We start from the raw sequence: 72,089 nt of genomic DNA, 5'->3' as shown, positions 1-72,089 counted from the left end.
GATAGCAGAGCAAGACCATCAAACAAGCGTAGATAATGAGCCATTAAAAGCATTTTATCAGGGCGCCTGGGTGGCTCAGTGGGTTAAGCCGCTGCCTTCGGCTCAGGTCGTAATCTCAGAGTCCTGGGATCGAGTCCCGCATCGGGCTCTCTGCTCAGCAGAGAGCCTGCTTCCCTCTCTCTCTCTCTCTGCCTGCCTCTCCATCTACTTGTGATTTCTCTCTGTCAAATAAATAAATAAAAATCTTTAAAAAAAAAAAAAAGCATTTTATCAGCCTTCAACCATGATACCAGCACAGAACCATCTTCCCTATTTTTGCATGAAGGAGAAATGTTCCAGTTCAATCTTGTTCAAGTGACATTATTTTGATGTCCAAAAGAAAAGAGCTCAACTCTATCCTAATACACTAGATAAAGTGTAAAACATAGTCAAATATTGGTTTTCCCCACTCAGCATGGTGTATAGACAGAATGTCTATAAGATAAAATTTCTGTAAGATATAGCTAGGCAAATTTGACTGAGACCTCCTCGGATAGCTTCCATGGCTATAGCAGAGTTTTGGAGGGTCAGGGAACATGGGAGTAGAGATTCCCACCACTCAGCATAGTGCAGGAATGGTAAATGGTTGGCCATGTGTACCTAACTGACAACAAGCAAACGGATTTGAAAATGTCTGGCAGCTGAAAATAAGGGAGACTCTCAGTAGACGCATGGACTGATGACCAAAGTCCAGAGAGAAATGAAAACTTATCAGCAAATGCCAATGTTGGTAGACTATTGAACCAAACAACCTTGTGCCCACTTCCACCCTAAGCTAATGTGCCCTGCCATTATATCAATCCCCTGGAATTTAGACACAAACCAAGTTGAGAAAGGAAGGGAATAAAGGGTTCTTGCATTTATTGAAATTAATTTTTCCTCTGAAAAAAACAGAATCTTGTTACAGACTTTAAGTCCTAAAGCACTCAAGTTCCAGAAGCTGAAAATATTCCCAATTCTTACATTTCTTACTTGGTTTGTGACTTGTACTTGATGTCCAGAGCAGTTGGTGAGTGGTGGAGGGTAGTAGAGTTTAAAATGTTTTCATAATAGCTAACTGTTGAATTACTCATTGGATTCGTCTACTTACCAGTCTGTCTCCAGTTCTTATACAATGACTGGCATATAGTGAGCACTCAAATATTTTAAAATATTTCTGTAATTATTCTAGTTCATTCCATAGAATTATATAAATATTTAATATTATTATATATAATAATATTATATTAAATAATTAATATTATATTAAATATTTAATATTATTATTATATAAATATATAAATATTATTTATTTATAAAAATTATTTATGCCTCATAAATAATTACAGGTAAAATTTAAAATTATCCCTCTTCTATTCAATATATGTAGAAACTCCTTAAAGTTCCTATAAACATCCCCTAACTTATATTCACCAAATCATTACCTTGAATACATGTGTTCCATATTAGAATTTATTTTGTAATACACTACTAAATTTGGTGATAATATTGGGTGACATTTTTCCTTTTAAAGCTATTTGAGTGATAGTTTGCAATTGACAAAAAAATTTCATGTAGCAACATTCATTACATATAATATTAGTTCTTTTTTTTTTTTTTAAAGATTTTATTTATTCATTTGACACAGAGAGATCACAAGTAGGCAGAGAGGCAGGCAGAGAGAGAGAGAGAGGAGGAAGCAGGCTCCCCGCGGAGCAGAGAACCCGATGAGGGACTCGATCCCAGGACCTTGAGATCATGACCTGAGCCGAAGGCAGCGGCTTAACCCACTGAGCCACCCAGGCACCCATAATATTAGTTCTTATTCAACACATATTTTTGAGCATTCATTATGCCCAAGATGCTGGAATATCACTGCAGAGGTAGCAGAGAACAAGCCCAATGAGGTTCTTAGAGTTTTAATAAGGAAGGAAAGTCTATTTAAGATATGTGATCTGGGCGCCTGGGTGGCTCAGTGGGTTAAGTGGGAGCCCGCTTCTCCCTCTCTCTCTGCCTGCTTCTCTGCCTACTTGTGCTCTCTGTCAAATAAATGAATAAAATCTTTAAAAAAAAAAAAAAAAAGATATGTGATCTGACAGTTGAATTGCATTAACTGGACCAATGGGGTGAAAGATGGGGGGAGGGGAAAGGAAATGTTCCCAGGTAGGGAAGAGCATATTTGGGGTAGTAGATGGAAAGAAGTGTGTCTGAAAAATTTCAAATTATAAATGGCTCTGTCATAGGAGAAAAAGAATTAAACAGGTATGCAACCCTAATGCAGATTTCAGGAGTCAGCAATCCCTAGAACCTATGGCTAAAATTCATTTTCCTAAAAACTCGTACAGAGAATTAGAGCCCCACAGTCATAAGTCAGGTGCTTTCAAACTTGTGGTGATTTAGCTCGAGTCAACTGTTTTCCTTTCTGCCTCTCAGTAGAAGGTATCAAGAGGTCTGGAGGAGAGAGTGACCAGCAGATTTGACCACATTTATGATTGTATATTTTAACAATTATTTAGAACCTTGACATATACTTTAGATTAATTTTATTGATTTTCACAAAGATTTATAGTTTATAGATTTTTTTTAAGGGAATTTTTTTTTTCCTACTTCCATTGCCAGTCCTCAGTATTAGACTGGAAATCTCTTCAGAAAAGAGATCATCGGTTGAGATAAACAGGGAAGAAAATTGATTTGCCCTCAACTTCTTAGACTGTTTTACTCCAGGAACAGAAATAGAGAGCGCCTCTTGAATAAGGATGGTGATTGGGTGAAATATTGTTAAATTAGAAAAGCTAATTCAGTTCATTAATGGGTCATTTTTATCTTCTCCAAATTGACAGCATTTGAGATAATTCAAACTTGCCAAGACGTAGGAAACTTACAACTGCCGGAAGAAATAAGAGTATACTTTGGGGAAAGCATCACTGTTTCTCACATCCTAGATACCGTGGCAAGATTGTGAATAAATTCTACTGAGTACTCTAAAAGAAATATCAATTAAATAGCCTATGATAAAAGACGACTCTGAACTTTAAAAACAGTCATATTGCCAATAATTCCCTTAAAATTGCAAACAAGAAGGGGTATCTGTATAGGTTGAATAAACTCCAGTTCAGAGCTGATTTAAGGGCTACAGTTACTACACCTCAAGAAGACACACCAAAAATATTGGTATAGAATTCCAGATTTTGTAAGATATGGGGTGTTCTGACTATATCTAAATTAACTAGTTCACTCAATTGCAAACTCCCAAGACAGGGAAATGGTTGAAAAGAGCGGAAAGACTGGGAGAATATTGTAAATACCCCAACTGTACACAATTTGAAAATTGGCCTTAAAACACCATAAAATTAGAGAATCCACTACATAAAGTCCATAAGCCAATCTTTGGTCAAAGATCCAAAATTATACTGGGGCACCTGGGTGGCTCAGTGGGTTAAGCCTCTGCCTTTGGCTCAGGTCATGATCCCAAGGTTCTGGGATCAATCCCCCCACTGGGCTCTCTGCTCGGCATGGAGCCTGCTTCTCCCTTGCTCTCTCTACCTACCTCTCTGCCTACTTGTGATCTCTGTCAAATAAATAAATAAAATCTTTAAGAAAAAAAAGATCCAAATTATAAACAAAAAATATAGGTAAATGACAAAATTTAAATAAAAATAAGAGGAGTAAAAAGGGGACTTTACAAAGAGACTTATGGTAATTTTTAACAATTTTTCATTGTTGGGGCACCTGGGTGGCTCAGTGGGTTAAAGGCCTCTGCCTTTGGCTCGGGTCATGATCCCAGGGTCCTGAGATTGAGCCCCGCATCGGGATCTCTGCTCAGCGGGGAGCCTGCTCCCCCCTCTCTCTCTGCCTGCCTCTCTGCCTACCTGTGATCTCTGTCAAGTAAATGAATAAAATCTTTGGGAAAAAAAATTTTTAATTTTTAAATTAATAATTAAATTAATTCATTCATTAATTAAATTAATAATTTTAACAATTTTTCTGGGGTCGATTCAACAATAGAAGTCAAAGGAGCCTTTTTTCTCTCTTCTGCAATGGATTCAAAATGAGGGCCTGAAATGGGGCCATTGTCAGAAAAATAATTGAAGTGGGAAATTACCAATTTAGAAGATCTTCAACATGTGGCTAACTATTTTCAAAAAGTTCTAGAATATAAACAAGCTAGAAATCAAAACAAACATCTGGCTCTGCAGATTAAACAACTGTCCCCCCCAATACAAACAAGAACAAAGGGTCCTCTATTCTCCAAGAACCAAGAAACTATAAATAAGGACATTTGCAGATATTGCAAATAAAAGAGTCCTTGGAAGAGCCAGTATCACTTCCTGGTTACAAAACAAAAAGACAGCTATTCCAATCGATTTAATGATGCTGCTTCAAGGAAATACTAGAACCCAGTACTTCCTGTCCTTTCTTTAAACTCCATGAATTGTTTATAATACAAATAAACAACAGGACACTTGTCGTATTGATACAATGCCACTCTGTATACCTTCAGTTCCCCCTGCCATAGCAAATAAAATCTCTCTGAGCACTAAAACCACTCACATAGTAGAATCCTAAGTCCTTTTCACTGTCCCAACTTAAAATTGTTACTTTGGGACTATTATTAGAAGAACGCTCTTTTCTCTTCTGTGACACAGCTTCTGCAAATTTAATAGGTTTTAATCTACTTAGCAAATGGAACTGCTAGATAAAACATACTACAGGAGGATTATGTTTAGAAGTCGCAGAAAATTCTCCTACAGGGGTACCTGGGTGGCTCAGTGGGTTAAGCCTCTGCCTTCGGCTCAGGTCATGATCTCAGGGTCCTGGGATCGAGCCCCACATCAGGCTCTGCTCAGCGGGGAGCCTGCTTCCCTCTCCCTCTCCCTCTCCCTCTCTCTCTCTCTCTCTGTCTGCCTCTCTGCCTACTTGTGATTTCTCTCTGTGTCAAATAAATAAAATCTCCAAAAAAAAAAAAAGAAAAAGAAAATTCTCCTACACATGGTGAAATTACTGCTGTTATGGGTAGTCATATGCCTACATTGTATATGAGTCAAAAAACATGTGTAGTATTAGCTATGTTTCCAGAAACTCCATGGGCAAAAGACTCTTCGCACTTCGGCAAAAATAGCTAGAGCAGAACCTATAGGATTCTAGATTTACTTTTCTAAAACTTTGCCTAAATTTCCTCAATGCCCTCTTAGAGCTAAGATCAATGAAGTTCTGACATCAATTGTGTTCCCACCTGGGACATTCCAACTTACCTATCAAGTGATAGGAAAACACATTTATCAGTACAGTTGTTTGTGAGTTATGCAAAGCCTTGCCACTAACTCTTAAAACTTTACTGTCTTTATCATTCTAAACACCCTTGGAGAGTAGTAAAAACAAGTGAGCCATTAAAATTGAAATTACCTAAGAAATCAAATACATCTGGGTGTCCATGGTCTCAGTTCCTACCCTCAGCCCCTAGAGTCCTATGCTTTTCCCTCTTCAGGATCTCATAGATTTTTCTCCTCATGAAGTGGTACTAGCAGCCATATGTGATAAAGGGTTACTCCACCCAGACCTGATTCCAATCTTATACATGTCCATGTAGCAAAATACTATAAAGAAAAAAACAACTCAATAAACTCTGTCCCATCATTTACCAATACAGGCTCTATCTGTCATTTCCAGTCACTCACGTGTATTTTGTGAACTAAAAGCAAATGACTTGGTATACTGGGAAAACATCAGAGTATAAGTGCTATATACTCATTATCTCATTCAAATCTTGTAGCAACTCTAGATATTATTATTACCTTCATTTTGCAAAGAGAATACTCTTCCTTAAATCATTTTCTCAAGCTCAGAGGTCTAGTGTGTGGGAAATCTGGGATTTGAACCCAGGCAGTCCAAGAAATATAACCACTTGGGAAAATGACATGTGCAGGGAATTTGAGAAATTAGTTGATAATGAATTTTATCAATACTGGGTAGCTCTTCAAAAATGAAACTCAATTATATTCGGTATTATATTCCATAAAATTATGACCGTGTTTGTTCACCAAAACTGCTTGTTCAGGGGAGTCTCAGGTACTTCTTTCTCCTTTCTGGCATGGATTTTGTCACATCGATACATTGGAAATTGTTACTCAGAATGTTTATCTGTGGGCAACAAACAGGCAAAACTCTTAGAGATAATGATAGGAGAACATGCAATCCAGCTGTCATACAAAGACTCAACCAAAAACAATGTTGGTCTTGGGGAGTGGCATGATTAGTAAGAGAAGAACAAACAGGTTTTCAGACTTCTGGCCATTCCATCATTTTGTGGTAGCAATTACCCTGAAAACCGGCCCACTTCTTGACTTCTCACGGTGATTGGGTAAAATTTCCTCCTCCAGAACTTTCTTCCAGCTCTTCAAATATATGAGGCTGACAGAAACGAAGCTGGCAAATTAATGCGTGGAGCATCATCTCGCATATGTAGCTCTGCCCAGATTATGCATATGCATATCGTTTTCTCATTAGCATTTACTGAAAGGAAAAGAGCATAAAATAATAGAGGCACATTGGCAATCTGTAGAGAAATGGAAATAATGAGGGCCTCGTCGCTTTTAAATTCCTCTAAAAATATTTTTAGAAGGCAATTTCTGTTGATCTTTATTTTCACTGGTGTATGTTAAATAGCTCTCCTGGATTTGTTTTTGTTTTGCAATAGACATGACATGCATTTTTCCTGAAGACTGGGAAATTAGATGCAAGGCCCCACGTGCTTTTCTCATCCTGAAACTTACATTACAAGCACTTGATTTATTGGTCTTTTAAAAGTCCAGAACACCCACAGATCTGCCAACTGACTTTTATTTATTATCAATTTCCTCTCGTGTAGACTGAAGTGACTCCATCAGTTATTCTTCACTATTACCATATTCACTATCATCTCCCTATATTCTTTTTCATTATGCGAAGTATTAATGTTCCTTTCAAATCCCTTTCTGCCCACTGCTCCTCTTCGTTTTATTTCCCAATCTTTGCCTTTCATTTCCCACGCTAAATTTCTACTTACCTGGTGATTGCTTTCAAACCCTTTTGTATTAACCTTAGATTTTGAACTTTGTCATAAATGCTTTATAGACCCATTTTCATTACTTTAAAAAAAAAAAAAAAAGCATACTTGGACTCCCAAATCCATGAGATTATAGAATTCAGCCATTTGATTTTAAAGTGGATATGCATAGTAAAGATACATTTTAAATGTACATTATTCCACAGCAAATACCTAAATTTTCTGGGATCAATTTTCTCGTTACTCAATAAACCCTGGAAACTGAGTAAATTTTAATTGAATTCATCAAGGGAATATTCCTGAATGACAAATGGGGTATGCATCCTTCACAGGAAAGACCTTCTACCCATTTATGAATTTATGCAACCTATGAATAACCAAAATCGTGTTCATTTAAAAGGCTTATTATGAATTATTTAGATACCACCACCAGCCATTTTATAGAGCTGAGGTGCCACACTGATCCCATAAAAGAATGAATGAATAAAAGGGTTGATAGAGCTATGGCAAAAATGTAAAAAATACAGACACTAAAGGTAAAAGCATGTTTCATAAGTCATTTTAAAAAAACCACATGAACAACATTTTTCTGGATACCCCCAAATTATGGTCCCAGTGTTCCTCCTATCCAGCTGATAAGTTGAATTTCTGCTCATTATAAAATAATCATTCTGTGTAGCGCTTTGTTTTTCTTCAATTCTAAAACTAAAATTGCCTTGGATAGACCCTATTTAAAAGCGGTTGGATTTATTTTCAGTGTCACAAATCAAAGAGTTCAAAATATAATCATAGTCATTTTATTCAGGAATTCATTTTGCTGCAAATCACAGGAAAACCTACTGTAATGGCTTAAAAATATACTTGGTATGATAGTGGGTTTGTGGTTCAGAAGTGACATCACAGTTCAATGATATCAACAGGTACACAGGCTCTTCTGTCTTTCCCACTTTAACCTGTAGGCTGTCATCTTCACATTGTTTTACCTCATGATCACAAGATGGCTGCTGCATCAGTAGGCTTCGCATTTGTATTCCAGGCATGGGGAAGTGCAAAAAGACAAGTTATTCATACATCTCAGAGAGATTTTGCCTTTATTCCTCGAAAGAAATCTTCCCAGGAAGATTTGCCTCATTAGCAAAAATGATATAACATGGCCTACTCAAAACCCCATCAGCGTCAGGAGATAGAATAATTTGGTGTTCTGGTCTGTATACTGACAGCAAACAAAGATGAATAGCACTGGGGGTGACTTTATAGTAATTGAGCTGCATTTTTCAGTTTGTTGCTACCTCAAGTTGGAAAAGGAAACCTGAGAGCTTGCTCAAGATACCGTTATGACAAAGAGAGCTTTAAAAGATAATAATTGAACATAAGATATACAGGATAAGTTTTAAAAGATAATAATTGAACATAAGATATACAGGATAAGATATACAGGATATACAGGATTGAACATAAGATATACAGGATAAGATATACAGGATAAGCTTGATGAATTTGAACTTATTTTGAAAACCAAGGAATACTGTGCTAAGGGGATTAAACTTGATCCTATGGACCATTATTTAATACTGGGCTATACACTAAAATCACTTAGAGGGCTTTTCAAAAATATTAATAGCCAGTTAAATCAGAATTTATAAGGGTAAGGCTTAAACATCCATATTTAAATTTTTCTCTGAATGATTTTAAAGTGCAGCCAGAGTTCAGAGAAGTGCCTCTGAACATTGTTGAAAGGATTCAAGATTTTAGAGGAAACCGCAAGTGGAACCATGAGGATTCATTCATAACATAAATAGAGAATAATGTCTGGTCATGTAAAGGTTCTTTGTGGGAGACTCATGGAAATAGGTTCTTAATGAATGGAATTTAACCATGAATAAAAATCTGGAACTTGAACATCTTTTTAGAAATTATTTGCCAAAGTATAAAAGTACATCATTACTCATAGTTTTAATACCATTAATCATGAAGACCCCAAAAGCCCAAAATATATCACTGTCACTTTTGAGTTACATGTTTTAAAGAATTTCTATTTAAAGCCTGCCTTCGGCTCGGGTCATGATCTCAGGGTCCTGGGATCGAGTCCCGCATTGGGCTCTCTGCTCGGCGGGGAGTCTGCTTCCTCCTCTCTCTCTCTCTGCCTGCCTCTCTGCGTACTTGTGATCTCTCTCTGTCAAATAAATAAATAGAATCTTAAAAAAATATTTAAAGCCTGATTTGTTTCAGAATACTTGGGGTGTTTTGATTTGTGCCATATTCAACCTTGGTTGCATATTTTGGTATCCATGTCATACAATTAATTTGTATGGGCTTTGTATTGCCGCTAAATCCCTGAGTCTTCTTCATACAAACTGTAGATAATACCTGAGCTTCCTGTATGCCATTTTTTATTATTTAAAAAATATATACATAATATAAAATAGGCTTATACTTATCCTTATTAAATCTCTGCTTATTGGGGCATCTGGGTGGCTCAGTGGGTTAAAGCCTCTGCCTTTGGCTCAGGTCATTGTCCTGGAATCCTGGGATCGAGCCCCGCATGGGGCTTTCTGCTCAGCAGGGAGCCTGCTTCCTCCTCTCTCTCTGCCTGCCTCTCTGCCTACTTGTGATCTCTGTCTGTCAAATAATAAATAAATAAAATCTTTAAAAACAATCTCTGCTTATTTATTCAAGTCTATCACCTCCTCCCCCCTTTAAAATACCTTTGCATCTTATCATTTTGATCCAATTTTATTTCCTGTCTTTCCTAATTTTCAATTATCTGTCAAGATGACTATCAAACATTTTCAAGATGTTTCAACTACAAGAAACACGAGTCAAGTCAAACTTGTTTAAACAACAAATTTATTTGTTATTATGGTGGCTTATAACAAGTGCAGAGGTAGAGATTGCTTTGGAGTTGAATGTAGCATCGTGTAATGTCATCAAGGACTCAGGGGCTTTCTACTCTTCCTCAGCAACAGTGTCAGCTTCATCCTAAGATAGCTCATCCTTATGGTCATCAGCACTTGCCAGAGCAATTGAGGCCACATGCTCCCACAGTCACATATAAGACAGGTATACCTTCTGTTCCAGTGACAATGTTCCAGAAGTCACCAGAAAGTGTTCTTTTGTACCCCACTGGACCAGCTCCCATCAAAACCTCAGTCAGAGAAGTATCATGAACTGAGTGACATAAGCCTAGATTCCAAACCAGTCATTGGCAAATAATATGGGAGGACTAGGATCGATTTAACTACCTAGAAATGTGGTCATTGTACAAACCCCCTAGTCTTCCATAGTGGAAATGGTTTACAAAGACTATTAGGAAGACAATACCAGCTTGCTCTATACTGGCCTCTTTAATTATTATCTAAGTCATTGATGAGACTCAAGATTTTTGCATATGAATTTCCTTCTCCCTGGAATACTTTTTCCGGAGTATGTTCTCCCATGCTCATCCTTGCTTATTTTCTGGTCCAACTTTAGTTATCTTCTAGCTCTCATTCAAGATGTCATTTTTCTCTGTAATATCTTCCCTAAGCTTCTGTTGCATACATACTCTGTCTCTCTTTGGTGACCACAGCACCATATAGAACCTTAATCCTATCATATAGTGTGTTCCTATAGTAGAACAGAGCAGAGCATGGAATATATCACTCACTGTTTTTAGTGCTTTCTTTTTCCTTGGATTTCCCTACTAAACTGTCTTGATATCTATGACATCACCAATGCCCAGCTCAAGTATCTGCCACAGAGTAGGTTGTCAATAAATACTTACTGAATTAAAATGTTAAATTTAAAAACTACTTTCAAGGGCACCTGGGTGGCTCAGCGGGTTAAGCCTCTGCCTTCAGCCAGGTCTCAGGATCCTGGGTTCGAGCCCCGCATCGGGCTCTCTGCTCAACAGGGAGCCTTCTTCCCCGCTCTTTCTTTGCCTGCCTCTCTGCCTACTTGTGATCTCTCTCTCTGTCAAATAAATTAAAAAATCTTTAAAAGAAAAACTGCTTTCAGATTCTGTGATTGCAACACTAGAATTCTAACAAATTGACATTAATTAATGAATCTTTATTTTTTATTTGAATTCAATTAATTAACATAGAGTGTACTATTCATTTCAGAGGTAGAGTTTAGTGATTCATCAGTTGCATGTAATACCCAGTACTTATTACACCAAGTGTCTTCCTTAATGCCCATCACCCAGTTACCCCATTGCCCCAAACATCTCCTCTCCAGCAACCCTCAGTTTGTTTATTATAGTCAAGATTCTCTTATGATTTGTTTCCCTATCTGATTTAGTTTTATTTTATCCCCCCCCAGTTCCCTGATGTTCATCTGTTTTGTTTCTTAAATTCCATAGGAGTGAAATCATATGGTAATTGTCTTTCTCTGATTGACTTATTCTGCTTAGCATAATACCCTCTAGTTCCATCCATGTCATTGCAAAAGATAAGATTTCTTTTTTTTTTTTGATGGCTAAGTAATATTCCATTGTGTATATATACCACATCTTCATTATCCATTCCTCTTTTGATGGACTTCTGGGCTCTTTCCACAGTTTGGTTATTGTGGACATTGCTGCTATAAACATTGGGGTGCCAAGTGTCCCTTCGGATCACTACATTTGTATCTTTGGAGTAACCACCTATTGGTGCAGTTGCTGGGTCCTAGGGAAGTGCTACTTTCAACTTTTTGAGGAACCTTATATTGTTTTCCAGAGTGGCTGAACGAGCTTGCCTTCTCCCCAACAGTATAGGAGCGTTCCCCTTTCCCTGCTCCTCATCAACATGTCATTTCCTGATTGTTATTTTTAACCATCCTGACTGTTGTGAGGTGGTATCTCATTGTGGCCTCAGGAAAATGAATCAACTTTAAGTATAATTTTCCAAAGTAGTGACAACCCACCTAACTGGACTATCACCTAATCCACATGTCTTCAAAAGGAGATCTGGAAGCCTAAGACTGATCTTTCCCTGAAATAGGCTATCATTTGCCCATATCACAAACTTAGCAAATATCAGACAATGAAATTCATTTCTGGGACTGGTTTTTAATAAACCCAAATGGGTTTTCCAAAATTACTGATGCCTTTCTTTCATTTTATACCTAAATGTCCACAACATATCTGCTCATTAATAAAGTCAGTAGAGAAATCAAATGTGGTACCATGAATCTAAGTTGAGTATTTGTACCTTTGATGGAATTCAGGACTTCAGCACAGATAAATAGTATATGGAGCAGGTTGTCCTGCTGCTGACTGTTCAGATCAAGGGTCTTCCTTTCATTAGCGTTACTATCCAAGTATTGATTATTACCTCTTCTTTCTCCTCAGATTGTCATCATTCCTGGCCTGTTGTTACATGGGGGAAATCTAAAAACGTATTAGTAATGCGTGTTTTTCTCTTTTTTTATAAAAGTCTTCCTGGATTTTTCTCAGAGAGACTAATTTCTTATGGTATCAATTGAAGTTACATATTTCTATGAGACAATGAAGAGTGAAAGAAAAGAAACCAAGAAAAGCAATGTTTTACACGGAGCCAATAAAAAGCAGACAGATTAGCTCTAAATCAACTTGCAGTGTGTCAGAGAAGTAAATTTAACTGCTCAGACTCAGAGGGAGAATTCATCTTCGTCTCTGTGGTTTAAGGAAGATTTTGACAAGAAATTTAATAACATGAAAGAATAAGTGTGATACTATACACAGTGGTTTATTCCATGAAGGAAGAGGATGAAAAAGTCAGTAGATATAAGTCATTGTTCTCAAGTCATTGTTTTTAATTCATTGCATCTATTCATAAAAACAATCCTCACTCAGCCTCCACAGCTTTGGCAGCTGGAAGTAAAAATGCAAGGAGAGAAAGAGTTCCCCAGAGCTTTGACTGAATGTTTGCGGCCATAAACACTAAAGCAATATATTAAAAAATACTACACCATAAACCCAAAACACTTCTACCTACTGAAATTAAAAATAGATTAATTCTAGATTTTATCAAAAAATTTTGGATAAGCTCATCAGACTACATGTTTATCTTTGTCCGGGCATTCCCACTTTAGAGGTCTTACAAACATGTGCCTGTCATTTTTGCCAGTTGTGTAATCTGCACTGAAAGGTGTTTGTGTTCCGGTGGGGTTCTACTCTTTTTAACCACTTCTTAACAATGGAGAAGATATGACAAACATCAAACCTCTTGGCCCACCAAAAATGCCATGTGTTCGTTACAATCATGCTTTATAACCACATACTTTATGGAAGAACTGGATTAGTCCTTGAGTTTTCATGGAATAAAATGTTTCCTACTGTGAATATGTGGTTCTCAAAGGTAAGAGGGATTTTCATGATCTCTGAATTCCTTGGTGCCCATTGTAGCATCTGACATTCAGTGGTATTCATTGAACACTGCTTAAATAATATCAGTGAGTGGAAAGTCTAGGGTCTTAGAATCAATAAGATGTGGCTTCAAATTCTTTTTCAAATTCTTCCTATTAGCTTGGTGATTTGGAGGAATTTCCTTTTTCCTTTGAAACTTCAATGAAGACAAAATGAAGTAATGGTATCCGTTTTGCAGAATTCTTCTATGGACTTGAGGTTGTGTAGAGGGGAAAAAATCCAAACAATTAGTTTTGTATATAATAAATGTATGAATTGAATTGCAGCCCCTCAAAATTCATATGTGGAAGTCCCAACCCCAGCACCTCAGACAGTGAGCTTAGTCAGAGATAGAATTTTTACAGAGGTAATCAATTTAACATGGGGTCAATGGGGAAAGGAGAACTAATCCAATTTGACTGGTATTCTCACAAAAAAAGGGACATTTGGACACAGAGATTTACATAAGGAGAAAGAGTGTTAAGAGAAAGGGAGAACATAGGCATCTACAAACCAGGAGAGAGACCTGGAACAGATCTTCCCTCAGGGACTTCAGAAGGATAAAATCCTGACAGAACCTTGACCTAGGACTTCTAGACTCCAGAATTATGATACAATAATTTTCTGTTGTTTAATTCACCTTATTGATGGTACTTGGTCACAAAAGCCCTAGCACACTAATATAACAAATCATAAATTTCCCACATACTCACTTATAGGCTCATTCTTTTATAGAGCCACTTTCCCTCCTTCTGCTCCCTTCTGCTTTCTTTTTGCTACATCTTTGGGTGTCCTCTAGGAAATGGGCCAGAGTAACCAAAACCTGACTCTAGCACACCCACAAGTGTGACTAGTAGAATTCACCACAGTCATTACAATTTGTGGCCAGGCTCTGCCTATCTCTAGCCATTGAAGTGGCTACAGTTTGGACAAGAGGGACAAGAAAGGGAATGCAACTCGTTGGTCCTTAGGACTAGAAATAAGCATAATTTTACCATAATTTTACCATGATACACTTATATGATATCACTTACAGTGATATAGTGCCTCTTTCTTTCAAAACTATCTTCATGTGTAAGAACTAAAGTTAAAATTTGAAAGATAAAAGTTGATAAGATAAAGCCTGGATGGTTCAGTCAGTTAAGCAGCTGACTTGGTTTCAGCTTGGGTCATGATCTCAGGGTCCTGGGAGGGAATCCTGGGTCAGGCTCCCGGCTAAGCCAGGAATCTGCTTGAGGATTCTTTTCCTCCCTCTCTCTCTTTGCTCCTCGCGCGGTTTCATCACTCTTTCTCTCTCTCAGATAAATAAATAAACCTTTAAAATATTGAAAGATAGCTTGCATTCTCCTGGATTTGGCCAGCTTGATTGTGAGAGTCAGTCGTAAACCATTCTTCATCATTTTCGTGAGTTCTAAATGTCTTTCGTGTGTACTTCTTGATGTAAGGATAAAAATTGCAACCATCTCCAGTGCCTTCCTTGAGTGGAAGTAAGAAAGGCACAATCACTTAGAGATTCTGACCCCGCACTAAAATTCCATTTTGTCCATACCAAAAGCACTGAGGATTTAGTAGCCCTGAATTCAGAATCTTTAAGCTGTACAGACTTGACACAAATGTGCACGTACTGAGCACCCTGGCAAAGAAGCAATTCCCTCCTAGAAATTAACTAAAAGATGTCTGTTTCCATTATTATTTGTACTTGCTTCCTTTGGCTGATGCATTTTCATTCCCCCTCGGGTTTTACTTCTTTCAATATCTCTTGGCTGTGATCAGTTTGATTTCTGACACATTGGCAGCCTCAGTTTAAGAGATGAATGCAACTAATTTGGTAGATAAAATTCTAATCTTCCCTGTCTTGATTGTCAATTTTTGAAAGGTAATCTAAGATGATGTCTTTATCCTATAATTTATGTTGTCTAGATTTGACTAAGACCAGGTTTGAGGAGTTGATTACATTCTCTCATCTGATCGGCTGAAGGCTAAGACCAATGACACCAGCTCTAATTGTGGGAAAAGAACACATTTCCAAAATCTTTTGTGACAAAACGTCGGCTCTAAATTTGCCATTTAAAGTGTTTATGAAGTTGCTAATGAATGAACTTGGCTTTCTTCCTTGAGGTCTGACTCACTCTGATTTCCTTGGTCCAGCAGAAAACTCTCTTGGCATATTTATGAAGAACAGGGAAAGATTTTCTTGCAGGGAGAATTCCCTCAGCTCCAAAGAAAACTCCATTCCGCAAAGTAAACTTGATATCAGCCTGAACAGGTGCCAGCCATTGGCATCTGGCCCTGAAAAATATATTTATTAAATTATATTTTGGACCAGAAGCCATTGAAAAATGTTTCTACAAATTTGAAATCATCTAAATCACCTGTACCTATCTAACCTTATCTATAAAAAATATATGTGTATATAAAAATAAATTTAGGGGCACCTGGGTGGCTCAGTGGGTTAAAGCCTCTGCCTTCGGCTCAGGTCATGATCCCGGGGTCCTGGGATCGAGCCCCACATCTGGCTCTCTGCTTGGCAGGGAGCCTGCTTCCCTTCCTCTCTCTGTGCCTGCTTCTCTGCCTACTTGTGATCTCTGTCAAATAAAATAAATAAAATCTTTTTAATAAATAAATAAATAAATAAATTTAAACACACACATATACATACATCTCCTTGGAGCTCCTTAACCCTTAAATCCTGTAATCATTTCATCTTGAAAGGCTGCATTTACACAAATGAGTTTAAACATTTTCACTTGAATTCTAGGTTGTTTTTTTTTTACTTAAGCCAATAATAAGCTTACTCATCTTTGTGCATCGCCAAATAAGAAAGCACCCCCAGTGTCTTTGGACAATGTCTCCCCATACTAGCCCAAGGCGGTGTCTCCATGACTTTCTCAGCTTTAACCTTTAATGTGACATGAGCATCCCAAGCCCTGCATGTATGATAAATGGAATCTCCAACCCATCTGAAAGCGAGTTTATGTGGGCAGGAAGATTTAGTATCCCCCGTGCACCCTCAAGATAAAAAATCATCTGGGCTTGTGGGAACAATTTGTCTAAGAAGAGTAATTTTAGAAATTCTTGCACTGTCTTTAGAGGGGCTGAATTCATAGCGGTTTTCCCCTCGATTTTATTTCAAACACCTGTTCTTCATGAACAGAAATAATTCGGAGCCCCAGTAATGGGGGCCCACGGATGCACAAAACACAGTGAGCTGACTTTTTGTTTCCTTTGTACGGTTTCTCTTCACATATCGAGTGTGAGCCTGTGTGTGTATTAAGAACATTTGCTAAAACGGGTTCTCGCATCTTCCAAACGGCAGTCTCTATTACGAGGCTCTCGCAGTGTGATAATTCTAACTGATAAATTACTAAAACAAAAATAGAAAATTGATAGTTGCGATAACTTTCTTTAGTGCACAGCTGGCGCAGGCATCTTGTTCTTACATCTGTGTGTCAGCAGTCTGCCCCCATCCCACCACCGCAGGCACTGCCTTTCTTCTCTGAAGTAAATCCCTTTGCCAAAAATCTGTTTGTTTGTTCTGCTCAACAAATGGTGCGTGTTCTTATTAATGAGCCCTCTCCCGTTTCTCACAGGAACACTTTCAGTCGGCTTCTCCTTTCACTTAGCCTGGTGGCTGGAGCCTAACTTCCAAACCAGAGGTTGCCTCCAGGTGAGCGATAGTGTAGAGAACCTTTGTCTCTGGCCTCCTTGGGATTTCACACGATAGCCAGTGCTGTAGACTTAGTCTGGGTGAGCTGGCCAGTCCTAAGGCAAGGAGAGCAGAGTGCTGGAGAGCAGGAAATCTGCAGTCAAGCAGATCGGACTTGTGTGTTTGTTATGTGTGGGACCTGAGGAGTGTGAGTCCATCTCCCAATGTGCTGGTTCACAGCAGAGCAGTGGCGACACCTTTCAGAACCAGAATATGCAGGCAGGACGTTAAGGCAGCCAGAGTTGAGGCTACTCTCACGAAGACCTGGCATTGACCCAGTAGCTTACTTAACTGCTAAAGGAATTTATATCTTCTTTATATCAGAGTCTGAAGGAAACATGCCAGATGGCTGGGTGGCCCTATTCAGTACAAGTACTCAGATGATTTCATTCATGTTGCTCTGCTAGTCCCTAGAATTTTGTTTTTACCTGTAGGGCACAGGCTGAGTTTCTGTGGGTTATGGTTTGTTGAAAGGGAGACAGAATGTCAAGGAAGCTTGCCCGTGGTCTTATAGCTATAGGCTTGACAGCTCATATTACTTCCTCTCGCATTCCATTAGACTGGATGTCATCACATGACCTTACTTCTCACTTAACTGCAAGGGAGGCTGGGAAATGTCATCTTGCAGGGGCCAGGAATATAAAAGATAGATGAAGGTGGAAAGTTTTAGAAGTCTAATAGAACCTATCTCAAACTCCTTGGATGATTAAGTGAAATCACACACATTTCTCCCTGGCATGTGGTTAATGTTCAATCCATGTAAACCCACATTACTAACAACAGTAGCAGTATCTGTTAAACATAAATGTTAGGGTGAAAACAGTCGACTAGCAGACTGAGTGCCATCATTGATAAGATCCGCCTCTGACAGCATACTAGGATCTTCTGCCCCCCCCCCCCCGAAAAAGGATGTGGAATTAGTCAACATTCTGATGTCAGCTGGTCTGGACTCCATGTGAGGTACTGTTTGTATGGGCTTCCAGGATGGCTCGTAGTTCACTCCATTTCCTTGTGAGATTAAGACATTCCCCCCACCACCCAGTTCTTAAAATTTCTTTTCTTCAGGATATGGACTCTGCTTTCTCTAACCCAAACATCTAAATGACCTCCCCTCCCTCTCAATCACCAAGTATGGATTAGGATGAAATCTAGCAGACTCTATTCTGTGTTCTCTTGCCCTATGTAGTTATGTAGTTCATTTTATTGTATTGCCTGCTTTCTTGTCTGCCTTTTACCCTAAACTATAAATTTTCCAAGAGCTGGGATAAGATCTGCCTTATTTACCATTACATCCCAAATTTTCATCAAAGTACCTGGCAGGTAATAAGTGCTCAATAAGTCTCTGAACAAATGAAACACTAAAAACAAAATAATTTTAAAATATCCCTAGAAACTTAATATGTCAGTTACTTTCCTTAGTTATAAGCAAATGAAGCTAATAGTGAACAGATTAAAGCAGAAAAAAAATATTCTAAAAGGTTAACACACAAGAAGTTAGAAAATTATTGAGAGTATGAAGGAATGAGGCTTGAGATCAAGCAACCAGGGCAACACCCATAGCCACACTGGAGACAGGTCAGAGGGGAGAGCTGGTACCACCACTGACGAGAACAGTGCGTTTTTATCACTGAGACTTCTGCTCTCAGGACTTGATCCTGAAAAAAACATCAAACCATGCCTGATTGCCTCTCTTTGAGGCTACATCACATGCCAGCGCCTTCTCTGCAAAGGGTGTGCCAGATATCTGTGGTGTGAGTCATTAGCTGCCATACCCCAGTATTCACAGAAGGAAAGCTTCCCAACAAACACAGCAAGGGTCCATTGGCCAATGCCAGTTGGCCAAAAAGAAAAACCAATTATTCATTATATTCAAAATACTGCTGTTGCTATTTTAATGCTCTGATTCCTGGCAAAGAAAGTGGACCTAGGAGGCAAAGGATGAAAGTATACCATAACATACCATATGTTCCTAAGATAATTACTAAGATTTTATCCTGCTTTCTCTTACTCTGCCACCTCTCCATGTACGCATATTTCTGAAGGATTCCTTTACCAGTTTATTCACTGTGGCACCAGCTGTATTTTAACTCTCTCTGGCACAGAAAAGAATTGCACAAAGATTTCTCAAAATCTACTGCTTTATAAAGACGAGTTTATTCACAGATACAGGATAAAGAAGTTGCTAAGTGTTAGGGCTGAGTTGTAGTTCCTCTATGAGAGAACACGAGACATAGTCACTGTTTGATATTTAGACCTTTGCTTATTGTCTTTCCTGTCCCCAACAGAATGCAATCTTTATAAGGGCAGGAACAAAGGTATTTGCTTATTAACCTTTTACTTTTTTTGGTTGTTTCACTGCTATAAGCTCAGAACCTAGAATAATTTGTGATAAATGGTAAGCACTCTGTAAATGTTTGTGGCATGAATGAATAAATAGGTATATGCTATATGAGAGTGGTGGTTAGCACAAAAGGGAACGTGCTGATTTGTTTCTTCTTTGTGTATATGCTATATGAGAGTGGTGGTTAGCACAAAAGGGAACGTGCTGATTTGTTTCTTCTTTGTGAAGCTTTGGTCGTTGCATGTTATCTTTCTATTGAGTAGGATAAAGAAACTATAGGAATCCATGAAGAACTTCAATCCTTCTACTCTTTACCTTTGACTGAGTGCTTAACCTCCAGAGATTCTAATCCTGAAATTTCTTCAATAGGGAAACCCTAATCCTCTTGCTTCTCTTTCTCTTAACCTCAGACTCCTTATTGGTCCTTTAACCGCACTGGGTTATTGTTATTCATCATTGCCTTTGTTACTTCTTGACTCTTCAGTCTGTATCCTGCAATGGTCATTTCAAGATGCTCTTACTACCTGTACTGGGTTGAATCATGTCCCTCTAAAATTCCTGTGCACATGAAGTCTCAGACTGTGACCTTACAGATTGTGAAATAGGATCTTTGCAGATGTAATCTAGTTAAAATGAGACCTTGTTGGATGAGGGTTGAACATAAATCCAGTAACTGGTGTCCTTATAAGAAGAGAGAAATACAGAGATACCAAAAGACGTACAGGGGAAAAAGCCACGTGAACACAGAGGCAGAGATTTTAGTTTTGCTGCCACAAAACAAGGAGTGCTAAATATTGTGGGCGGCCACCAGAAGAGCAGGGTAAGGAGGGATCCTCACCTAAAGTCTTCAGAGACAGAATGGCTCTGCAAACACCTTGATTTCACACTTCAGGCCCCAGCACTGAGAGAGAATAAATTTACATTGTTTTACCACATATGTTCATGGTACTTTGTTAAGGCAGCCTTAGGAAAAAAAAATGTATCTCTGGAGTCCCTCACTACCTTGTTCCCCTTATGAGGCATGATAACTCACCTCTAATTCTGAGACCTTTCCAATATTTGCTGCTGGTTCTCTTTGGCTGAAAAGATTGCTGGAAAAAGTCACACAAGGCATTAATGGTCTTTGGCCTTCACCCCATTTTTTCCCCACTTAACACGATCCAATAAAATACCCACCTTCCCCGGCCCCACTCCTTACTTCTAGATTCTCTCTCTCTTCACTAGCCCCTTTTGTAAACTTACCCTAAAAACCCTCCTGTGTCTCCATGACCTCTCTATGACCATCTTCTTGCTTTCTCCCTCCTGCCATGCTTCTTAAAAGAATATACCTATGCACTTTCTTTACATTTGCCCATCTCTCATTCCTCCCCAACACATCTGTGAATACATTCTTGACATCTCTGTGGTATTTGGCCCTACTGAGTACTCATGATTTTCTTCCTAAAATCTTTCACATACATCAAATTCTAGAAATCTGTCATTCTAGTTTTTTCCCTCCTTGACAACCACTCCTTTTCAAATTTCTCTTCCTCCCTTCTGTATCCCTTACTATTGGCATTTGCTCAAATCTGGTCTTTTACCTTCCTTTTACTATTCCTTTGATGAGCCTGTTTATTTTTCTGAATTCTTCTACCCCCTCTACTTTGCTTATCACATGCTTTGGAAGATCTTAAATACATATTTTAATGAATAAATCAATGAAGCCCAAATCCGTATCTTTCAAATCAATTCATTTCTAAACATATATGAAACTGAGTTTATTTATTATATACCTAGAATAACTATTGCAGATCTGTGTTTTTCACATGCTGAATGAATGTTTATTTTTACACAAATATCCCGTTTGTGTACAAAGTTCAATAAATTCAACACTGAATGCATTCCCCCACCTGTACCCATAAGCCACATATTCCTTTCATTTTTTCCCCAGGTATATGTGTCACATCCATTCTCATTTTCATTTCCTCTCTTCCTCTTACACTCTATTAATTTCCTAGTGTTTCAAATTTCATGCCCATAAAACATTTAAATCTCTTTTTCCCACTCTCAATTCTCATATTCTAGATTGGCATTCATTTCTCTAATGTTTTCCACAATTATTTCCATTCATTCTAAACCTCATGATTATAACCCAAATTCTCATTTGTTTTTCCTTCCCATCTAGACACTCGAGCAGTATAACATGGTTATTAAGAATATCAGTTCTGATTTAAGCTGGACTCAGGTCGAAGCCCCACCTTGGCCACTTACTAGCTGTGTGATCTTGGGCTGTAATGCAATCTCCCTGAACCTCAGCGTCTCCGTTGTAAAATAGGCAAAATAATAGCATCTGCTTCATAGGTGCAAAGCACTATGTCTGGCATGTGGAGACTGTTCAGTAAATGTAAGGATTCATGAGTCTGCAGATGCTGCAGATGCTGCTACCAAGGGGGTAGAAGCAACAGCAGTGAGAGGTCCTGTGTCCATCCTCCCTGGGTCATCCAGTAACCTTTCAGAATCTCCTGGCATAGCATCTAATGACCAACGATCCTGAGGCAGCGTTTTGCATCCTGGGAGGAAGAACGCAAAAGCCAGGAATGGCACAGCCAGTAAGATGCTAAAACCAACATCAGAGAATTTTTGTAGGAATTCAAAGAGAAAGTCCATATACAAAGGCCAGTGCAGGACCAAGTGCAGATTAAGCACTCAATAAGCAAAGTAATCTTGGGGAATATGTTAGAGGGTTATGCATAATGGTACAAAAATGAGGAGGTACTCCTGTGATAATCACACTAAAGAGACTGAGGCAGATGTTAGAGCCATTCTCCATTGTTTCAGCACAGAAAGGGATTGCATTTTCCTGCCTTCTTCAAGTTAAGCACGTCCAGGGGTTTTCTTTGGCCAACAAAATGTGAGCCAAGATGGCCTCTTACTTCTACCCTGAAACACTTAATTGCCAATATTCACTTCTCTGAAATGTCCCAGCTAAGCAGAAGTTCTGTTCTGTTCTCCTTCTAAGTTGTTCTAAGCAGACGTTAGAAGTTCTGTTCTGCTCTTCTTCTAAGTTCTTCTTCTAAGAAGAAGTTCTGTTCACCTGCAATGGATAGTGGGTGTGAATAAGAAGTAAACCTTTTTTTTCCTAAACCCCTGAGATTTGGGAGTTGGTATTACTGCAGCAAAAACCACCCTATTCTGATGGTTAGGACTTGATAACCAGAGTCAAGGAGAAATTCTGTGTGCCCAGGAATTATCTAAACTTCCTTCCTAACCCTTGAGTTATTTTTTTGATGAGTACTACAAAACTTTTTAATGAACAAATTAGTAAAATCCTTGCTAAAGGACCAAACACTGAAGGAATTTCATGTCTGTTCTCTAGCTTTTAGAACTATTCCACCTCCTCCTCTGCATCCTGGAATAGAGCTGCTTATCAGCTCATACCTCCTGCTCTACACTTTGTTGATCTTTTTCACTGCATCTCCTCAAGTTATACTAAATGAATATTCCCCTAATAAGTCATGTTTCCTTCTTTCACACATGCACGCTCACTGTTCCCTCTACCCAGAAAGCCTTTTTTCCCCCCTTTTAAATCATTATTCCTTTATCTGCATGTTTAAATTTTACCCATCATTCAGAGTATAAATAAGAGAAATAAACAAATCCCATCTCTCTCTAAAGACTTCTTGCACCCCTGTTTCTCTGTCTCTAAAATAAATAAATATTTTTTTAAGGGGTGTCTGGGTGGCTCAGTTGGTTAAGCATCAGACTCTTGATTTTGGCTCACCTTGGGTCCTGAGATCCAGCCACACATAAAGCTCCATTCTCAACAGGGAGTCTGCTTAAGACTCTCTCCCTCCCTCTGCCTCTCCCTCTTCCCCTCCCTACTCTTGAGCATGCTTTCTCTTTCTCTCTTAAATAAATAAATAAATAACTGAGTTCTTGCCTTCCCAGTTGGAAGTTAGGGCCCATTTCCTGATGTCCCCATGACATTTTATGTATGTCTCTCTTAATTAACTTTTTAAAAAATTTTGCATTCTTTTTATCAACATATATATTTTAATTCCTTTGGGCGATTGATGTTTTTTGATGGCTTGATTTATGACTTATATATTATGTCATCTTCAGTAATGTAATATATTGCCTGGGTCTTCATAAGTCCTTATAGATAAATATAATAAATGGTGAGGAATGACAAGTGTTCATTTTTAACTATATGGCAAGACTTGGCCATCTATGGCCCAAGAGATAAACTGTACTAAGATCTTTAAAAAGATCTTTGGTGTTAAGACAGTTAACCACTCATCACTACTCCCTTCCAAATTCTGACTCAGTTGGGAAACTGACCCAGAAATGATGTTTATGTGATTTTTAAAAAGATTTTATTTATTTATTTGACAGAGAGAGAAATCACAAGTAGACAGAGAGGCAGGCAGAGAGAGGGAGGAAGCAGGCTGCCTGCTGAGTGGAGAGCCCCATGCGGGGCTCAATCCCAGGACCCTGAGATCATAACCTGAGCTGAGGCAGAGGCTTAACCTATTGAGCCACCCAGGCGCCCCATGTGATTATTTTTATGAATGATGAAGCTGGAGTGGAAGAGTGTCGCTCTCGCCAGCAAGAACGACCAGGAGACCTCAGCAAAGCAAGCTTTATTTCTGCCTAGCTGTTGGGATCTCTCCCTCTCCCCCGCCCGTGCACGTCTATATATACCAAGGTTGCACAACCAATCACTCGCAGCCACATAGATACAAAATCCTAAGTTCCGCCTACTGGCTCGCATCCAGCCGCCATCTTAATGGCGCGTTTACTTTCGGGCACCGAAAAAGTCGTGCGGCGCCCGGGACCCCCCGCAGGCCCAGCCGGAGCAGCTCCGCACCGTCGCCACCCGGCGGCGGCGACAGCTTGAGGCAGCGGCGGCCGAGGCAACGAGCGGGCACGGCAGAGCCCAGAAGCATCACCGCACATGCGCTACAAGCCGCTCGGGCACCGACAGAAAAGGTAATTTGGATTCAAGGCCAAAATGGGCATTCCTATAATAGGCCTCTGGAATAGACTGGCCCAACCCGTCACAGACATGGCAGCTGGAGGTAGGGGTGAGCCCTTTCCTGGTGAGGATCCAATGCAGTGGTCAGAGTAGAGAGGAGAGAATGCAACACTTGGGACATCTTGAGACAGAATGAATCAAACTCCAGGCAAGACATGAGCAGTGACCTCCATCCAGACTCACCAACAAAACAAGAAGGAACAAAGGGAAAGAAGTATTTCCTGTTTGAGAGAACCAGGAAGAAACATGAGAAGAAAGGGTGACGTGTTCTCCCTATAAAAGATTCAGAAGCATAGACCCTCAAAACTAAATGAAATCACTTAACCATAATAAATCAGAATACAGAAGGAAGAGTACCCAATTCTTCCAACTTCCTATGGTCTTAAGGTCACATTTTTAAGAAACAACATATATGCTAAGAAAAATAGGCATTAGAATCATGTTTGGAGAGTCTTGTATGACTGGAGTCTCCAAAGTACATTTTTTAAAAACGTGCCAACTTTGCACTGTTTAATTACTCTTTTACTCAAATACAGTTTTTGTGCTTTAAGGCATAATATTAGGTGAGCTACATCATATTTTCCAAAGGTCTTATAGAAAGCAGAAGTTTCGAATAGGCATCACTGTTGTTGCCGAGCCAACTGCCCAGCTGGTACCAGTAGACCATGGTGCCATATGTACATAAAGTGAAATCACATGCTCACACTTGAAATTTGTACTATTTTCACTTCTGACACTGCAGTCTTTCTGCCTGACCCAGAAATCCAAATATCCAGTTGTTTCAAATGTCAACTCTGTAGAGATTTAGCAATCCAGCAAGCAAATGGCTTCTCTGGTTGAGGGGTGGGGGGTTGGAGAATATACTGGCTCTCAGTAAAGTACATTTCATTAAAACTTAGAAGCAGGATGAAAGTGTGTTATTGCTTCTATTATTTGAATTATGTCTCCTATGTGGATTTGTGATGCAATATTTCACATTAGGTCCCTTACAAAGAGTTTTCAAATCATTAAAATGTCATTGTTAATGGGGTAATGGGAAAAGAATAAGAAAGTGTCCCCTCCCCCTCTATAATTCTGCACCCTCCCCGCATACCAGCACCTGGAATAAGCCATGCTGTGCTTTCATAAAAAGCTGTGGGAAGCCAGAGAAAAACAGGCCAGATAGAATTAAGAAAAATGGATGTATCCCACTGACCCTGAGTATAGAAGAGAAATGTGGAGAATGTGTGAATTATTAGCACAGTAGAAAAATATTTTATTTAAGAACCACATCTTCACAGCTCTGCCTGAAGGGTTTCATTCAAGCTGGAAAAGAAAAAAAAAGTATAGATTCAAAGCTCTGGATACTCAAGAATCCATCATGTTGTGTGTAGGAGAATCATAAAATCACGAGCAAAAAAAAGACACAGTGGGAGTCCCACCTTGTAAACCATTAAGCTCCCAGGCATGCATCATACTTCATCCTAAGGGACAAAAGTGGAATTTCAAACGAATTTCCCAGCTCTGTCTATGGAGTGGCTCTTTCTGACAATTAAGTTTATCTCTTAAGGAATCAAATGCAGGGTTTTGTTTTATTTTGTTTTGCATTCATCTTCAACAAGATGCATTTACATCATATAGGTCCTCAACCTAAAAGATTGCAAAGACCTTACTGCAATTTGTTATCCAAAAAGGAAAGGAAAGAAGGAAGGGGAGAAGGGAGAGAGGGAGAAAACAAAAACAAAAACAAAAACAAAAACAAAAACAAAACAAAATAGTATCTTGGCTCTTAATTTAGTGAATCCTTGGATAATTCATGGGTCACCAGCAGAACAGCTGTATCTAAAAAATCTGGTAATAGTATCGGCTCTACAAGAGCACTTCCTTTTCTCTAGGTCTGTGGTAAAGAGGCTGTCTGCAGCGTGCCATGGTGGCTCAGTTGGTTAAGCCACTGCTTTCAGCTCAGGTCACGATCCCAGAGTCTAGGGATTGAGTCCTGCATTGGGCTCCCAGCTCTGTGGGGAATCTGCTTCTCCCTCTGACCTTCTCCCCTCTTACATTCTCCCTCACATAAATAAATAAAATCTTTAAAAAAAAAAAATAATAAAGTCTGCATTCGCTGACTTCATTTGCACAAGAGCACTGCCCATTCAATACTTTGTAGAAAAAGCAGGTGCTTACACAGAGACAAAACCCTGTGTTCACTGTCACACTTGGAGTAAGTGGTCACACTTGGAGTAAGTGGCAAAGCAGGAGTTTGATTCCCACTTCTGTGTGACTCAAAAGTCATGCTTTTAAAAGAGTTTCTGAGCCACAGCACTCTTGTCATTTTGGTCCAGATAATGCTTTGTTGTGGGAGCTGTTCTGTACACTGAAGGGATAGTAGAACCCCTAGTTTCTACCTGCGAGATGCCAGGAGCATCCCTGACACCCCAGAATGTCTTCAGACATTGCCAGATGACCCCTGGAGACAAAACTCCCCTGCCCCATTAAGTACCACTATCCCTAAATGAGTGTGACTCTGAAATGTGAAGCGTGCACTGGTTACCAGACTGCAAACATTCGAAACTTGTGCCAGAATGCAAATTAACTCTGTCACTAAGCATATTGTTTACTTTGAATGCTTCCCCCTCCCCCCCCAATAGCAAGATTTTTTCAATGAAAGCAGCAATGTGTGGATTTTCATTCCAGGGCAAGCTCTTTATCTCTTCAAAATCAGCACTACGGATAGGGTTGCCATAAATCACTGTGGTATATTGCCACCATGACATGGTGATATTCAATGAGGATTTAATAAATCAATGCTTTTAAAGTTGTTTTTCCTCTTAAGCCTGTATTAGGCAGTGTTTATTCTGGCAAAACACCTCTCATCAGTGACAGAAAATTATTGTAAAGCAGAGCTTTAGAAATAGCCTTAAGGTTGGGTTTAAATGTTGGATCATACTTCTCACTCCCTGACCTTCAAGCTCTAAGATGATATTGCCACGTGAAAAGCTCGGGGCCCAGCCAGACAGCCTGTGCCACATCGCAGCAGTTCCAATGTCTAACACAACTCGGTCCAGAGTAGCCGTTGCAACAGACAGGTTACTGGGAACTCTGCGGTCCCGACCATCCGCCTCTGTTCCTGTTCTTCTCTGTGCCCATCATTCCCTGTATACCAATACAGTGGTCCACTGTCATGGTGTCCTCTGCCATCTCATCAGCAAGTACCCGCCAATACCAGCACATAATGAGAAACTAACAGGAGCAGTAACAATAACACGCGCCAGCAATGATTGAATGCTTGGTTATATGTAAGGCATTAATTAAGCTCTGTTTATGCAGTAGCTCATATACTGGTTGCCATAACTCTATGAAGCAGGCATTATTTTCATTTCCGTTTTACAGATAAGGAACCTGCAGTCAGTAAAATAAAAAAAATCTAAATACAGTAAGAAAGTCCTTTTGATGGGAATCTATCCCAGATAGAAATCCAGTTTATTGTTTTTTTTTTAACTTTTTACTGTAAAAAATTTCAAATACATTGAAAAGTACAAGCGTATAATAACCCTCATGAATCAGTCATCCAATTACAGCAATCACCAACTCATGGATAATCTCACTATGTCCAGAACCCCGCTCACTTCCTCCTCCACTTATTACTAAATAGCAAATCCCCACATAGCATCATCCATAAAAATTTCAGGGCGTAGATAAAAAAAACAATGTTTTTTAAAAGAACATTATCACACCTTAATCAATAAAATACCATTAAATATCATTATCAATAAAATACCATTAAATATCATTATCAATAAAATACCATTAAATCACTAATATATTAAATCATTAAATATCAATTATATCATAGTTGTTATGAATGTTTCTTTTGTTGCTTTGTAGTTTGTTTAAATTAGAAATCAATTCATTATGAGTTCATCTATGACTTCAGTCTCTGTTAATGTCGCTTGGTTTTCTTTTTGCAATTTATTTTTGGAATAAAAGTGTCAATAGTCCCCTAGAGAAGACATCTGCATCACTTTTTCTTCCTTGTTTCATTTTTTTTTAAGTTTTAAAAAATGTAAAATCATCCTAAGCTTGAGGATGTACAAAAACAGGCAAAGGACAGCTTGTAGTTTGCAGATTACTATGGTAGAACACCACACAATCTGGATTTTGCTGGATACAGCCTCGTGGTGTCATTAACATGTTCCTCTATTCTTCACATTTTCTATAAATTGTGGTTGGATCTAAAGGTTTGATCAGATTCAGGATCAATTCTTTTAACAAGTCGACTTCAGAGGTGGTAGTGTATGTCCAGCTACATGCAGCATATAATGTCTGCTTTCTTTCTCTTCCCCAGATTTGTTTTTTTAACATCAGTGTTCTGTGTAGGTTCTTGACTTCAAAGAACTTCTAAGTCCTTATCAGGACATACAATATACAAAAATGTAGTATCAATACCAAATAAATGGTTTCCTAACTCATTTGGGTAGTATTTATGGACGGATTACTCTGTGCTAAACATCAAGTTGGACATCTGATACACAGAAACTCTATTTTTCTGTAAGGAGGTCAGTCTTGTGACAAATGCTTCACTGGAATCATGTGCAACAGCCATTGAAATAACCAAGCTGGCTTCTAGGGAACCAAGGAACCTGAGAAGGAAAAAGTTAACAACGATAAGTATTTGGAGGAGGAAGAGATCAGATCCCCTTGCTCTGTTTCAAGGACACTTCATAGAAACATGATATGAGTTGGTCAAAGGATGGGTAAGACATGGGGAAAGGGTGGAGTAGATTGCAATACATAGGAATGGTGTGAAATCAAGTACTAGTGTAGGAGGGTGTAGAGCATATAGATGGCCAGAGAGAGGAGTGGTGGGGGGAAGAAGAGGAACTGTATAACTCATCACAGACAGAAACCTACTACTTCATGCAACCTAAGTTATAAAATCCTTAGATTTTATAAATCTAAAGGGTTTTCTAAGAGGGTCCTTAGAAAACCATCTAGTTGAGCAACAATAGCAACAAATATAATGATATTGAACACATTTATTTTCATTATTTTAATTAATATCATACCAATACCAGTGGTTAAGAATTATTAATACCCATTTTATAGCTGAGAGAAAATTCTTAATTCTCTCCTACCCAAGTTTACCTAACTTGTAAATGCCAGAGCAAGTATTTGAACTCAGGTCCATGCTACTATGAACTTACATATTTCAAACACAATATACTGTCTCTACCCTAACTTAAAAACTTAGAGCCCCTTAAAAGAATATTAATTCTTTTAAGACTCTGAGTAAACATCTCTAATGTTGGGGGTTATTCAGGAATATAACTTCCCAGGAGGAACTACGCATACTCCTTCAGATACTCATTTCTGTCCCAAATCATTTAGATTTTTTTTTTAATTTAGTCTCACATCTTAAAAAAAAAATGAATTGAGAAAGAAATATAGAGTAAAATAGCAAGTTTGAGGAAAGCAAATGTTACTGGTCAACTGGTCAACACAATTGCTCTGATTGATATAAAATCTGGCTCTAGGCTCTAAGAGAAAAAGGAAACAGAAGTAGGAAGGGAGGGAAGCTACTTCTATTGATTGAGCATCTCTGTGTCTGGCCCTATGCTGGCATTGATTATTTAACATAATTCACTTAATGTCAAAACATCCCTGTGAGGTATTTGAGAGATGATAGAATGTTGTTTTCCTTTGAAGACAAAGTTCTTGAGTGTAGAGCCAGAGAAATTTCTCACATAGGAGGAAATTGAGTTATAGAAGAGCCCATGTTATCAACAGAAGCTTTGCAAACATCCTCTGCTAATAACACCCAAATCCCTGTCTTCAGCCACCTTTGCCGGTTAATACTCAAATGTTGGCAAACTCATAAGAATAAAATGATCCCAGTGTGCAATTTTAGTCTGTCCAAGTTTTAGATGAGTTTAGAGGGGATGAGTAGTGAAAAGGAGCCATAGCTGAAGACTGGTAAACAGAAATGAGAAGCAGAGCAAAAGAGAAAGGTGTCTGAGAAAATGGGGTAGGGTGCAAAATGAAATAGGGCAAAAAACCCAAATTTTTCTAACTTGCCTTCAAAAGTCAGTTGTTCAGCCTACCTCCTCTTCAGCAGACAGTCTCAAGAGAACATTCTTTTGGTTCGAAGTAGGATTCTGAAAGACAGCTTTCCCCACAAAATTCCTTTTTTCCCTTGGTTCAGATCTGTTAGCCTCGGTAGCATCTGGTGGTTAGAGAGAACCATGGAATCTGCTGCAGAGACAGAGTACTGAATGTTGATTATTCCTGTAAGAATATTACTGCACATGAATGATACAGCTAAGGTGCTAAAATTGAAGGTGGGGGGGGTGATATCTATTCAGATATCTAGCTCAGCATCTCTCAAAGTATTTCTGAAACAAATTGAAAATAACACTTTTCAAGTGAACTTCAATATTTATATTGGATTTGGTCTTTCTTTAAATGTTAATAATCTGAACACTTTCAGTGGTTACATCATCCGGAGCTAGCCATGGGATAAACAATAATTGCTGACTGATGATAAGTAAATATTTCCCTGTCATTTCTTCTGAGACCAACCTTCCTAGGTTAACATCAACTGGGCTAAAAATATTGATTCCAGAAATGAGTATGAAATGTCGTGATTTCCAATTATCCTAAGAAATTGCTCTTTGAAATTCTGAATTATGGAAGGATAAAGCAGCTCCAATTTAATCTGTGAAACAGGACTTTATTTAGAGTTCTTGCTCAAGTTAGGGAGGAAAAAAAATAAGACAAGGAAAATGGTCGGAGAGTAATATTGTCGACTGGTGCCCTCCAGTGGCAAAACTTGAGGGTGTTCTTAGTTGAGTAAAATTCGAAGCATCTTCTATTGTCAAGTCTCAAGTATCTTTAGAACAAAATAGCCCAAACCTTTTGAGAGCCTCATAGTTAACGAATCAAACCAAAAAGGCTTTAGATTGGACTTAATTTTACGCTGAACCGTCCTGAGATGCCAGTGAAGGAGGTTGTTGGTTTGCCTTTAATATGCAGTTGTCTCATAAGCTTGCAACAGGCTGAGCTCCACAGGTGCTCAATTTTGATTTCAATTGACTTAGCAGGAAGAGATTGGGAAGGCTTTTTAGACTCCCCAGGCTGAATGCCTCCCCTCCTCATTTCTCTGTGATACCCCGTTTGGCTTAAAGGAGTCACGCTTCCCAGAAGGAGCAGGTCCTCGCATGGGGATACAGACCATTTGCTTCTTGCTGAAGTGGGTGATTCAAGAGGAAGCTGATAGTCCTAGGTTCCCCGGACAAAGGCCTGACTTGGGTCTCCTCGCCAAGCTCTAGGTCATTTATTTGTTTCCTTATTTTATTTTATTTTATTTTAAAGATTTTATTTATTTATTTGACAGAGAGATCACAAGTAGGCAGAGAGGCAAGGAGAGAGAGAGAGAGAAGCAGGCTCCCTGCTTAGCAGAGAGCCTGATGTGGGGTTCCATCCCAAGACCCTGAGATCATGACCTGAACCGAAGGCAGAGGCTTAACCCACTGAGCCACCCAGGCACCCCTGTTTTCTTTTCTTTCTTTTTTTTTTTTAAACATTTTTTTTAAAAGATTTTATTTATTTATTTGATAGAGATCACAAGTAGGCAGAGAGGGAAGCAGAGAGAGAGAGGAGGAAGCAGGCTCCCCGCTGAGCAGAGAGCCCGATGTGGGGCTCGATCCCAGGACTCTGGGATCATGACCCAAGCCGAAGGCAGAGGCTTTAACCACTGAGCCACCCAGGCACCCCCTGTTTTCTTATTTTAATGTCTTTCCCTCAACTTCCTCAGGATATGTCTAGGTCCTGTCTGTTTTCTTTCTTATCTCCTATAGGCTTCTTCCACCTTTGTCCAGTCTTCCTTTCCAGCAAGTATCAGTGTCCCCACTTCCCACTGGGTCTGAGCGAGTGAAAAAGCCTCTCAGACATCAAGAGAGGCCTAAGGCCCCTATATAATAACTTGAGCATCTTGGTGTAGTAAAACATAAACGTCTAGAGAGAGTTAGCAGATTTGTGGCATAAGTCGTTAATGTTTCCAAAATTGGAATCCATCATCCTGTTAATAATTTTAACACAAATGCAATATAAGCGTATTATTTGTAAGATGATTACACGTGATACTTTAAAAAATTTGTTTCCAACCAATTATGTTTGTCTCCAAGCAAGCGATAAAAAGAGATCTAGTATATACTCATAAATTTAAAGATGTATGAAGAAGCCCACGCTCTGGAAATCCTGTCAGTACATTTCTCTAACAATAAGTATAAATTCATGGAAGGATGATATGAGAGCATCAAAAGTCTAAAATTATATAACATCACAAGTCTCTGTCCTGTGACACGTGGACCAAGTGACCCTTCAGCCTTCTCTGAGAGAGTGGGTGAGCAGTGTTGCTATGCAAATCAACACGGAAGCGAGTTCAGGCATAAAAACAAGTTGGAATTGAGGAAAGTATTTCAATTAGGGGAGGGAGTTAGACAGTCTCTTAGTAACACCACCCACAAAATCCTCAGTTGGTTCAGATTCGAAGCATATGAATTTTAATTGCATGAAAAACATGTGAGTCCCCCTCCCCCTGTACAGCAGACTTGGAGAAGAGGTGTACGTTACAGAGAAAATAATCACCTAACTAAAGCCGATGGTTGAGGATCTCCTGTTTGGATGCCCACATCACTAGAGATAGTTCATATTCTAATAATGTGACCAGTTCTTTCCAGTATTTTATAGCATCTAGAGGAAACAGGAGAAGCTAATTATACTTTACCTTCATAGCCCTTGTCATCAGAGTGAAACCCATCCCCACCCCGAGGCTGTGTTTGCAGATAGATATAAGCAGTCAAGCAGAATTTTGAGTAGAAATCAGAACTACTGTTTTAAGGAGGCAATAACATTTAAAAAATTTTTTTATTTAAATTCAGTTTAATTAACATATAGCCTATTACTACTTTCAGAGGTAGAATTTCATGATTCATTAGTTGCATATAGCTCCCAGTGCTCATTCCATCAAGTATTCTCTTTAATGTCTAGCACCCAATTACCCCTGCCCCCTGCCCCCACCCACCTCCTCTTCAGGGGGAGACAATAACTTTAATATCCTCTCCTTTTATTCCTGAAAAATCTGAGAAAGCCTACAGCCAAGTCTCTCTCAGCCTAAGGTCACATAGCTGTTTAGATCATGTAAATTTCACTCTCAATCTCATGACCTGTTCATTTTGCTAACTTAGAGTTTCAATAATAATGATTCTCTGATTGCTAAAATGGTACATATAATCCCTCACCATTGCTGTAATATGTTAGCCAGAATCTGCTCGTTCATGGATTTTCTCCTGAAGTAATGCTCGAAATGAATTGTTCAAAATCAGTATGCCCACAGTAATGGATCAAGATGGCAAACCACAGTACAGTTTAAGAAGACTGAAGTGTTTAGGTTCATCGTGGGAACCGATTTCACTTTAAAAGGGCACAGGCAAAAGTTTGGATTTGTGCTGTGAATTCATTGGTGGTATACACCTAATTGCACAATTTAACATCTCTTTCCACTAGATCAGTGATTTATAATCTATTTTGGGTCAGGACACCTTTGGGAAGCTATAGAAAGAAAGAAACCCTCTCCTTCCTCCCTCCCTCTACTACCCCACAAATGTAGGCAAATAGGTACTATCCTTTTCAGTTCCAGGGAATTCATTGACCTAGCTTTAGAATGCATATTCTAAATCGGTGGTTTTCAGTTGGGGAACTTTTGCCCTTGAAAGAACACTTAGTAATGTCTGAAGATGGTTGGAGATGGTTTTTATTGCCAACGTTGAACAGGCACTACTAGAATCTAGTGGGTAGAGGTGAAGTATATCTTCTGAACACCCTGTCACGAACTGTTGCAGTCTCCCACAATCATGTATGTGCCTATACAATGTTTCAGTCGTGCCAAGGTTAAGAAAACCTGCTCCAGATCTGTACTGTTTGATACAATGGCCACCAGCCACATATGACCACTGAGCTCTTGAAGTGTGTCCAGACTCAACTGAGATGTGCTGTAAGTGTAAAATACACACCTGATTCCCAAAAGTTCATATAAAAATGCAAATCATCTCATTAATAATATTTACATGTTAAAGCAATATTTTGAATATTTTTGGCTACATAAAATATATTATTAAAACTGATTTCACCCGTTACTTTTTACTTTTTATAATGTGCCTATTGGAAATTTAAATTGCATATATGGTTTACATGACATTTTTATTGGACAGAGCTGTTCTAGATACTACATAACATTGAATCAATGAAAACTGATTAAGCAGGGGCTTGTGAGCCCAGCCTGGTCTGATATCTGTTTTTGTAAATCAAGTTATGTAACAACACAGTCACACTCATTTGTTTATCCATTGTCTCTGGCTCTTCTCATGATACAACCACAGAGTTGAGTCTTATGACAAAGATCACATGCCTGACAAAGTGCAAAATATCTATTTTCTCCTCTTCACAGAAAAAATTTGCCAACCCCAGATCCAAAGTATGTCTACTACATGGGTAGGATAAAAATGTTGTCGTTTTGACAGCAGTAATATTTTCATAGTTGAAGTAAGCAAATCTGGGCCTTTTGAAGAAGAGCTGGCTGAACAGATGGGGAGCAGGTACAGCTGAACACACTAATTGGCTAAGTTGCCTTCATAGGACTGTACTTTACATTCCTATTCAAAAGGAATATGGCTCTTTACAAAGACCAGTAAAAAAGATAATATCTCATGTTAAAAACAGATCATGAATTCAGCCCATATTTATTTATAGAGCACCTACTATCTGCTAGACATTGTTCTGAGAGCCAGAGATACAACAGCGAACAGAAGAAGAATCCCTCCACTGGTGGGCATGTAGTCTACTGGGGAAGAGAGAATGTAATAAAAGAAATACACAATATATCAAGTAGTGATCAGTGCTATGAACAATATAATAGGATCAATAGCACTGGGATGAAGAGACAGATTTTTCTTTAAGATGATGTCATCACGGAAGGCTTCTCTGAGTAGGCAGTATAGAGACTGTGTGAGAAAGACAATTGTAAGCTTTCCCTGAGGACAATTGGATAGCATGTGTTGAAATCTTAAGTGTGGCCCACTAATTCTACTTGTAGTAATTTAATATAAGCAGTTATTAGGACAGCTATGCCAAAATACATGTACAAGAGTATGTACAAGAATATATTCCCTGGAGCATGTTTCTCATAATACAAAGTGAGAACTTTCTAAGTATTCAACTAAATTTATTAATATAAACAATGTTCATGGTATAGTAAGTTTTTTAAAGAAGTAAAAAAAAAGGTATTCTAGTATAATTCAAGTTTTATAAAAAATACTGTGTTTGAAGAGAAAAGGTCTCAAGTCTTAGACATAAATGTTAGGCTACATAAAAGGTAGAATTTTAGGCATTTTTTATATTCCTCTTTATATTTCTCTGTAGTATCATTTTTAAAAAATAATCCGTAAAAGCATTTGTTTAGACAAAGAAGGAAAATTGTATTCCCTCAAATAGGCAAATGAAAAAATATCCTGTTAAACATCACCCTTGTTGGGATAATCTTCCACTGAAACATCAGAGGTGAGTTGACTAGGGTTAAGATAATTAGTAAAATGAAAAGAAGGAATTGCCTTCTAAACAAATCATGTAGATTCTGGGACACAGATTTTTTTTATATAAAGTCTACCAGAGAACTAAGGTAAACACAGTTAATTCCTTATCACTTGGCTATGTTGAAATCACATGGCAATGTTGAAATGCCCAGAGATGTCAATGCACCAACAGGAAACTCCAGGTTCAACAGAGATCATGTACCAATGGCTGGTGGCAATTGCAGGTGCTATACTAGCCAGGAAAACTCAAAGTTTCCAGTGTTTCTCAAAGCATGGTCCTGGGACCTCTATACAAGCATGATTTGATGATGGCAATTTGGGGACAGGGGAGAAGTTAAAATTTAGGGTTTTCAGCCCTACTCCACAATTGTATCTTGGTAGGATCCCTAATTTTAATGTTAAAGAGGTTCTCTGAATGATTGTCATGCAGACCAAAGTTTGAGAATGAGTGTTTATGGGAGGGGAAGAGAATCCCTTTCAGCGTTGCTATCTCTTATAGCTTAGAAGTGCTAACATTTGTAAAAGAGGAAGGAATGCTGAAGAGCTGGAGGAACACTGTATCTGGGAAAAGAAAAGGCACATTGGGACCCGCCTAATCAGCAAGTACTTATTGAAGGAAGGACTCTTGTGTACATTGACTCTGTAAGGAGGACTGTGGCTCATACAGGTTAATATAGCCTTGGCCTACTTCTGAACATTGCTGGTATTTTTTTGTGTGTGTGTGAGAACTGAAAGTAGCCTAATTTCCTGTCCCTGATGAAACAATTCTGGGATCAGGCATATATTCCCAAGCATATGTTAAACAATACTGAGAACAAGCTAAAATAAATACCTACCTGTTCCTGGAAGAAAATACTTCTTCATGGCAGTCCTACCACATAAAATAGACTATTAATCAAGATTTAATTAATTTATTAAAGCTTAATTTAAGATCTGTGACTCTCAGTGCCTACTTAGGACAGCAAATGTGTCATAGAACATGTTTAATTCCAACCATTTCACACCTAGCAAGACCCACCTTAAAGCATCGAGCCTGGGCCCCTTATAAATACCATTCCTGGGGCGCCTGGGTGGCTCAGTGGGTTAAGCCTCTGCCTTCGGCTCAGGTCATGGTCTCAGTGTCCTGGGATGGAGTCCGCATCGGGCTTTCTGCTCAGCAGGGATCCTGCTTCCTCCTTTCTCTCTGCCTGCCTCTCTGCCTACTCGTGATCTCTCTCTCTGTGTCAAATAAATAAATAAAATCTTAAAAAAAAAAAAGAAAAAACATTCCCTATCCTCCCCTTCCCCATCCCGAATCACTACTACACTCTGCCATGGTGGCATTTGCCTTATAGCAGTGGGTCAAATACGCATACAACTTTTCTCAACCAACAGTCCATCCTGAAGATTTAAGAGGTATTAATACTAAAGATGCCATGATTTCAGTTGATATGAATTGGCATATTTCAGCTTCTCTGGGGTATCTGTTGTATATGACTTACAGATATTCTGTTTCCAGGCTTCACTGTTCGCCTTTCAAGAACCTTAACCTCTCTTATTCCCAACTAAGACTCTTGGCAAACATCCCCACCCAAAGTTGCATTTCTCAAAGGAGTACCCAGATGAAAAGCTTAAAAGAAAAAGAACTAGATCTGTTGAAGTTTTTTAAAGACTCTCTCTTAATTTATATTCTAGAAATGCTTGTAAGCAGTGGCAGCTGAGTTTTACCTTTTATTAACTTTCTTGGTGCAACAGCTGTCTCCCTGATACTCAGGAATTAGAGTATAAGCCCCAAGCTCAGTGGAGAAGCAGGCAGAACACAAAAGAAGAAAAGCAGCAAAAAATGTGTGGATTAAGAACTTGGGCCAATCTTGATACCAAGGTCAGACCTCTTTGGATCTGTATTTGTCTCTCCCCTTTGCCGCCTGTGAGACCTTTGGCCTTTTAATGTCCTCAGCTGTCCATTCCTTAATTTTAAAATGGGAAATGAAAAGTTGTGCAGTGGTGAGGATTAAATTATTATTATCATTATTATTATTATTAATTAAGGCTAAACCACAAACTCTATAAATGCTAAGCTAATATTTCATTTCTGCAAACCACATCTGAAAGCTCTCAAATGAAAAATGAAATAAGATATAAATTCAGATTTACATTTGATACCTAATTCACTAGACTTATGTTCTAGAGTAATTAATCCCTTTAGTTTTAGAGAAAGCTTTAGCTTTCTCATCTACAAATCTTAAAATACTACTACCCTATCAATAATAAATAAAAAATGTATTAAAAATACCTAACACTTCAATCCATTCAGTCAACTCATATTGAGAGTGCAAACTCTGGGTCAAACTGCCTGCATGTAAAATTCCCACTTCCTTCCTCTAATTCCTTGTCAAGGTGTGACAAGAGTCAGAGAATTACATATGCTAGAATTTCTTCTGAAGCAGAGAACTTTGAGACCATTCCAGTGGGACCCACCATTGTAGTAGGCCAAGATTTTGCTCCCATTGGCTCCCAAAAGATCTCTGATATACGTCAGTCTGAACTTTAAACCAGCTTTCAAAAACAAACTCCTGTAGTTTTGCATCCTTAGCTTTTCTCTATTAGACACAGCGACATTACTAGATCTCCCTTCTTTTGTCCCCCCTCTTTTTCTTTTTGCTCTGTACCTCAGCACTCATGTTTTCATCAGAGATAATTGCTTCAGGGACATATCCACAAAGTAGTCAAGAAAGAGAATTTTAAGACCAATGATCTGATGCCTTGAATATGAACCTCTTCCATATTGAAAATTACAAAATTGAAGTATGGAAAGAAGTAAATATTTCCATGATCTGTTAAAATATTCAGAGGTTTGTCACTAGTACAAGTTTACATTACTTAATTTCTCCAGGAACAGGCAAGAAAAATACCAAGAGACTGCCATTGGGAAGGTGCCATTTTGTGAAAGATGAAGCAATAATGAATGGCAAAGCTGAAATCTCAAGGAACCATTTTCGAGGAGGAACTGTATCTATAAAACTATTCAGTTCAAGAAACTCACATAGGTTATCTTCACTTTTCAACTATCTGTCCATGCAGTCAATAAATATTTTTTACTTATTTAGTAACTATAGCACCTCAGGCACTACTGTATTAGAAAGGAATTATTGAAAATTCACTGAGACCTTCATTATTGGAATGCTTTACAAGGCGGGAAATAGTGTCTAGAAGCACAGTAGGCATCCTGGAACCAGAGGGTAGAAATAATATTGGGTATGATGGGAAAATGACAGGAAGAAGGAACTGAAGGGAAAGCATACGTGGAATAAACCTGTCAGGTAGGAGAAGGAGGATAAGGCAGTCCAATTACAAGTTGCAAAATAAGCTTAGAACATGATCTAGTAACAATGTGAGGTTTCAACTATTTAGACATGTGATCTGAATTCACATCTGATTACAAGGCCTTGCTTTTAACCGCTACACTAGTGTTCCTTTCAAAGTAAGTTATAGATAGCCAAACTTAAACGACGTCCCTCCTGAGAGCCTGTTTCATCTTCCCTCTGTTTTCCCATAGCATCCAGTTCTTTCTCTTAGGATAATTCTGATCATTCTCTATATTAATTGCTGCCTTAGCTTTCTCCTATACCAAACCATACAGGTTATTTGAAGCCACAGATGATCTCTCATTTTCTTTAATCTCACCAGTGGCTGGTTTACGATCACTACTCAGTAAGCGTCTATTGAACATGGTGGTACATGGATGAAAGGTGGCACATGGACCCACTGGTTAATGGATCCATAAATGATGAAAGCAGTGAGTGCAGGCTCTGAATACTTGTTTACCCAAGATAATCAAAGTCCAAGATAATCAAAGAAAAGGTAAGTAAAAATAATAAATTATAAATAAATGATACATAAATATTATAAAAATAATAAATAAATAAAACTTTAATGATAAATTGGCCACTGTTTGTCGATTTAGATGCCTGTCAGTTATTGATCTAACTGAAATTAACTATCTACAATACAAAGGTAAATTTAGTCTAGGCTTCCCACATCTTCGCTGAAGGAAGGGGATGACATGGTAGTTACTCCTCTGTCTTCTGTGTTGTCTCCAGAACCCACATTCCCTGCAATCCTGGCTTTCCTGTGGTCTGCACACACATGCGTGGTTTGAGTACATTCAGCCCAACCCAAACAAAATGGCTAGGAATTCATCTTTCTTGTGAATCAGACACAGGCAAGGAAGACGCTTGCTCCTCTGCTGCCCCTTTCACAGTTCTCTATACCATCATAGTGGAGAACAAGCCAAGTCATGAAATCCTGTTCACTCTATGACTCTACTGGCATTAAAAAAGAAATACACACACACACACACACACACACACACACACCAGTATGTAAGAAATGCCAGATTGGTAATGGTGAATATTTAGGAATGGAGGAGTAATAGAGAATTTCTCAGCTTTCTATCTCATTTTTGGGTCTTTTTTCTATAACCAAACTGTATTTCTGGTGAAATAAAAACAACTTAAAACTTAAGATAGCAATCCTGAACTCAGAGAAGTAAGTGTGACTGACTACTACAGCTTTACCATTCAATATGTATACTGCCAATTCACCATATGTTCCTTGGGGTCAGATCATGTCATGCTTTTAAGTGCCAGTTCCTTAGCACTGAGCTAAGTGGAACAGAGACAAGATATTAAATGAATGAATTCTCAGTTTCTGCTTATAATTTGAACTCTCAGATCTAGAAGTGAGGATGATGAATATTTTAGTCCTCATTGAAAATTTGGAGGAAGTCTGAAGGGCATTTGTACACTTTGGTACTGCCAGTCTTTGGAACAATGTTGGATTGAGGTCAGAAAGGAGAGAGAGGGAAGTAAGCATTGAGTCAGTATGCAAATATGCTCATTGATTCTGACTGGCTTGCAATGGTAAACCATCTTCATTTTTCTCCCACATTCTTCTTAAACACCTTTTTTTCCCCCATTGCGAAGCAGGTCTGTCTTAATGGTGCCTTTCAGTGGAAGCTTTTGTCTTTGTACACATTCTGGCTGACAGTCCAGGGAGAGACAGGGAGGCCAGTGTTCAATTTAGTCCATTTCTTCTAAAACAGGCAAATCGTGCATAACCGCAGCAAGCCTGACAAGGTCTCACTTCGAGTGCATTTCATTAGGGCTGTCATTTTTCCTAAGCTTCCAACCTACCCAGTGAAAAGCTGACATCAGACCTCAAGCAGGGTCAACATTAATAATAAACACAAAAGATGGGCACAGCACAGGCAGAACACAGCAGGGAGAGACCATGATGTATGCTCCAAGGACCAGGGCTGGGCACCTACCTTCCTAATGCACTCAAGAGAGACTCCTTTCACAACGCGGAAAGAAACATTCCAGAAAACAGGGTGCAGAGAGTTAACAGAAGAGACTTTGCAGTCAGGTGAACTGGAATGCCGTGCTGGACTCTCCTGGACCTCTGCGGTCAATGTCTCCCAGACTCGATTCCCTCCTCTGTAAAATGAGGATACTATTCATCCTCATTCCATAAATTCCCTAAGAGATTTTAAAAAGATGGATGTGGGTTCCACTTAGTATAGTGCCCGGCACACTGCAGGCACTTAATAAATGTTCTCATTATCATGAACAGCTGTAGCATCGCAACGTAAGATCATTGGACAGACCAAAAAACACTAACAACTGGAGTCAGGCTCTGCCACGAATTTGATCATTGTGATTTCTGATTCTGTGTAATTTCTGATTCTCAACTTCACCGTTGGTGAAGTAAATAAAGCAGACTGGCTTTAGAGTTGCAAATGGGCAGCCCACAGATATGTTTCATTTGGTCCCTTTCTGGTATTCCAAGAAGTTGGAGAACTTTCTCTAAAATACCTAATGTCTGGTTTCTAATAAAAACGAGGACAGCATTTCCATATGGCTACAAACTGTGCAAAATAATATTTTTAGAATATAGAGTCTCCAGTCTAACTCAGTCCCCACTGGACCCTGTTTTCTTAGACTGGGACCACTAATTAATTTGCATTAATTTCCTGGTCCCTGTCGTGATTTACATTTGCAACCCATGGGTTAGACCAGTGGCTCCTAATAGTAACATCACCTAAAGGGTGTTTAGAAATAATAGTGACACCTCCTCCCATACTAATTAAATCAAAATAACTGTCCATAGGGCTTGGACACCTATATATTTTTAGAAATTCCTTACGTATGTGAAATCCACAATGGGGTTAAGAACAGCGAGACAAAGCGTTTTCTAAGTTTCTGTCCTTGTGACAGTGCCTTGATTCCAGAATCATTAACTTTTACACCTCCCTAGCCTAAATGTGTAGATAGCTACTATATAAAAATTATGTCCAAAATACAACTCCTATGTATTAAAACATGATGAAACACAGCAAGCAAGAACCTAAACTATTTCTTTCTGTGCCTTTTTTTAACAACCATGGGAAAACTTAGAGATGAATTTCTTTCTGCTTATTAAAACTAAGTCACTGTAAAAGAAAAAATATACATAGTCTTTGTCATTTTTATGTTCCCTTTTTGCATCTTATTAGTTACCAGTTCCTATATCATGCTTAGAAACCTTTTCTAGATTTAATGTTTAGACGTTCTATTGTAATTACTCTAGGCGAGGCAGAAAGGATGTGTTGTTACTCACACGCCCCATGCTATATTAATACCACAGAAACATGAAAAATAACCATTAATTCCTTTAGAGACATAATTTCCAAGCTTCAAAATATTTTCCTTACCCTTACTTTTCCCTTTCGGCTCCTATGAATATTTAGGATGAATAGAAGTTTAATAAATTTTCTCATCAGTTTACAACTTTTGAAAACCTCATTTTAGTGGATTTAAACTTTTAGTTTAAAAAGATTAAAATCTGTGTCATTTAATTGCTTTAATTCACCTATCTCCACATTTTGTACTTCTTTCAACTGTGCTTCCTCAAGAGCATGGGGTGACAAATAGGAAACCAAAATTAAGATTGATATCCAGCAGTGGTTCTCAACGGGGGGAGATTTTGCTGCCCCAGGTACATTTGGCGATGATGGGATATTTCTGGTTGTCAGGATTTGGGTGTTGGTGCTTCTGGTATCCAGGGAATAAAGAACACGATGCTGCTATATGTCCTACAAGGCACAGGACAGTCCCAACACTGGAATTATCTGCCCCCAAAAGACAACAGTACCCAGACTGAGAAATTTAGGGGTGCCTGTGTGGCTCAGTCATTAAGCTTCTTGGCCTTGGACACAGGACATGATCCCCTGGTCCTGGGATCAGCCCCTTCACCCCTTCTTAGGACTCCCTACTCAGCAGGGAGGTCTGCCCATCCCTCTCTCTGCCCCTCCACACCTTGTGCTCCTACTCTCTCTCTCTCTCAAATGAATAAATAAAAAAAATTTTTTAAACCTTATTTTATTTATTTTTCTTTACTTTTTTCCACATGAATAACTGAGTTGTGGGTTTTCAACCCCTGACCATGGAAAAATCATTAAGAAAGTGCTTCCAATTTAAAAAATGTGGATGATTATTTTTCCCCCTTCAAAGTACTCTGCGCTCTGTAATGAAGGGTTATATGCAAATTTTGTCCAATTAGTCTGTGGTTTACTTATAAACAGGAAGAGGACAAGGTGTGGCAAAGGCTCAAGAAAGAAGGGAGCCCCAAAACTGTATTTCATCATATTTATGCCACATCTTCTATGCTTTATTTACATCATTGAAAACTTAAGAAATTGTTGTGGAAAAGGCAGCCCTTTCTTGGGGAAACGAGAATTTGGCCAGTATTAATCAACTGGCATAATTACAAAGTGGCAAGGGGCATCTCTGCATTTGCTGTTAAAGGTGCATTACGGACAAAGAATGGAGGGTTCTATCTGGCAGAAATCTGGCTCAGATAACACATCGCCAATTTCCAAGACTCTAATCCTCGGGTTTTTAAGAGGGTTGGTTCTCAGCCGGCATGTATGTTATTCAGAGTGGGAGTTCTCACTGACCACAGTTACACAAGACTTGGGGCTGTTAAAAAGAAAAAAAGAAAAAAAAAAAGACCCTTTGAAATATAACCTGGGATAGGGTAAGACATACCCAGGAACGCTTCTTTTTTGGTCAGGACTTTGCTTGAAGTGTATTTAGCAAAGGGTTTTTCTTGTCTCCGAATTCCACCTGGCCATTGCACAGAGTCTACTTGACATACTAGGAGAAAAAGCTGCAAATCAGACACTGCATGTTCCAGCTGAAAGCTAAAAGAAAAGAAAAGGTAAGACACACCATGGGGACCAAACCAAACAAAATACACCTTTGGACGCTCTCTGACCCCCGGAACACTAGCTTGAAACTAATTGACAAATGAACTCTAAAGTCTCTTTCAGTTTAAAACTTTCATTGTTGCGGGACACCTGGGTGGCTGCTCCCTACTCAGCAGGGAGTCTGCTTCTCCCTTTCCCTCTGCCCCTCCCCCCACCCCTCACCCCCACCTTGCCAAACAAATAAATTTAAAAAAATTCATGGTTGAATTTTTAGTAAGAAAACTCACTGTTGCTGGACACATTCTTTCCTTTTAAAGATTTTTATTTATTCATTTTTTCATTTGACAGTGAGAGAGAGAGAGAGCACACAAGCAGGGAGAACAGCAGGCAGAGAGAGAGGGAGAAGCAGGCTTCCCGCTGAGCAACAAGCCGGCTGTGGGTCTTGATCCCAGGACCCTGGAATCATGACCTAAGCCAAAGGCAAGAGGCTTCACCAATAGTCACCCAGATGCCCGTGCTAGACATTTTCTTACAATGCACTCATTTCCCTACTCAGAAACATAGTGGCTCCCCACTGTTCTGCAAATTAAGTCCAAGTTGCAAAAAATGTAGAATTCTAAAATTTGACTCAAACCAACCCTTTCCCCCTGATTTCTCAACATTCTCTGATGTAAGTTCTAACTTCCAGCTGCACACGATTGCTTTCTATTGTCTTTTGCCTTGTACCTCTCAGGCCTGCATCTTGTTCAACTACGATCTCCAAGCAAACTGTTGTCCCCCACTCTGTCTTGTCCAGGGTCAGCCATCGTCCTCTCTCAGATACCTTCTTTTTCATTCTTCCCTGATTGGTCCCGGAGCAGATGTGCACCCACAACATCTGCACTCAGCGCCGCCATCATCTACCAGCGGGAGTGAAGTGGGTGAGAATTAAATCCCGCTAGCACTTAGCCCTGGGCAGTGGGTTGATCTTGCTCACGCTCAGTGGCCACAGCTCTCCAGAGAGTCTGTCACCCAGGGCCAGTGCCGCCTTGCCCATGGCAATTGACTAAGCTCCACATCAAGTAGGTCACCAACTGGTTTCTGCGAGAAATACGGTGACACTGTGCATTTGATAAGTTTATACTTTCTATTCAACACCTATTTCACTTGAACTTGTGTGTGTATCTTCTAAAAACGTGTTCCCCTGCCAACCTTGCTGAAGCCGACCCCACTCCCCACCTCAGCTCTTCAAAGTCCACTTGCAGTTTCTTCTGTCTCCATCTCCGCCGGCACGCGATATGCCTCAGTCTCAATTACGCAGAGATGCTTCCTCTGTCTGTGATTCCTGCGCCCATTCAAGCCGTCCTGGACTTATCTCCCATTCCTGTGAAACAAGAGATTCTTCGGCATCTGAGGAAGTATTTTTTTGTATCAGTGATAGTAAGAGTACCCACCTTTTGGCATTATCAACAAGAGCTGTGGTAATCTAGAATAGAACATCATAGAGATATAACATCTAAAATACAATATACAGTATGTACACCTGGGTTGTTAATTAGGTAAATTAGCAATACAAGGCAGAAAGCAGACCTCGACTGCAGTATTTTCATGGGATGTTCATTTAAAAAAAGGGGGGGGGGCCTGTGCCTGGGTAGCTTAGTGGGTTAAGCCTCTGCCTTCAGCTCAGATCATGGTCTCAGGGTCCTGGGATCAGCCCCACATGGGGCTCTCTGCTCAGCAGCAAGTCTCCTTCTCCTTCTCTCTCTGTGATCTCTCTTGCTTTCACTCTCTTTCTCAAATAAACAAAAATCTTTAAATAAATACACATGATGTCATAAAGAGATGTGATATCCAGTGCAAGGCTCAACGTTTAAGTCTCAGGCTACCATTCTCATAATCCATTCTGGTTTTGTCTGTCTCCCTGATGAGATTGTGGACACATTACGAAGAAAATTCTAAACGCACTCATCTTCCAATCACTAGTGCAGCTGTTCTATTCTCCACCTTGGCTCCACACGAGAGAGCTTGAGAAAAATGTTCAGGTCCTGCTCCAGCCCGAGTACAGTAGAACGCCTCAAGCCGGGCCGGGTGCCGATGTTTTCCAGGTGATGTTAATGGGAAGGCTGGCTTGCAGCCACTGAAGAGAGGACTATCTTACCCGCAGCAACAGTCCTGGCCAATGGGGAGCAAACCCCTTTCATAGGGCAAGCGTTATGCTAAGCACTTTCCCGTGACCCCTTCCTGCAATAGCGATTCCAATGCTCAGCCAAGCTTGAGAACCATGTTGCTTCCAGCACTCGCTTGAAAGGCTCCCCTACCTCCTCCCCAGGTAAGAGGACGTGCCACGATTTCAAATCCACACTTGCAAATAAGAGTAAGTCTGCCATTCTTGTGTACTTTCATGTATTTGATAATAGTGATTTACTTATGTTTATTCTTTTTTACGGTCTTTAAATGAGGCAAAGTGGAATAGTCTGTCTTTTTAGCTCTGAAGGATTTGCAGATTGGGTTTTAGCTATGTGTGTGAATGAAATTTCAGTTATTGAAGAGATGGAGTGTAATCTCATAAATGAGTTTAATGTCAGAGAAAATAGAACACAATAGAAGCCAACATTTCCTTTGAAGTCTCGATAGGAGAAATAAAATTCTAGCTAGACAAAAAAGTATGCCAGTCCTAATGTTGCTAATACATGAGATCTAGTTTTATCAGAAATAAGTATCTTCCATTTGCCCATTTATGAAGCCATGCAGCTGGGTCAGGCTTTTGTTAACTGCCTCCTCCCTTCCCCTCTATAGGCTCCCTGGCTTCCCTTTATCCCTCATTCCACCCTCTACAAAAACCCTACTCCCACATGCAGGTGCCTGGTTCTAGAACTTTGTGCATCAGAACCAGCTGGCATCTTGTCAAAACAGATTTCTGAACCCTAGCCCCAGAATTTCTCATGCACAAGGCTGGGGTGGTGCATTTCTAACAAGGCCCCGGGTACTGCTGCTGATCCAGAAATAATACTTTGAAAACCACTGACTTAGAGGATCAGTCTATTAAGAGCTGAGTTCGTGCCTTTTCTGAAATTCAAAAATTAGCATGGGGCTAAAGCGTAAATATTTTTAATGTCTTATTTACAGGAGTGTTTTTTGACTAGCATCCGCTGGCAATAATATACTAACAAGAAAATAAGTATTTATGGAGGCCTCCTAGATTCAGAACAAGGGCCCCTGCTTCAAAAGCCATTTAATTAATATTAGCAGACGCAGCTTGTTTTGTGAAAACTGTAGCAGCCCTCGATTACCTGCAGGTGGCAGAATATTCTAGCATAAATGTTATCTTCTGTGTTTATCTCATGAAATGATTGACACCTTTCAGAAGGAATCATGAAAATCTGTGTGTGAAAGAAAAATAGGGGAAAGCATTTTAGAGTCTAAACATTCAGCACAGCAAAAGGAATGTTATTAGCGATTTGGATGATTTATTTGGCAGGTCTTTAAAAAGCAACAACATTTAATATTCATTATAAATGGGTATTAAATGCTAACTATTTAAGAGGCTATGAATTAATTGCTTTACATGGAGTCTATCTTTGAATGCTCAGAGCAAGGCTATAAAGTGAATTATCATTTTAAAATAGAGAAGAAATCTAAGGTTCAAAATTTCACCCTTCCTTCAAGTTCTATGTAGGCTTTTACTTGTTCTATGAAGTTTGTCTCCATGAAGCCAAGTGTCCCTCCCTGTCTCCCTCCTTTCCACCTCTCTTATAACTGTTTCATAGTCTTTCGTGGATTACTGGTGTTCATGTACTCCTATTCCTTGATTAAAAGTTTAAATGAGACCATGCAAATGAAACTTTTTTTAAAGGTTCAATTACAGATATGAACTGCATATTGAGTTGAAAGCTGGCCCCCTAAAGTGTATGTTCATGTCCTAATACCCAGAACCTGTGTGTGTGAGACCTTACTTGGAAAAAAAAATTATATTTGCAGATAAAATTAGAGTAAGGTCTCAAGATATGATCATTCTGGACTCTTCCAGCAGGACTCTTCCCCCGCTCCTTCACCCTGGTGTGATTCTCAGTGACAAATATCCTTACTTAGATACAGGGAGAGGCATTCAAGACCAAGGCAGAGGTTGGGATGATGGAGCCAAAAGGGGCAGAGAGAGGTTCAGTAACCTCCCCAAGTCACACAGCTACTAGAGGGAGGTACAAAATCTCCACCCCATGCTGCCTGACTCCAAGCTGCAATCTGTTCACCTTTAAAGACCTCCCAGTGTATTACAACACACAGCAGGTGAAAAGCAGAGAACAACTGTCTCCTTCCTGTAAGGTCTGGGTTTACGCTGACTGATGGGCAGACAGATTTAACAAATTCAGAAGGACTTTTTTCCTTAGCACCATTGCATAATGACCGTGTCATAAACTTAGAGTATCACTAGAAGAATAGAAAGAAAATCTGTTTCAGTTTTATTTGGAAAAGCAGACTGCGTAACAGATTCTGCATGGACATCGCCCCCTGGAGGTATGGAGGAAAAATGAGGATTTCTGTGGAGTGCCTTGCACCACAGTTTGAAAGGACTCCTTAGGTTATGAGATCCTTTCCTTAGTTCAGTAAACTTTATTTTTGTGTCCGCAATTCCATGTTCATCACAATGCCGTCATTTTATCCTGTGCACGAGCTTCACCTGGATGCTCCAGGAAGCCCCTCCCCCTGTTGCACTTGTGACGTGACAAGGCATATGCCCCTCTAGCAAGTACTGAGGGTGTGTGTTACTTGGAGAACCACTGGGCTCATACTGCTCTCAGCTCTGGTGCCACTAGGGCAGGCACCTCCTATTAGAGATGTCGTGTGTGGTACACACAGGGTTTAAAATTGGTCACCCATGAGAGCCTACATGCCACCACTTTGTAACTTTCTACACTTGGGCCCTAAAACTAGTACAGTGAGTAGGGCAGCATCTTCGTGCTAGGAGCGTAGGGGTGCGTTGGAGGTGAAGTAGTGATTAATAGGGAAGTTTTAAAGGAAGAAACAACAAAATTTAATGGTATTTCAAATTATTCCCAAAATGAAAATTGTTTTGGTTGTCGGGCATTGAAATACTTCTGCTTCTTGAGTTGTAAATTAAGAATTTCTGCTTTCAATGGTCATGTGTGTGTGTGGGGGGGGGAATGAATCTCTACATGCATGACTTCTCTTCACTTCAGTGTGATTCTCAGCCACTGAGAACAAAGAAACCGACTGGGGGAAGAAATGGCAAGTCTGCATCTTCCTCTTTACCCGACTGCTGGACACAAGATCCTTCTGTCCATGCAGAGCAAAGTCACCCGCCTTTGGAGAGTCATCTTCTCCCGCGCTCCTTCTCTTGGCTACTCTTTCTAACTCTGTCATTTTGCTGAGGGACGGTGGTTTAATTCGTGGCCATTAAACACATTAATGATGGGATCCCAATACATTCTCCTCTAGAAAATAGATGTCACATTGTTAGAGTGTAGTAAATTATATCTTCCTTGCAATGCCCGGCATAGCATAAGCACCCAGTAATGCGGAGTAATCATTTTAAAGCTGTTCCTGCTACTGTCATTAGTTTCTGGGTTGTTGGAGAATTAAATCAAATCTGTATATTAAGGACCTGGACTGGAGCATCTGGGTGGCTCAGCTGGTTAAGCTTCTGCCTTTGGCTAAAGTCATGATCCCAGGGCCCTGGGTTTGAGCCCCATATCAGGTTCTCAGCTCAGCCAAGAGCCTGTTTCTCCCTCTTTCTCTGTTTCTCAGAACCCTGCTTATGCACATGTACTCTCTCCATCTCTCTCACTCTCTCTGTCAAATAAATAAATATAATATTTAAAAAATAAGGAACCTGGACCATAGTAGATGATTTTAAAAATAGCTATTGTAACTAACCTCACAGCATGACCACATATCTAGATTCTGAAGACTCTGAAGCTGTGTATGTTACATGTCCCCATGTATGTTAACAATCCTTTGTATCGGAGGAACATGAGACACTGGCTAAGTGAAGAAATTACTTACTAACCTTAAAAAAGTAACAACTTTAGGTTGAGTCTGTGTTTATGTGAAGGTTTACTTTTTTCTCTTATATAATTCCTGTCAAGAAGGAGTCTGTACTTAAAATGTTTGCCAGACCAACAGACTCCTGAAATACAAAATTCTTCTCATGGACCATTAAACCTTGCTAGATTATTCTAATTAGCAACACCAAAACATGTTAGTTTGAATGACCACCTTCTTTCCTGATTGCTCACAGCTAAAAATCTTCCCAAAAGAAGAAATGACTTAAAATGTCTCTCCATCAGTACCATCATTTTCTCCAAAGGCTAAATTTGACTGGCCACTTTTGGAAATACAATATTATTTATTCATTTTGGCAAACCACGGCTCGCCGTCTGCAGTTTTGTTCTTATAGGTCATAATCGAGGTCATTGGCCCTCTCAACTGGCTGGAATTATCTGTTGCAAAATTGCATTCTCAGAGTGCCTCAGTATTTGGCCCCCTGATGTGATAAACCATAAAGCCTCCTCTGATGCCCATGGGAATACTGACACAAGCCAATAATTAATGCAGCTGATCATTGAGCAGAGTATCTGATTTCAGGCACTGCCTATGGAATATAGGACATCACCCTTAAAAACTGCAGAGAAACCTAGAAATGTAAGAAATCCAGGATGTGGTGAGAGACATTAATCTCTCTATATAACTCTGGTAATGCTTTGTCATTTGATATTTCCCAACTTATGAAATCATCTTAAATGTCAAGTATTTCCTTGAAAAGAAAGAGATCTATGGGGGGAAGAAAAACCATGAAGTGGAAAGCTGAAAAATATTCAAATAAGCTTCCAATTGACAAAAGGCAAGAATGAGAACATATATTAGATCTCATTGCAGACCTGCTCCTCAGTAAGAAGAATATAGAGTAGTTAGAAACATTTTTCAGGGTTTTTTGTTTGTTTTTTTAAAGCTGCATTGGTTTCTTTAAATTAACATATCTTAACATGTAAGCTATATTCTTTGCTATTTCGAGACTAATAATACTTCACAGTACTTCAGTTAATACTTAAGTATTAACCATTCTTAAGCAGTATTTCAGGGCAACATCCTAATGCCTTACACATTTTTAAATTTTTAAAATTTTTATATTTAAATTTTAAATTAAAATTTTAAATTTTAATTATTTTGAATTTTAAATTTTAAAAGCATACTTTTTAAAGTAAGTATTTTATAGGAGTATAGGTTACACACCAGAAAAGCACACATGGCGTAAGTATAGGGCTCAGTTTTGTTTTTTAACAAAGCGAATATATCCATGTAACCAGCTTTCAGATGAAGAAATAAGATATTATCAGCACTGGAATGCCTGCTCAAGCTTGTTCAAGCAGATACTGTCCTTCAACAGGTAACCAGTGACTTGTTTTCCACCTGTTTTTTCCACCTGTTTCTCAACTCCTCTTCAGATATTATCTACCTGTTTCTCAGCTCTTGTTCAACAGACTCCTACAATTTGTGTTCTTCTGTGTCCGGCTTCTTTTCTCAACATCGTGTGTTCCTATGTCATTACATTTATTTATTTCCATTACTTTCTTAGATTCATTGTATAGCTATGGCAGTATTTAGTCGTTGTCCAATGAATGGGCATTTGGGTCATTTCCAGTTTGAGACTGTGAATAGTGCCAATGTGAACACAAGGCACAAGTTTATGTATTTGTTTTGGTTGCAGACTTAAAATGTATCACTGCATCAAGGGATAGGCTATATTTAGTGTTAATAAATACTGACAGTTTTGAAAGTACTTTCTGGCAGTCCATGAAAGTTCCAGTTGTTCCCTATCCTTACTAATATTCAGTATTACCTTTTTTTTTTTTTTTTTTTTTTTTTAGTTTAGCATTCTGGTGATGTGAAATAATATCTCGTTAGGGATTAATTAAATTTCCTTGATAACTGTTGAAACTTGTATCATTCCTTATGTTTTGATCCCTCTCTCTTCCCCCTCCCCCAACTGCCTGTTCAAGTGTTTCACCTGATTATTAGGTAATCTGTTTTTTCCCTTATTGATCTATTGAGTGACTTTGTATGCCCTGGTTCCTAGTCCTTTCTCTTATTTATGATCTGCGAACATCTCCCCTCACTTAATGGGTTGCATTTTCACCCTCTCAATGGTATTTTTTTGATAAATACTTCGGATAAATTTCTTTAAATGTAATGCATATTACCTTTTCTTTTTTTTCTTTTATAAAAGTGCTTCTTGTGTTTTGTCCAAGAAATCTTTATCTACCTCAGGCCAGAAGATATTCTCTCTTATTTTTCTAAAAGCTTAATTGTTTTATCTTTTGCATTTAGATCCACAATTATACTAGGATTGATTTCTGTGTTTGGTGTGTAGGGCTGGCCAAGATTCCTTCTATTCTACATGGATACCAAATCCTACCCAGATTTGTTCTAGGTACTTAGTGTGTTTCTCCTCTGACCTATTTAAAGTTAAAATCTGTTCTCCCCATGGTTTTGCACAGAGGATAAATATTTTTAAAAAATGAATTCACAGTTTTCCTTTTCATACATTTTATTTGGTCACTAGTTTTTATGCACTTTGTTTATAATGAATATTTTTTAAAGTTCTGTATTATTTTTTATAACTATGATATTCTATTGGATGGCTGTACAATAATTTATTTGACCTATCTTCTGTTAGTAGATATTTAGGTTGGTCCACATATTTCAGTATCATAATCAATGCTATGAAAGTGATCTTTGAATGGATAGCTTTGCACATTTATTAAAAAAGTTACTGTTAATACCATCAAGAATTGGGTTGCTGGGGGTTCCTGAGTGGTTCAGTGAGTTAAGCATCAGACTCAATCTCAGCTCGGGTCTCTATCTCAGGGTTGTGATTTCAGGGCCCATGTTGGGCTCCTCTTGGGCATAGAGCCTACATTAAAAAAAAAAAAAATTAGGTTGCTGGATCAAGAAGTGTCCACATTGTAGATCTTTTAAGAAGTGCATGTGAAGATTAAATTCTAGGACTTCTCAATTTCTAGGTGTCTTTCAAGGTCCTGTAGCAAATTTCTTATTTGTAGTTCTTTATCTTTCTGCAGTGATTGAGAAAGGTCATTGTCCTCCATCTCTACCTCATGTGGTATCATCAATTGAAGGTATCAATTAAAGGTCACATTGTTGGTTTTGATACAGGATACCTTTGGTTTGATGAAGTTTGGTTTGGTTTGATTAGGAACCACTGGTTCTCTTCTCCGTGTTTATTGTTCAACTGTTTTTTTTTTGTTGTTGTTGTTAATGAGAAGAAAGAAGTGCTTGACTGACCCAATGAGGTAGAAAGCACCTCTCTAATGGATTTCTGGTGACATATTGTATTGGTCTTTCCATGCTAAGAATGCTGTCCTTTTTGTTCTCAAGTCGGGAAGGAAATAGCACTACATATACACTTGTCCTTGTGTCCCAAGGAAATGATAGCATTGAAAAATGTATGTGTGGCTCAGGATAAAGAGGAGGAAAAAAATTGCAATTTGATATTTTTTGGAATCCAACTGATCTGAGTTTGATTTAAAATGAAAAGTCAAGGTCAAACTACCAGGCCATCTGCTTAGGTTGCAGCTTTATGTCTTCGCCCATAAATTTTCACTATAAAATTTTCTTCCTAGGCAGAAAAAAAGAAGAAAGAAAAAGTTAAGTGCCTGTAGTCTCTTTTTGCTGAGAAGTGTGATAAATGCTGCATAATCGACTCTGATTTCCTTGTTTAAATCCTAAAATCTTAAATCTCAATCACTGAGAGATCACGAGTGTTAAAAATTTCTCTCTGCTCATTTAGAACAGGTAATCTAGCTATGTTTTACTTAAAACTTTGAGAGGTAATAATTTAAATTTTGGAAACCCTATTGATACAAGCGGCATAGTAGAAGTCATTAGAATGGAACATAAATTCAAAAGCTGCTTGATTTATCATATATTTCAGTTCTGGCTCTTCCCTCATACTTCTATTTCTAAGTTGGTAGGTTTTTTTTTTCTTATAAGTGACCTTTTCCCCTTGATGAGTTTATACACAAAACCCTTTAACATAACAGCTTGTTGGCCATTTGTGCAGAAATAAAACCACTTTCATGAATACAAGTTACTCATTTTTTGGTATGGGGTTTGGCTTTGACCGTAACTTCAGATAATCATTGCAGCCAGCAGATGTTACAGAGTGCCGTCCATCATGCTGAACAATCCCAGGCAGTCAGGTTAAGCCAAGGCATCTGGAAATAGCACATCTGAAAATGCATTTTATGACACCCGGTAAGCAGCCTTCTTTGCTTGTAATACCTAAACATTTCTGAGCAAAGAAGGCATTGGCTATAGAGAGATAAGCTGTGCAGAAATGTCACCCATTAAGTACTAAGAAATCTCCTTTCATAACAAAAGTCTTGAAGGAAAAAGCAACAAGATTCAGGAATTACACACACACACACAAATACACAAACATATTTATAATGAACAATACATAAGTAAACAACCCCTAAATTTTCAAGGGGTTTCTTTGGGTAGATTTTTTTTTTTTCTTTTCAGCTGAGTATTTCACAAGTTTTGTTTACTTTTTAGATCAAGTAGAAACAGAAATACTACTTGTCTTTTTGCAGCCAAGTTTACTTATATGATTAGCTCTACTGAACAGGTAGTAGTCTGAGTATATGATGGCACTAGAAATGACTAGAAATACCCTAAGTCATACCATTCCCTTCCAACATCAAAAATTTAAAAAAAAAAAAAGAAAAATCTCTGGAAACATTCCATGTTTAATTTTAAGTTCTGAGCATTCTTAATTATGTTTAAATGACGTTAGAGTTCGAACACAGAGGTATGAATAAATAAAATGGAAAGAGTGCCAGTGTTCCACTGTCAACATTGTGAAATTATTTCATTTCTTCATTTTTTAAATGAATTAAACAAGATAGAATTGGGCCCTCCCTGATGAATTCTCATTTTTACAGTTTCACTAAAAATTTTATCTTTTTAAAAGATTTTATTTATTTGACTAAGAGCGTGAGCACATGCAGGGGGAGCAGCAGAGGGAGAGAGAGAAGCAGGCTCTCAACTGAACAGGGAGCCCAATGCTGGTCTTGATCCCAGGGATCACGACTTGAGCAAAGGCAGATGCTTAACTGACTGAGCCACCCAGGTGCCCCCAAGTTTCCCTAAAGATTTTATATTGACAAACATTACAAACTATACTGACACTTTAAAACTTTATTTATAAATATATATTTTATAACTATATTTATAGAACTTACATATTTCATGTATTTCTTTTTCCCCAAATTGCCAATACTCCAAGCATTATCTTTGCTACTAGTTGAATAGGCAGTAGTGAACAGACCAGGTGCAGTTATTGTCTTCACTTACAGTCAAATCACAGAAAAAAAAATCTGAGTTTTCAAAGACAAAAAAAGTCTGTACGAAATCTTTCTATTTGTTTGTGAGTCTCTTAAGCAGCAAGGAAGATAATGATCATTGATTTTGATGAAGCACCGAAAATAAGTTTTTATTTAAGGCTTGCCTTCTACTTACTAAGTTTACCTGTTTTTCTTTTATAATTATCCAATTTTGAGATGAACTTGTGGTTTTCAAGGTGGAGGGTCAGAGGTGTTGGAGATAGTTACAAAGCATTTACCCTAGACTTCTTGTCCCTTAAAACATTTGCTAGTTTAGGTAAAGAGCTGATGGCTATTGAGAAACTTGCACTTTTGCTGCTTATTACTCTGCAGTTTCATTTGACAATGCTTGGGACCGTTTGACTTTTTCTGCACCCTCTACATCCCTCTTCTTTACAAATAATCCTGAATTGAAGTAGGGAAGGTTTAAGGACCTCTAGTCTACTGTTACCACCCACGGTATGTTTTTTACTCTATTCATAACACTCTGCCTGGGCAGTCCCTCTGCTGATGCAGGTCTCCATGTCTTTGCATCACTTTCCTTATACTGCACATACTTTTCTCCAAGCTTCTTTGCTGCATAAGTGCGTTTCATAAGACTTGATCCAGATATCACGTCATTACTAAGTCTTCCAAATTTTAAAGAGGGTGTCAATCCTCCCTGCACATCTCTAGATACCTCTATCTGCTCAACTTCATTATAGCTATTGAAGCCAGCACTAAGTAATCCACAGTCTAAAAAGAGCTATCAACTGTTGGAGCCAATACCCCAGGCTTTCCAGGAGTTACCTAAAAAGTCCTTATCACAATCAATCAACTCCACCTCCTATTTCCCATGATTAAAGAGGGCAAGTGTCAAGTTAGGCTAAACTACTCCATGGTGTTGCTGCCTTAGCATCCATTCAAGTGGCCGGCAGAGACCTTAAACTTTCACTAGACTCCTCATGCAAGTTCATGTCCTAGAAAGCAGCAGCCTACAGAGTGACAAGTGAATGGAAGTTCCTGCCTGATATAGTCACCCTTGTGATCAACAGATTTCCCTCCTTGCCAGCACCTGTATGCCTTCTATAGTCCTTAGATAAGTCTTCCATGGGCTTTACCAAAAAACCTTTTCTTGTTATTTGAATTGACCAATCCAGCACTTGCCTGGGAACCCTAAAGCATTCTACCCATGGATCCTAATAAAGGCATCTGCGGGATTCCTCCTTCGGCCTCCTTAGTCCCCTCCTTCCCTCTCCTTATCTTTCCGTCTCGCTCTCTCTCACTCCCCCATCACCCTCTACCTGCTCTGTCTTGACTTCCTCATGCAGCACTTCCAGGCGTGCCATGTACTTTCACCAGAAGTACTGTGTATTTCCTTCTCATTATGAGGGTAGACTTGTCTATTTGAATTTCTTTTGTGCTCTGTTGGGGAAATATCGCCATCTGGCACCCTGTGTTCCATTTAGCAAATAATAATTTAACAAAGTCACAACAGAAAGGGAGAGCAGAGAAAGTCCAATTCAGATGCCAAAGACTTTCTCCAACAGCCTGATCCCCTCTTGTGTTCTCCCTAGGATTTTCTTCACATCCCCTTCCCAAACAAATGAGAAGGAAGACTTTGAGACATCCTCTCATAGAGAGAAGAAATGGATGGAATGGGGGAGAGACTGGAATTTCTTACTTGGCTTAGGCAATGGACTTGAGATTTCTTTGTTCTTCCTGCTCAAGGGAGAAGAGATTTGGGGGAAGGTGGCTTTATCATTTAATACTCACAGTTTAAGCTACTTGGCTGTTAAGTCACCCAAGAGGGCTGCCTGCTGGCCAAGAGACTGGTGCAGCTTGAGGGTGTAGGCTGGGCCACCTGGAGTAGTAGCTCAAGAGGCAGGGAAAGGGGTTCAAGCCTGAATCTGACTCAAGAATCAGCATGCTGCTCTCCGGTACCAGCTGAACTCTTCATTACTGAGCGACTTGGGCAAAACACTTGATTTTTTCTGAGCCTTAATTTCCCCATATGTAGAAAAGGATAATTTTTACCATCTGTAGAAAGGGAAAGACTTCATAGGATTTATATAAGGAATATACAAGATAGTGAAGAAAGATGTTTAACATAACGCTTAGCATGAAGTGAAAGCATATTTAATGATAGTAAATTAATGTAACCATTGATTTTTTTCCTTCTGCTTCATCCCAGATCTTTATCAAAGTTGGATTTATTTTTAAGATTTTTATTTATTTATTTGACAGACAGAGATCACAAGTAGGCAGAGAGGCAGGCAGAGAGGGAGAGGAGGAAGCAGGCTCCCTGCTGAGCTGAGAGCCCAATGGGGGGCTTGATGCCAGGACCCTGAGATCATGACCTGAGCAGAAGGCAGAGGCTTAACCGACTGAGCCACCCAGGTGCCCTCAAAGTTGGATTCTTGAATCTTCTTTCTCTTCCTTCTCATCCCTGGCTCCCTGAAAATGGCTGATTTATCCAGTACCCAGCTGAGGTTCAGGGTTCCAATCTTTCCCATTGTATTGTATCCTATTACAGTTTAATTGTCTCTGCCTGCCTCTGCAAACAAAGGTTAAACAAAGTTTTGTACTGTAAATATTCTCCTCCAACTTCTTAACATTACCTAAATAATGCGATAAGAAGGAACTTAGGGAACTTGGAAAAGCCAGAAGTATAACAAACCCTAGTGTAAAGAAAACACAAGACATTTGACGTGTCTAAGATGCATACTTCATAAATATACTAAGAGACTAAAGATGCAAACATAAAATGGCAGGCCATATATTATCATCATCATCATCATCATCATCACCATCATCATCTCATGCACAGTCTGCAGCAACCAGCCCAGGAAACCAACCACAGTAACCAGCCCAGGAAATTAGCTGACTATATATAAGTCAGACTCGGAGTAATCAGACTGCTGTCTCTAAGAACAACCCAGAAAGCAAAGCAAAGTCCTTTTAACATTGGCCCAAAGTGGTCAGAATTTAATTATCATCATCACTATTTGTTATGACTGGCAATTTCCCTAAAGTTTACCCTAGCTTACAAGTTAGGATCAATCAGAAAAAGCCGAACCTACACCCCCAACCAATAACCTGGGATGTCCCACTTCAAGTTAGACTGGTTAACCAGCCTCCAGCTAGAGCACACTTAAAACTTTCCCCTTTTTCCATTATGAAGCTTTCCTCCCTACACCTCTGTCTGCCTTTGAGTCTGCCAAAACACAGCAGTGGTGGCTGGCTCTCCTGTTATAGCCAGTTCTGAATAAATAACCTCTGCTTGTTCTCATTTGGGTGGTCTTTGTTTATTTCCCACAATATTTAAGTGTAAGATCTGTTTTCAATTTTATCTTAATGAAATCTGGTTACATATTAGGCTCTTGCTATATGGTTATCCGGCATCATGGCCAGTCTTGCTGTGGGGTACCACAGAGATGTAATCGCTGGCATCTCAAAAGCACCCAAAGTAAAACATGGCACAGTGAAAAATAAGTCCAGGCCCAGGGTACCTGACTGGAAGCAATTAAAACTTTAAGAACCTCTAAAAGTGAACGAGAGTTTCCTCTGCGCAATCAGTCTAGGTCAGCTCTACAAGGATGACCTGGTTGATCTGCGAAATAATTAGAAGTATCACCTTAAAATTAATTACATAGATGAACCACTGACCCACTGACATCATCACAAATGGTCAACTCATTTCCTCTGTTTTCATACTCTCCAGAAAGCCCAAATGTGTTAGGAATTCCCAAACTTCCAACAACATTTTTGGGGACTGTTTATCTCTAACCTATACATACACTGACTTTTTAAAAAGAATGCAGAGATAGGCCCACATAATCTTTAATAGATAATTTTAGCCTACTAAGGAATTTTCAACTCCTTTCCCTTAATGCTCTCTCTCTCTCTCTCTTTAATTGAAACCCTAAGGAATTAAGTTGTTTCCAAGTTTTGAGTGATATGGACGGTTGGGGAATAGGAGAATGGAGTCCCAGTCATACAGTGAAATATAGAGAACTGTTCTTAAATTTTATTTTAAATGTCTTTTGACAATAATGTCCCGTGCTGTAGAGCCAACTTGTGTTGCTCAAGGATGAGCATCTTTGTCTCATCAATAAGTCTTTAACTACAACAGGGGAACCATGAAGCCAGAAGTAGCAATAATCAACAATCCAGGAGTACCTCACTAGAGTTTAGAGTCCAAAGTAAGACCAGCTTGTCTTAGATACTGGTCTCATATATTAGAGTATCTTATCTATGTGTACAAAGAGGATTTCAACTCACTCCATTAACAGCCTCCACGTGTGCTTAGTAAGGGGTGTCAGTAAGCTTGGTTTCCAGCTAAGACCACCTCCCACTCATTCTTCAGATCTCAGCATGATGATCACTTCCTCCAAGAATCCTTACCCCTCCCCAGCAGTTCTCATCCCCCTATTATGTTTTTCTTCCTCTCTTTCTCCCTTACTTTGCATAGTTTCAATTTGGCATTTCTAGTGTAATTGTTTCTTAAACATGTGTTTCCCTAATAAATCTATAAACTTCATCAGGGTAGGGACCTAGAACAGTTTTGCTTATTTTTCCACAGAGCCAAGTTTATAGAAGAAACTCAACTGTGGCTTGAGTGAATAAGTGTATTAATGATTGACAAACATGGATGGGAAGGTGGAATGGTAAAACAAAGAGAATTAGACTTTTCTGCTCAAAAAAGCAAGAATTTGGGAGTTAATACAAACAGAAGAGCATTTAGGGCATGGTGCCCAGGTAATGGGTAAAAATGGTGGATGGACAACACGGCAGCTGGTGTGAGCATGAAATGGAGGCCACAATGGTTGGCGAAGCCCCTTAAAAGATAGTAATAGCTAATGGTCAGTTTTTAGGTTATTTCCTAGCTATAAATGATGGAAGGTCATATTTGCTATAAATACAGTCTTCAGTCAGTGGTACCCAGTGAGAATGAAAAACACAGAGTCCCAGGAAGAACTGAGAGTAAACCTCAGGATAAACCTTGGATAAATGCCTGTTCTCATAACCTCCAAGTATACTAGAAGGAGATGGCCAGGGCTGACACGAAGCTAGAAAGTGCGGGTACCCCTTGTTAAATAAAACATATATTGTTATACTGTATTACTTGTTTAAATACAAAATTACTTTCATGCTGGTTAGTTGAACTACCACCATTGGCCCCTTTCTCAGGATCTCTTAGAGTGTTTGAACCCCTTTCTAGTCCAGCAATCTCTGAGTTAACACCAAGTACAGTAGAGTGCCTCCAGGACAGGCATCAGTTCTGACTGGCTAGTGTCTGGGCCACACCAGTGGTTAAGTATCTTGAGTATCTCTCTAGAAGTTGGCATTTGCAACGAGAAGGGGAAAACTGCATTCTGGGCTTTTTTTTCCCAAGGTTAGGGCAAAACTCAGCCTTAAAAAGCAGAACATTAGTCACTGTTTTAGATATTCCCACAATTTCTTCACTTGTTCAATTTTTAGAAATATTGCTCATCAATGTGATCTGATTACACTCCCTGCTCCCTGCCATCTGTGACATTTCTATTTCTCAATACCCTCATCATATGTTGATTCAAACCTTGTAAATGCATGTTCATAGCAGCTTCATGCATAATGGTCCCAAAAAGGAAGTAACACAGATATCCATGGACAGGTGAATAAATAAATGGGAGGAACATGTTAAAAGAATTACATTTGATTTTTGATGCCCCTTTACCATTAATCAAATAACCTCCTCAAGCACTAAATTTACATCCATAGGAAACTACCAAACCTGTTTGCAAGGTGGGGGTAGTACTGTATACACCAACACATATGAAAGGCCAAGTGGTACCATATTATAGTATTTGATGATGTTAGACTTTTAATTCTTGCCATTCTGATGAGCACATTATAGTGTCTCTTTGGGTTTTAAGTTGGATTTCCAATGATGAATAATTATGTAGAATACTTTTTAATGTGCTTATTACTCATTTATACACTCGGATTCTCTCTTTTTTTTCTTTTTTAAGTTGGGTTCTTTGTTGTCTTGTTGTGGAATTGTGGGAATTTGTTATACATCCTAGATACAAATCTTTTGTCAGATATATGTATTGGGAATATTTTATCCAGCCTGTGGTTTCCCTTTTCATGTTTTCATGTTTTCAAGATGTCCTTTGAAGACTGGAAGTTTTCAACTTTTGATTAAATCTCACTTCATCTTTTCTCTTTATATAATTATCAATGTTTGAGTTAGGCATATGGTTTTCATGGAAGTGTTAGTCTCAGAGACAATTATAAAGTGTTTATACTGACCTTATGCTAAAGAAATCAATTCATAGATTTCATAAGCTCAGTGACTCCCCTTCAGGATAAAGAAAATTACGCTGGGACATATAGTTCAGTATCAAGCTTTTGAAAACAAAACAAAACAAAACAAAATGATGAAGGCACACAGACAAAGAAGATTCACTATTTTCAAAGAAGCAACCAGTCTAAGAACTGAATTTTCAAAAGAAGCCATGGTATGTAAAAGAAAATGGCATCTCTAGCACAAAGGTCATGAGGAGGATAAAAGGAATAAAATGCTCTTAAATTTCTTGCATCATTGGGGAAATGACACAAGTACTAAGTTAAGGCAAATTGTTACAAATCAAGCATGCATACTCAAAACCAGTAAAAGAATTCTAAAAGAATGCATTAATTGAAAGCTGATAAAGAGAAAAATTTTTTTAAAATTTCAGTATATCAAAAAACAAAGCTAACAGAAAATAGCAGGATCAAAACCACAGATGAACAACAAAGCACACCATAGCTAATGTAAAATATTATTTCGATCTGTCCAAGTATGTCACCGTAGCCCCTAATCCACCATCCATCAGATGAGGTGCACTCATTTCAACTAGTAAATCAATATTTTTTTAATGCTGAATGTGTGAAAAAGTGCTCCTCTTTTCCAGCTACTAATTTGTACATTTCATGGTGAGAGGTCAAGACTAGCATAACTAGCATAACCAAACTTTCCTGCCCGTATTTATTTAAAACTGTTGATGACAAATAAAACAAGAGAGTGTGGAAAAGCACGAACACATTGCTTTCATCAGTTCCCACTAGACGATGCTGCAGTAACAAGTAGCCCCGTACATCTTAATGGTTTAGAAACATGAAGGCTCATTTCTCACTCAAGTGACACGAGAATGGCAGTCCACATCAACTCTCTTCCATGCATTCTTCATTTGTGACCCCAGCTGAATGAGCACCCCTTCTCTGAGGCAGTTTCTGTCTTAGAGCAGGACAGGGAGAGTGATTGCAGAACTAGCCAATAATTCAGAGCTGCTGCTCCAGAATAGCACAAGTCACATCTATTTACATTTCTTTGGCCAAAGCAAATCTCATGGCCAAAGTTGATACCAACCTTGGGTCATGAGTCTCATCTAGGAGGGACAGGCTTTTGGGAGTGCCCTCAGAGGAATGGGTCTAGGAGGAGGAACAGTATTTAAACAAATACTACAATCTAGCACATACATCCTATTTCCTAACGATTATATTTTTGTTTTAACATCTTCTAACCATTGTTTGGAGATTGTATCACAACATGTAGGTTTATCTGATTGAATTGCTTTTTCTCTAAGACTGAGACTAATTTGACACAATTTTCTATCCCCTGTTTTAATATTATAATCTGATTATATATACTACATTTCGTTTCCTCTTTATCGGTAAAATTAAGATACATCTGTATAAATACATATGAATACTATGATTTTCTGTGTAAATATATGCTCCCTAAAAGATGTTCTTGAACAAATGTGTCTATTAATCAGTATTATTTTAAAATTGAGGAATACCCATTTTATTTATCACTTCTAAGCCATGTGTACTGAAGCAGACATATTTTCCTATTTTTCACAAGAGCTATTGGTCCTGGTGGTAATTCATCATGACTGGGTGAGAGCAGGGAAGTTCTCATCTGAAATTTTATATTTTCCACATAGTCGATGAATAAATTTTATATTTTCCACATAGTAGATGAATAAATAGAATAGATTCAAAACATGGACTACGTCATAGAGAAAAATTTTACAAGCCAGTGTTTACTGAAAGGGTTGAAGATAGACACATCTTTTTTAGTAATTTACCATTAGGAGGTTAAAACAGACTTCAAGAGAATGAGAATGAAAACATCAAGCACCTCTGCAATTCTCTGCTCACATTTCCCAGGTGATTGCCGCCCATGGCATCACGAGCCAAGTGGATGAATAAGGAGGAAGGAAATGACTAAGCCGCGGTAATAGTATCTTCTACATATGCCTTGCTTTGTAGTTTACAGAGCAGTTTCCCATTGGTCAACTGATTCTAACATGCACACCACCTTGTTATAAGCAGGACTGGTGCTATCCTAAGCATAGATACTAGTAAAAGCAGACTCTGAGACGTTAAATCACTTGCCCAAGGTTCCACAGCATTTTAGAGGCAGAGATCAAACTTGACCACGTGTCTCTGTGCCCTGCCCAATGATTTTCAAATTTTGTGTGCCTGAGAATCAACAGAGGATTTTGTTAAAAATGTGTATTCGTCTAACTACTTTCCGGAAGTTCTAATTTGATTTTTCTGGAGTGGTGCCTAGAACTTAACATTTTTTCACTAGGTTCACAGGTGATTCTGGTGTAGAATGAACCCATTTTTCCCAGCATTTAGCAAGGTATGAGGGGATAGGAGAAATCTGTAGGCAGCATTTAAAACTGAATATTCACCACTGGCCTAATGAGAAAAAACTTAGCCTACTCCTTGTAGTGATATCACTGGTAACTTTAACTGGCAGAGTAGTTACTAGAGAACAAACAGCATTGGTATATTTTCAAAAAGTAATTTAGCTTATAATACCATTCAACGTAATCCCATTCAAGCTTTATGAACAACTGATTTGATTGTGCCTGAGCACGATCTTATTATCTAATAATAGTAATAGGGCATTGTGCAAGGATTGTACCCTGTCATTCGTTTAGAACAACTTTAATACTATTTAACTCACAGCTTCAACAGGATGACACTGTTGATGGATGTTACCAAATACTATTTCCTCTATCTACCAATGCGCATTATAGGCAGTTGAGTGCTTGTATTTTATAGACTGGGTTTTCTTTTTATTTAGTTGTTCTACTATCACTTTGAGCATCAAGACTTGCAAAGTAGAATTTGTGGAGAACGGATAAATGTTTAATCAGTGAAGTCAAGAATAGTGTTGTAGGAAGACATTTTTGTTTGTTTGCTTTTTACATTTTAGGTCCATATCAAAGGACAGTCTCTTGGAGAATGATAAACTGGTGGTTTCCTCACGAAGTCAATAGGGATCTTTCATGTCACCATGAATTTAATACTTTCTGTTGTGTTTTCCTTTGCAATCTCTTTGATTGGATTATGTTCAAGGACATATGGCCTCTTGTCTTTTGATTCTGTTGAAGACTTCATTTCCCAACTTTGACATTGAGCTCTGGAGTTTCAACAGCAATGAATCAGAAATATCCATATCAGAAACATCATTAATCCTTACCAGACTGAAGCAGTTGTGTTTGCAACTGACCTTCAGCAGACTCTTTAGAAGTGGGATTTACCCGTTTATGAATGTTTTTGGAGGTGAAGACAAGGTGAAGCAAGGTGGGAGCTACAATTTTAAGGAGTTAAAACCCAAATCCCAGAGCCACTAGACCAGTTCTAAAGGATATATTTGTTTCTGCCGCAGGTTCTGAGAACAGTCCTTCCAGGTTGAATGCCACCCAAGGATGCATTAGGGCATGTGGTTATCCAGCATCCAAATTTCAGCCCTTCTCTGTTTCTCTCCCCCTGGATGAGCTCATTTCTTCCTGATTTCAATTATCACCTCAATGCCTCAGTGTAGATGACTCATGGATTCATTCCGTCACCCAGCAGGTACTGAATTCCCACTGCTGTAATAACTGTCATCATCATAGCTTGCATGTATTGACTTTACACCATTGCCAGATGCTGTGCTAACCCTCTGTGTGCCTTGAGATGGGAATGGAGTGTGGTGGTGAAGATGGTATAGGTTCTGGAGGCCAGCTGCTCAAGCTCCTTTAATTTTGGACAAAGTATTCCATTCCTTGTGGCTCCACTTCCCTCTCTAAAATGGGTATGAAAATACAATATACTCAGAGAGTACAGACACTTGTTTGTTTTTGTTTCAAATTAAAAGATTTCTTGTAAAACATTTAACACAGCACTTTACTCTTAGTACTAAACTTTCAATCAACAGTCCTTGTAATAAATTATCACTATCTATATATCTTATTTTTCTATAATAACACAACATTCCTAAAACACGGTTATCACTTAATCTGCTTTAGAACCACGTCTATGTTCTTAATCATTATGATAAGGACCTCTCTGGTTTATGACCTTGGGTAGTGATACATTGTTAGAAAAGAGACCAGTCCCTGACCTCTGGTTTACATACATGCAAAACAGAATACTAAGGATAACAGTGATGGCAGTAAAGGATGTCAAGAGAACTCAGAATTCCCATTGTATACAGCCTTGTTCTCCTCACCCGATTTCTAAGTATTTACAGAGTCACAGAATACCAGAGCTGAAAAGACAGTGAACACCAGAGCAGAGCTGTAATCACAGTAAAATGTTCCATTTACAACCAAGGGCATTCACCGGAGAGGGGTTAAGGGACGTGGCGACAGTCACAGAGTGGGACATGGGTATGGTTCCTGAGTCTCTTCTCTACTGCCCACAGTAATATTTCACCCTTTAAGTGTGCTACCATCCCCACTTTCCACCCTTTTAAAACGTAAGCTTTTCACTCGACATACGGATTACCTATTGGCTACTGCCGGGAAGGCTCCATTTTTGACAAAAATTCTTTTGGTGTGGTGCATACCCTACATTGCAGTTCACCAGAACTACACATTGCTGCGATCCTTAATATTTCCCAGACAGAAGCTGCTACGTTTGTTGGCAGCTTGTCCCCCGTGGGACCCACCATGTCGCAAAGGCTCTGAAAGGGAAGGGAAGGCTTTGAAGCAAAATGGGAGAAGGGATTCTTTTTTTTTTTTTTTTTTTTGAAGAGGTCAGTCAGAACCAAAACTCAAAGTTGTTGAACTAGTTCTGTAAGGAATTGTTTTGTTACTGCTGCAAGATAAGAAAGACTCATCCCTTCATTTCCAGTCCACCAGGAAATCCTGCTGGTTTATAACATATCCAGAATCGGAACATTCTCACTAGGTCTACTGCTATTATCCCGTGTAAGCCAGGACTGTTTCTCACTCATTTCGGCGTAGGAGCCTCCTACCCAGGTAGACTCCCTTTGCTTGTGTTCCCCAGAGTGTTGCTCACAAAGTTTAGATTCCACAAAGAACTGGCAAAGTGATGGTTGTAAAGCACAAGTCAGATTATGCCCTTTCTATATAGGAAGGCCGTGGCTTCCACTGGGCTCAGAGGAAAACTCGGCTCCTTCATAATGGCCTTGAGCTCTACTCAGCCTGGTTCCTGCTCTTTTTTACCCTTGGCCCCATCTCCTGTTTCTCTCCATTCATTCCGCTTCAGCCACACTGCCCTCTTGAATTCCATGAAATCCTAGGGCTTTTGCCTCCATTGTTTCTCCGTCTGGAACAGTCCTCACTGAACTATTGGAGTGGCTCACTCTCTCACTTCCATCTGGTCTTTGCTCAGAGGTCCCCTATCCAAGCTTACCTGGATTGCCATGTTAAATATTGTAACGTGGCCCTGCACCTATGCATGCACACACACATACGCACACATGCACACACCAGCACATAGACACGCATTCTGATTCCTTCTAATTATGGTACTCTTTTCCATAGTCTCTGCCCCAGGCTGGGACATCTTTTAGAGTTAAAGGGGTTGCTGGGGATAATTATGCCGAGACAGTAGGACTAAAGTGAGTCTGCCTGGGGCAGAGACACAGACTGACCCGCACCTAAAGTGCTCTGATTTTCCTCCCTTAGCATCCATTGCCTTTTGACAGACAATAATGTTTACATATTTATTTTGGGTATGAGTTATTGCCTTTGTCCTCTTCTTAGAACATATGCTTCATGCAGACAAGGATGTTGGCCTCTTTTATTGATTGATGTATTATGAGTACTTAAAATAGTGCCCAGTCTCCTGGCACATAGTAGGTTCCCAGTAAGAATTTGCTGAATTGAAGAAATTAGCAACAAGAGGAAATCAAAAATGATCTCACCAGCTCCTTCAAACTTCCAGCATGAGATGAATTTGTCACTTCAGTTCTATCAAAAAATGATTTTAAAAAGGCGAATGGGATATTTACGCAAACTCAAAATTTTAATCAGAGTGATAAAATTGTAGATTTGGATACTGGGTCTGGGAGAGATACTAACATATGATCTGGCTCTCAATCCCTTCTTTGAAAAGAACAAAGGTTTATTTACATCGATGATTCAAAATTATTGTCTTGTTCTCCATCATTAAATGTCTCGGACTTGCTCCTCTTCCTCTTCACAAAGCCCAGGTGGAAATTTCTTCCTAAAACTTGGTAGTCTTCTCACCTTTTACTGCCCTGAGAACAAGTCAGGCCCACCATACAATGCTCCTTCTTCCCTCGTGATATTCTTTCTGTATCTTGTACATGGCCTGGAATTGCACGTCTCATCACATACATTCTGTCACATCAGTTTCCTGCTTCTTGCTTCTTTCTTTTCTTTCTCTCTGTGTCTTTCAATGAACCATAAATTTTTAGAGGCAGATGCTCTAACTTAATCGCGTTGGGCTTCTCAGCAACCAGTACAGTACCTAGCATACGTTGAGCACCATCTTTGCACTTAAATTGACAGGAATTAAATTGGATTTGATTCAGTGATAACTGTATCTTTCATTAACCCCTCCACCTAACCAAACGACGCAGTATAAATGTAACATTCCAGTCGAACTGTAACATTTTACAACAGTGCGATATCAAAGGCCCTTTTTGACTTGTCATTTTCACTTAACTAATTTTGTCTTAGTTTCTTAGCTTCCACCTGACTCTGCTTGAAGTTTTAGATGATCTTTAAACCCTAGTTTCTGTATTTGAGACTGCTGCTGTTTTCCTTGTAACTTTGCAAATCAATCTAAACTCAGTTTTTATTCACTAGTGTATAAAATAATATTAAAAATGACTGCAGCTATCACATCCAATCTGTGTCAACATGAAATCTTCTGCAATTGTATTCTTTACAAGTTTCCGCACATATAGATATAGATATTCCTGAAACACGTCTCCTAATTCTATGGTTTGTTGTCTGATCCTCTAATATTTTGATGGCTGTTGGCCAAGTTCTTTTTGACTCTGTTCCTGAACAATTTGTCCATTACTGCTTATATTTTTCTGCTTCTGAGATACTCACCATATTTCAACCTGAAATGCTTTTACCCTATGCATAGTACCTTTCATCTATGCTTAACTTGGATCATACTCAATTTCTACTGTACGCTTAGCCTGAAACCAGTTCCTTTTCATACCTCCAAGCCTGCTTTGGATTTTAATCTTTTAACAGTGGAATGTCTAGGAATAACTAAAATACAGCACAGCATCTAAGCAGGGCTCCCAGATTTGCTATCAGGTGTCAGATGTCTTCTGTTTTGCCCTCTACAAATTCATGCCTGGAGCATTTTTCCATGAAATCATCCAATATGAATTGGTGATATTATCCATTATTTTAAAATCTCCCCCCACTTTTCTCTTGATGGTTAGAAAATACGTAGCACACCCGCCCCCTCGCTGCCATCCTTCCCCAGCATGTTTCTTCTGTTCAGTCTAGAATCAGGCAATTCATATGACAGGTACGTTTGATTTAAAGTGTGCTGACTCCCCTCTCCACCAACAACTCCAGATTCTATCTCCCTTAAGTCACCATTCCAACCGGAGGAGAAATAGACAAACATTACTGAAAATCGCAAAGAACAATTTCTCACCAGGTTGAGTATATCACAGGAATGATCTTCACAAAGCCCAAAAGTCACCAGGGGTCTGTTGGAAATCATTGCAAGAGTCAAGCCCTCACAATTACCAGAAATTCAAGCTGCCTTATGTATGTGTGGAAAAGATCTGTAACATACTTGCTCTCTGAAGCACCTTAAGGGTAACATCCTGTTCACTTTTCGCCTAGATGATATCTGTATTTCAGCAAATGTCAGCAAGTCCACATACTTTGGCAGAACCAATGTTATTTTTCCTTTCATAACTGTCCTAAGAGGAATTGTGCAATCCTATACATTATCGCACAGAGCTCTCGTTGGCACATGGCCAAGGCAAAATACTCTTCTCCAGAGGAGGCAAATTGTGAATTAGGTTCATTGCTGGCAAATTGCTTTTTGTGTTCAGTTTAATTTAGTTTTCATGATTTTTCCCGAGGGCTCATCCGGCCTTGCTCAACTAACTGGTTTAACAGATCAGCTTAAGTTCAGAAACCCTCATTGTTTCCAAGATGTCAAAATGTCTTCTTATTCAGTTCCTGATTAGGACAAGTGAGAGTAACAAACGTTTTACAGGTGTTAAATTCTCCAGGACAGGTACTGTTTAGAAAATGGCTGGGGGGTGGAGGAGAAGATGGATTTCAATAAATGACACCAGGCATAATTGTACTCAAACTCAGAGGAGACACAAAGAAAGAGGAAGGGGGAGGAGGAAGCGGGTTTTCACTTAAAAATGAAAGTCACATCCTCCGGACAATGACTTCTTTAAAAATGTGTTGGACAAGCCATGAACAGCCACAGTTTTACAACAATGAACATCGAGGATCTACGTTCGAAATGAAAGAACGGGAATTTAGTCAGGACTCAGGACCCAGAGGTTCAAGGAATTCTGTTTCTGATCATACAACGGACTGGACGGTCAGCTGTGAATACACTCAAGATCCCAGATTGTTTCCATTAACGAAATATTGTTGGAATAACACCATTAACAGATTCTAATAATAAACCCGAGGGATGTTTTAGTTATAGTTACAGCTACATAGAACACAGACACACAGAGAGTAGTTGAAATGAGGTGGGAATTAGTATTTTTACATCAAAGAATTCTAGAAGTAGGTAGTCCAGTATTGACAGGATAACTCCCTACTCAGCAAGCTTGTCCTATTTTTATGCTCTGTGATGCTATTATGTGGCTTCACTTCCCAGTGTCACTCTGTGGTCAGAAATGGCGTTTGTTGCACCAGCCTTTATATTTATTTCCCAGGCATGAGGAAGAGGGAAAAGCAAAAGATGAACATCTCCTAGTTGGGTCCTCTGTCCTTGAAGAAATTTCCTAAGAGAAACATGTTACTGGTTAGCTGTTTAAACACACTACTGACAAGATGCGAATCGGGTTTTTTGTCACCCTCACCCAAAATGGTGGTCCAGCCACTGAAAAATACAAAGAGACTAGGTCTTGTTTAGGAAGCTTCAGTCAGTCAAGTAAAATTTACATGAAACTGGAGAGGAAATCCTTTGAAGAAACCTGTTGGCCTCTTTTATCCATAATCTTAAGTCTTCATAAATATTTAACAAATGATTTTTTTCATGCAAATAGTTACTCGGTTCTTTTTATTTTTGTGATAAAATCATCCCAGTTACAAGGTGAATGATGTCACACAATGTGACATTTTGCCGGCTTCTTGTAAAGCGGTGGTTTTGTCCTCAGCACAGGTCATGGGATTTGACAGGACATGAGAAAGCTCATCAGACCAAAATCACCCCTAAAATATGACCTGAAATGTCTGCCATGAAAGCCACTCCTTCTGAATGGAGACGGTGTGCTTCCAAAAGATCTTTCTTTTAAAATATATGTTATCTAAGACCGAATAACTGATACACCATTCAGTATCCATTCATCTATTTCCGGGTAATAAGTATCATCATGGAAAGTAGAAAGCAAGGCTCTGAGAGAACAGAACTGAGTCAGATACATATATATTTTCACGAGGTGGATATGGAAAATTCTGAGTACAGGGGACGTCCTTTATTGTCATAGTGAGCTTGTTGTGAGGCCACTAGTTTATGTAAAAAAAGAGAGAGAGAAATTGGGAGAGTGCCCCTTAAAAAATGTAGTCAGAATTCTATAACTAACTTTGAATAAATGAATGAATGAGATAAAATACATGCACAGGATAAATTCTCAGTGTATCTTTCCAGATGACTATTATAAAAATGCATGAGTAGATGAACATAGGAATATATCCTCAAAGATGAATTTTATCCATGAAGATACTTTTATTTTTTCATGCTCTTGCTGTTGCTAATATTGGAAGAGTTTTTTTTTTAAGATTTTATTTATTTATTTGACAGAGATTACAAGTAGGCAGAGAGGCAGACAGAGAGAGAGGAGGAAGCAGGCTCCCTGCTGAGCAGAGATCCCGATGCGGAGCTCAATCCCAGG

At 38.9% G+C, this 72,089-nt stretch overlaps 1 long non-coding RNA gene across 1 annotated transcript; it reads right to left on the bottom strand.

Annotated features, from left to right (window-relative positions):
- Nucleotides 1-44,746: 44,746 nt before the first annotated feature.
- On the bottom strand, nucleotides 44,747-69,830 carry LOC116579649. The gene is made up of 4 exons (XR_004281365.1): nucleotides 69,647-69,830; nucleotides 53,890-53,955; nucleotides 47,594-47,683; nucleotides 44,747-45,687 (listed from the first exon to the last, which is right to left on the bottom strand). It is a non-coding gene; the product is annotated as an uncharacterized LOC116579649 (long non-coding RNA).
- Between the last annotated feature and the right edge of the window lie 2,259 nt (nucleotides 69,831-72,089).

The sequence above is a fragment of the Mustela erminea genome, chromosome 1 (genome assembly GCF_009829155.1).
Source record: "Mustela erminea isolate mMusErm1 chromosome 1, mMusErm1.Pri, whole genome shotgun sequence".
In the NCBI taxonomy this organism is placed as follows: Eukaryota; Metazoa; Chordata; class Mammalia; order Carnivora; family Mustelidae; genus Mustela; species Mustela erminea.
This window is presented reverse-complemented; position numbering and strand designations above follow the sequence as displayed.